At 39.4% G+C, this 72089-nt stretch overlaps 2 pseudogenes; both read left to right on the top strand.

Annotated features, from left to right (window-relative positions):
* The first annotated feature begins 30666 nt into the window (after positions 1 to 30666).
* On the top strand, positions 30667 to 39397 carry LOC147004487 (uncharacterized; annotated as a pseudogene).
* Positions 39398 to 70365: 30968 nt separating this feature from the next.
* LOC110288840 (uncharacterized) overlaps positions 70366 to 72089 on the top strand; it is a 3217-nt pseudogene continuing 1493 nt past the window's right edge.

The following is a 72089-nucleotide window of genomic DNA, read 5'->3' as shown; positions in this document are numbered from 1 at the left end:
TTCTTTCTACTTGATTGACTTCCACCCTGAGTTTGCTTATTTCCTGCGTTCTACTCCTCTTGGGTGAATTTTCTTCCTTTGTTCTAGAGCTTTTAGGTATGCTGTCAAGCTGCTAGTTTATGCTCTCTCTAGTTTCTTTTTGGAGGCACTCAGAGCTGAGATTTCCTCTTAGGAATGCTTTTATTGTGTCCCATAAGTTTGAGAATGTTGTGGCTTCACTTTCATTCAACTCTAAAATGTTTTTAATTTATTTCTGTATTCCTTCCTTAACCAAGTTATCATATATTTGAGTGTTGTTCAGCTTCCATGTGAATGTTGGCTTTCTATTATTTATGTTGTTATTGAATATCAGCCTTAGTCTGTGGTGATATGATAGAATGCTTGGGATAATGTCAATATGTTTGTATCTATTGAGGCCTGTTTTGTGACCAATTATGGGGTAAATTTTAGAGAAGGTGCCATGAGGTGTTGAGTAAAGGTACTTCCTTTTTTCTAGCATAAAAAGTTCTGTAGATATCTCTTAAAATCCATTTCTTTCATAACTTCTGTTAGTTTCAATGTGTCTCTGTTTAGTTTCTGTTTCCAGCATCTGTGCATTGATGAAAGTGGGCTGTTGAAGTCTCCCACTATTTATTGTATGAGGTGCTATATATGCTTTGAGGTTTACTATAGTTTCTTTAATGAACATGGATGCCCTTGCATATGGAGCAGAGATATTCAGAATTGAGATTTCATCTTGGAAGTTTTTACATTTGATAAGTTTGAAGTGCCCCTCCTTACTTTTTGTTTTGATAACTTTGTGTTGGAAGTCGATTTTATTTGATATTAGAATGACTACTCCAGCTTGTTTCTTGGGACCATTTGCTTGGAAAATTGTTTTCCAGCCTTTTACCCTGAGGTAGTGTCTTTATTTTTCCCTGAGGTGGGTTTCCTATAAGCAGCAAAAAGTTGGGTCCTCTTCATGTAGCCAGTCTCTTAGTTTATTTCTTTTTATTTGGAAATTAAGTCCATTGATATTAAGAGATATTATAGAAAAATAATTGCTGCTTCCTGTTATTTTAGTTGTTAGAGTTGGGATTCTGTTTTTGTGGATGTTTTCTTTTAGGTTTGTTGAAGGATTACTTTCTACCTTTTCTAGGGCTTAGTTTCCATCCTTGTGTTGGTGTTTCCTATTATTGTCCTTTGAAGGGCTGGATTTTGGGGAAGATATTGTGTGAATTTGGTTTTGTCATGGAATACTCTGGTTTCTCCATCTACAGTAATTGAGAGTTTTGCTGGATATGGTAGCCTGGGCTGGTATTTGTATTCTCTTAGGATCTGTATAACATCTGTCCAGGATCTTCTCACTTTCATAGTCTCTGGTGAGAAGTCTGGTGTTATTCTAATAGGTCTGCATTTATTGTTATTTGACCTTTTACCCTTACTGCTTTTAATATTCTATCTTTATTTAGTGCATTTGTTGTTCTGATTATTATATGTCGGGAGGAATTTCTTTTCTGGTCCAGTCTATTTGTAGTTCTGTAGGCTTCTTGTATGTTCATGGGCATCTCTTTCTTTTGGTTTCGGAAGTTTTCTTCTATAATTTTGTTGAAGATATTTACTGGCCCTTCAAGTTGAAAAATCTCCATTCTCATCTACTCCTATTATCTAGGTTTGGTGTTCTAATTTTTTACTGGATTTCCTGGATGTTTTTAGTTAGGATCTTTTTGCATGTTTCATTTTCTTTGATTATTGTGTACATGTTCTCTATGGAATCTTTTGCACCTGAAATTCTCACTTCCTTCTCTTGTATTCTGCTGCTGATGCTCACATATATGGTTCCTAATTTCTTTCCTAGGATTTCTATCTCCAGAGTTGTTTCCCTTTGGGTTTTGTTGTTTCTACTTCCATGTTTAGATCTTGGATTTTTTTTTTCAATTCCATCAATGGTTTTGTTGTGTTTTCCTGTAATTCTTTATGGGAGTTTTGTGTTTTCTCTTTAAGTACTTCTACCTGTTTAGCATTGTTTTCCTGTAATTCCTTGAGGGATATTTGTGTTTCTTCTTTAAGGGCTTCTACCTGTTTAGCCGTGTTCTCCTGTACATCTTTAAGTGAGTTATTAATGCCCATCTTAAAATCCTCTAGCAGCATCATGAGATACTATTTCAAATCTAAATCTTGCTTTTCAGGTGTGTTTGGGGGTGTCCAGGACTCACTTTGTTGGGCATATTGGGTTCTGATGATGCCCAGTGGTCCTGCTTTCTGTTAGTAAGATTCTTCCCTTTGCCTTTTACCATATGGTAATCTCTGTTTTTAGATGTTCTAGCTGTCTCTGGCTGGAGCTTGTTCCTCCTGTGATTCTTTAGCTTCTGTCAGCATTCCTGGGAGACCAACTCTCTCCTGTGTCCCAGTGTTCAGAATACTCTCTGTGGGCAAGCTCTATTCTTATATGGAAGGTGCACAGAAGTCTGGAGTTCATATCCACCTCCTGATTCCTGGGGTAAGAGCCCTCCCTGGAGACGAACTCTCCTCTGTCAGGGAAGATGTCCAGGAGTCTGGATCTCAGCTCTGTCTCCTGGCTGAGGATGAAGACCTGAAGGGACCTTGTCCAAGAAGCTCTGTTGTTTCTGCTCTCCACGTGCTCTCCTGCTTATAATGGTCTCAGTGATCCCAAGATTCTGGGTGTGCTAGGGCCTGCTTTTGTCCTTTGACCCTATTGCTGCTAGCACAAGACCCTCTGGGTTTTTTGGAACTGATGTTGCTTTCCACTCACCAGTGTTCTTAAGGACCTGGCTATGCTATGGTGCATGCAGCATGGAGAGTCCCCTGGGGACCTTAGGGCCTTCCACCAAGATTGAGTTGAAGATGGCACAGGGGTGGCACCAACCAGAACAAACCCCACCTGCTGCTCTGGCAGCTCTCCTTTGTCCTGGTTCCTGCTAGCACAAGACCCTCTTGGTTTTTTGGAACTGATGTTGTGTTCCACTCACCAATTATCTCAAGTACCTGGCTGTGCTAGGGTGCCTGCAGTGTGAAGAATCCTTTGGGGACCTTAGGGCCCTCCAATGAGATCTCACAGAAGATCTGTCATGATATTTTTAAGTAAGGATCTGGTTCTGAACAGTTATGGCTGAAGAATCAGCTATGATTAAGAGCACAGCATCATTGAGGCTAAATCTTCCCTGAAATGTTTCCTCATAGTCAGCTATAGTATAGAAGGGGCCACTTGTATGGCAGGGCCATGCATATGATGACTCATTTAAATTTTTTCATATGTGCACATAATGTAGAAATCTTCTAAAGTAGTAGGTTTTCAGATGACTTTTCAAAAGGCCTTTAGTGTTAGTTATCCCCTCTCCATATTACCCCCATTATGATACTTTTCCATCTCCTGCCCCATTCAATCTTCCTGTTGTAATTTCCCCTTCATCTCTCTTTAACACTATATTCTATTCTTGAGAGATCCTGTCTTCCCTCCTAGCCCTTTAATTGGTACATATCCTCGTGTGTCATTTCAGTTGTAGTACATATGAAAAGCATTAAATTTAACTTCTTCATAAAACAAAAACAATGCAATACATATCCTTTTGTGTCTGAGTTACCTAACTCAGGGTGATTTATTCTAGTTCTATCCATTGACCTGCAAATTCCATAATTTTATTTTTTCTCAATACCAGAATAGTACTCCAACATGGAAATTGTGCATATTTTCATTATCCATTCATTAGTTTATATACATCTAGGGTTTTTCCAATTCCTGGCTGTGATAAATACAACAGGTGAACAAGAATCTCTCTGGCAATATGTAGAATCATTTTGATATATGCCCAAGAGTGATAAACCTGGATCTTGCAGTAGGTTATTTCTAAGCTTCCTGTGGAACATTTGTATTGTTTTCCATTGTGGCTAGATCAGTTTGCACTTTCACAAGTAATGAATGAGTGTTCCTGCTGAGATACACTCTCTTCAGCATGAGCTGTTATTACTTTTATTGATCTTTGGCATTCTGACAAGTTTAGATGATATCTCAAAGTAGTATTAAATTGTGCTTCCCTGATGGCTAAGGATATAGAACAATTTTAAATGTTTCTCAACAATTTGGTTTTTAGATATTAAGTAATGTCTGGTAAGTTTAACATACATAGTAAAGAGTTTAGTAACAACACATTTTAAAATTTGGCTATTTCTTTTCTTTTCTTATTGGGTATTTATTTCATTTACATTTCCAATGCTATCCCAAAAGTCACGCACACACTCCCCCATCCACTCCCCTACCCACCCACTCCCACTTCTTGGCCCCGGCGGCGGCGTTCCCCTGTACTGAGGCATATAAAGTTTGCACGACCAATGGGCCTCTCTTTCCTCCATTGGGGGCCCTGTGATACATCCAATAGCTGACTGTGAGCATCCACTTCTGTGTTTGCCAGGCCCTGGCATAGTCTCACAAGAGACAGCTATATTTGGGTCCTTTCAGCAAAATCTTGCTAGTGTATGCAATGCTGTCAGCGTTTGGAAGCTGATTATAGGATGGATTCCCGGATATGGCAGTCTCTAGATGGTCCATCCTTTTGTCTCAGCTCCAAAATTTGTCTCTGTAACTCTTTCCATGGGTGTTTTGTTCCCAATTCTAAGAAGGGGCAAAGTGTCCACACTTTGGTCTTCGTTCTTCTTAAGTTTCATGTGTTTAGCAAATTGTATCTTATATCTTGGGTATTCTAAGTTTCTGGACTAATATTCACTTATCAGTGAGTACATATTGTGTGAGCTCTTTTGTTATTGGGTTACCTCACTCAGGATGATGCCCTCCAGGTCCATCCATTTGCCTAGGAATTTCATAAATTCATTCTTTTTAATGGCTGAGTAGTACTCCAATGTGTAAATGTTCCACATTTTCTGTATCCATTCCTCTGTTGAGGGGCATCTGGGTTCTTTCCTACTTCTGGCTATTATAAATAAGGCTTCTATGAACATAGTGGAACATGTGTCCTTCTTACCGGTTGGAACATCTGGATATATGCCCATGAGAGGTATTGCGGGATCCTCCAGTAGTACTATGTCCAATTTTTTGAGGAACCGCCAGACTGATTTCCAGAGTGGTTGTACAAGCTTCCAATCCAACCAACAATGTAGGAGTGTTCCTTTTTCTACACATCCTCGCCAGCATCTGCTGTGGTCCCTTATACATATATAGAAAATTTTTTATTAGATTGTCTATTGTGGAGCATTATTATGCCATATAGGTGATTTATTTTTCTTTTTATTGCACAATTTATTTTATATAATATATTCTGATAATAGTTTTCATTACCCCAACTCTGACTAAATCTTCTGTACCTCAATACCCACACAACTCCATTTTTTTCTTTGTCTGTAAAACAAAATCAAGTAACCAATCTAAAAACAATCAAAATAAAAAAAAGTAAGAAAAAAACTTTGAAAACAAATACAGCACATCAAAATCCATAGAAACAACAAAATCTGAAACAAAAATATACAAGCAAAAGAGATGTTGCATACACACACATAACACACACACACACAAAATAAAGAAATATGAAACAAAATGTTTATATAAACATCCTTTGATGTTTTTTATTGGCTGTCTAGTGCTAGGTGCAGGGATCTTCACTTAAGATTAATATATCCATGGAGAATCTATTGGAGAAAACTAGGTTTTTCTTTGAAAGTACATGACAGCTGCATATAATTTCTTGGTATACGTGTTAGTCCTTGTTCACATTCCCTTCTCTAATACTCCAATTAGCTTGAATCTGTGTTAGTCCTGTGTATACTGTCATTCTTTGTGAGTTCATTTATATATAAATTCTGTTGTGTTTGGAAGATAATATTTTCTTGGACATTTCCTTCCACTCTGACTCTTAGAGTCTGTCTGCCTCTTTTTACACATTGCTATCTGAGCCTTTCTGGGAGGAGTTTGATGAAGACATCCTATTGTGTTCCAATATTGTTCATTTTCTGCATACTGTACAATTATGAATTTCTGTACTAATTGCCATCTCCTGCAAGGAAAATCTTCTCTGATAATACTTGAGCTAGGCATTCATTTTTTGGGCATAGCAGAAGGCAGTTAGGATAATTTTGTTGCTAGATTATTTTAATTGAATAATAGTCTAGAGATGTTCCTAGACCTATGTACTAAATAGATGGTGCCTAGGGTCCTGCTAAATTTGCCTGAGAAAAGGTGGAAGAAATGGAAGATGAGAAGAAAGAGGAATAAGAGGAGGAGGAAGAAGAGGAAGATGAATAAAAGCTCTGTCTCATTGTGAATACCTTAGAGTAGGAGAGCTCTGTGATTGAGACATTTCTTATTTGAGTCATGACTATTGCCCTTGTTAGGTTTAATTACAAAATTTGATCATGATCATATTGTAGTATCTCAAAGAGTCAGAGGTTTACTTGAAGTGGCTGTGGGTGTCCAGAGTGCCCTGAAACTGTATCAAAGTTGTACATAGCTCCAAACATTTTTAAACTGAAAAGGCACTCTCGTGTCCTCCTCACTCAGTGCACTTTGCTGTTGGTGTGACAAAGCATTTGAAGATGTTTCTGGCATTTTGTTCTCAACTTGTAAGGTAGTGTTAACTATAAGGTTATTGGCTAGAAATCCTGACTTGTCAACTGTACATATCTATAGTTTATAAAGAGAACAAAACAACCCAGACATATCCTTGATGCTCCTTATTTGGCATGGAGGCTGTGAGGGGAAGATGCCTTTTGCGGGGTGCATAGCTCAGGTTGTGCACTGTGAGGCTGAACCTGTTGATAGTGTGGTAGTCATCCATTTAGCTTCAGGTTGTCTTGTTTTATTATAGAGTAGCATAGAATTCTGCTGACAATCTTAGTTGTGGAAATGGGGGAGGGTCCGCTGGCATGAGAAGTTTTTGGAGCTTTTTCTTTAGTTAAGTGCAGTAGGTTTTAAACTTTTTAAAGAAACTGTAGTACTCATCATTGTCAGCAAAGCAAATAACTACTGAATTAATGGAAGTTCAATAACCCTCTGGACCTAAACACAATTTGCAACATTGTATTATTTTTTGTATGTTTACAATGCTGAAAGGATTTTGAAGTTAAATAAATAGTATTACATTTTAAAACAAAAGTATGGCAATGTATCATTAATAGTGTCAGAGGTTGAATCTCTGCCATGTGATCGGTCTGGAGTAGGGCCAGTCTTTGTTTGTCCTTTCCCTCATTCTGTGTTCTATCTTTATTGCTGCATATCATGTAGACAGGACAATTTTGGGGTCAAAGAATTTGTGGATGGTTTACTGTCCCCTTTCCTCCACTGTTAAGTCCTGGGTGCCTATAAGAGGTGGACACTCCATATCCCCTACAGATAGGAGTCTCAACTAAGGTCATTTCCATATCCTCCCAGGAGCCTCCCCAATTCCAGGTCTTCAGCATGTCCCAGAGATGTCCCTGCACTCTTTCCCTTGTCCCTCAAGGCCTCTCATCCACCACTCTATTCTTCCCATTCCTGGTCCCCACTCCAATTCCCCTCCCCAGTCCCTCTCACACGCATTTCCCTCTCTCCATCCACATTCCATGTATATTTTATTGTTCCTTCTGAGTGAGACTGAAGAATCCTCCCCCTGGCCCTACTTGGTACTTAGGATCTTTGGGTCTGTGGATTGTCACATGGTTATCTTTTACTCACCTACTTCACCTATCTTTTATCACCTACTTCATTCGTAGGTGCATACACATGATGCATGTCTTCCTGTGTCTGAGTAACCACACTCAGAAAGATATTTTCCTGCCACAGACCACCCCAGTTGGGTATGGGGGGTCCCTGGAATGAGGGTCCTTGAAGCTAGGTAGATAATGATTCAGCAGTGACAAACAGAAACAAACACAGAGACAGTTTGAATCTGAGTGCATTTTCCAACTCTCAAGCAGGGGATTTTATACATCAAAAAAACCAAATGTTACATCTCTTAGAAACCAAATCCAGTGAAACAATCACAGATAACAATAAAAGTCATTTGGCACAGTAAAGCACAAAAATCATCCAAGCATTACAACTCTGGAACTATGTATTCAGTGAACCACAAACAACAGGTAACATCATTATAAACCACCCACATATATCAATTCTAAAATGATGTATTCAGTGGAGGCTGTCATCCAAGGCTAGTGGCATATTTCCCTGAGCAGGTTAATCAATCTTTAATGGTCAGTGCTCTTAACTGCTGAACTTTCCAGCCTGATGGTTAATTATTATTTAACATCTAGAGCCTGATGTTTTATAAATCTTTAGTGTATGAAGTTAAACTATTTTAATTCTTTCTAATTAAGACTTTATTTACCATACACCAAAATACACCTCCGATGACACATGTGTAGTCATATGAAATTTTATTGTTGGGAAAGGTTTTTATCATAATAGTTTTGTAAATGATTTAGAAAGTAAAGTGTTGGTTTACCTGGGGATAAGGTCATGTTAGTGAGAAAGCAAAACTGATAGATTCCCACTAGAACTGTGGATCAATATTTTTTCTATGGCAAAGAGTTCCACAACCAGTTCCAGGAGGCATCCCCCTTTTGTGGTTAATTGCCTCAGTCTGTGGCACTTGTCACAACAGATCCTACAGGAGGTGTTGTGGTATTTTCCTTTATTCTCCACTTATTTATTTATTCATTTATTTTTCCACATTTATGTATTTATTTATTTTATATGCAGTTCACGACCCTCAATATTCCTAACCAATTTCCTCCCCAAACCCCTTCTATTTTTTGAAAGGGTAGGGGCCCTTGGTATCCTTCCACCCTGGCACATCAAGCCTCTCAAGTGGTAGGGTCATCCTCTCCCACTGAGGGCAGACATGACAACCATGTTGGGGAAATGATTCCATACACAGGCAACAGTTTAAGGAGAACCCCTACTCCAATTGTTGGAGCACCCACATAAAGATTGAACTGCACATCTACTACATATCTTGTGGGTCCTCTTTTCAGTTCACATATGCTCTTTGATTGGTGGCTTAGTTCTCTGAGAGTCCCCAAGGTTCAACGTTAGTTGACTCTGTTTTCCTTTGGAGTTTCTATCCATTTCAGGGCCTAGAATACTTCCACACCTCTTACATAAGAGTCCCTGAGCTATATACGTTGTTTGTGTATGTGTCTCTGCATTTATTTCAGTCAGCTGCTGATTGAGAGCTCTCAGGGGACAATTATGCTAGACTTCCATTTGCAAGCATGACAGAGTATCATAATAGTGACACAACAGTGTCAAGACCTGGGGCTTCCTCATGGAAAGGGGCTCAAATTGGTCTGGTTATTGGTTTGCATTTCTCACATTCTCTTCACTCTATTTGTACTTGCATTTCTTTTAGACAGGACAAATTTTGGATTGAAAGTTATGTGGGTGGGTTGTTATTCTTATTCCTCCACTGGGTGTTGTGCCTGGCTACAGGAGGTGACCAGTTCAGGTTCTGTATCCCATTACTATGCATCTGAGCTATGATCACCGGGATTTAGTACAAGGAGCCTCCCCTCTCCCAGGTCTCTGGCACTTCTAGAGATTACCCTGTCCACCAACCCCTGGCAGCTACAGATTTCAATTCATTCTCCTTTCCCTCTTTCCATGTCTTCTCTCATTCTACATATCTGATAATAACCCACTATTCCCTCACATCCCATTTTCCACTCAGTTTTCTCTCTCCACTTTCCTCCTATGACAATTTTATTACCCCTTCTGGGTGAAGTTCAAGCATCCTAGCTTGGGACCTCCCTGTTATATGGATTTTTTGGGTCTGTGGATTGTAGCATGGTTATCCTGTACATTATAGCTAATATGTACATATAAGTGAATACATATCATGCATCTAATTTTTGATTTTTGGTCTCTCACTCAAGATAATATTTTCTAGATTGTTCCGTCAATTTTCCCACAAAATTTGTGATGATTTTGTCTTTAATATCTGTACAGTATTCTATTGTGAAAATGAACCACATAATCTTTATCCATGTTTCTCTTAAGGGACATTTAGGTAGTTTCCATTCTCTGGCTATTACTAGTAAACTTGCTGTGAACATAGTGGTGCATGTATCCTTGTGATATTGTAGAGCATATTTATGCCCACAAGCTGTATAGCTGGGTCTTCATTTGTCTCTTTTCCAATTTTCTGAGAAACTGCTAGATTGATTTCCAGAGTGGTTGTACCATATTGCAGTCCTAACAATAATGGAGAAATGTTCCACATTCTCCTCATTCTTACCAGTATGTGCTGTCACTTGAGCTTTTCATCTTACAGATTGACATAGGGCAGAATCTCTGGGTTGTGTGCATAACATTTTTCTGATGATTAAGGCTGATAAACATTTCCTTACTTGCCACTCAGCCATTCAGGATTACTCTGTTGACAATTGTACTTAGCTCTGTACCCCAATTTATATTGGGTTATTGGGTGTTTTGGAGTCTGGCTTATTAAGTTCTTTATATCTTTTGGATATTACCTTGCTGGAAAATATAGAGTTAGTAAAGATATTTTCTCTCTCTCTTTTTTTTTATTAGATTTTTTCTTTATTTACATTTCAAATGTTATCCCCTTTTCTAGTTTCGCATCTAAAAATCCCCTATCCTTTTCCCACTTTCCCTGCTCCCCAACTCACCTACTCCTACTTCCTGACAAGGCATTCCCCTATACTGTGCCATAGATCCTTCACAGGACCAAGGACCTCTCTTCCCATTGATGATCAACTAGGCCATCCTCTACTACATATGCAGCTAGAGCCACAAGTCCCTCCGTGTGTTTTTTGGATTGGTGCTTTAGTCCCAGGGAGCACTGGTGTAACTGGTTAGTTCATATTGTTCCTCCTAGAGGGCTGCAAACCCATTCAGCTTCTTGGATACTTTCTCTAGCTCTTTTTTGGGGGGACCCTGTGCTCTGTCTAATGGATGACTGTGAGCATCCACATCTGTATTAGTCAGGCACTGGTAGAGCCTCTCAGGAGACAGGTATACCAGGCTTTTGTCAGCAAGTTCTTGTTGGCACCTGCAATAGTATATGAGTTTGGTGGTTGTTTCTGGGATGGATCCCAGGGTGAGGCAGTTTCTGGAAGGTCATTCCTTCAGTAGTGACTCCAAACTTTGTCTCTGTAACTCCTTCCATGGGTATTTTGTTTTCCCTTCTAAGAAATATAGAAGTGTCCACACTTTGGTCTTTCTTCTTGAGTTACATATGGTATGCAAATTGTATCTTGGGTATTCTGAGCTTCTAGGCTAATATCCACTTATCAGGGAGTGCATACCATGTGTGTTCTTTTGTGATTGGGTTACCTCACTTAGGATGATATCTTCCAGATCCATCCACTTGTCTAATAATTTTATGAATTCATTGTTTTTAATAGCTGAGTAAATCTCCATTGTTTAAATGTACCAAACTTTCTGTATCCATTCCTCTGTTTAGGGACATCTGTGTTCATTCAAGCTTCTTGCTATTATAAATAAGGCTGCTATGAACATAGTGGACCATGTGACCTTATTACAAGTTGGAAATTTTTCTAGGTATATATCTAGGAGTGTTATTACTGGATCTTCTGATAGAACAATGTTCAATTTTCTGAGGAAGCACCAAAATAATTTCAGAGTGGTTGTAAAAGCTTGCAATCCCACCAGCAAGGGAGGAGTGTTCTTGTTCCTCCACATCCTTTCCAATATCTGCTGTCACTTGAGTTTTTGATCTTAGTCAATCTCACTAGTTTTAGTTAGAATCTCAGGGTTGTTTGGATTTGTATTTCCCTGATGAATAAGAAAGTTGAACATTTTAAGTGCTTGTCAGCCATTCAGTGTTCCTCACTTGAGAATTCTTTGTTTAGCTCTGTACCCCCTTTTTAATAGGGTTATTTGGTTTTCTGGAGTCCATCTTTGTGAGTTCTGTATATATATTGGATATTAGTTCCCTATCAGATTTAGGATTGATTTTTTTCCCAATCTGTTGGTGGCATTTCTGTCTTACTGACAGTGTCCTTTGCATAACAGAAGCTTTACAATGTTATGAGGTCCCCTTTGTTGATTCTTGATCTTACAGACAACCCGTTGATGTTCTGTTCAGGAATTTTTCCCCTGTGCCCATATCTTCAAGGCTTTTGCCCACTTTCTCCTCTATTAATTTCATTGTCTACTTAGACTTCACCTTTGTACAGGGAGATAAGAATGGATCAATTCGCATTCTTCTACATGATAACTGCCAGTTGTGTTGGACCATTTTTTCAAAATCCTGACTTTTTCCACTGAATGTTTTCCGCTCTCTTGTCAAAGATAAGGTGACCATAGGTTTGTGGATTCATTTCTGGGTCTTCAATTCTATTCCATTTATCTACCTGTCTGTCATTGTACCAGTACCATGCAGTTTTTATCACAATTGCTCTATAGTAAATCTTAATATCAGGTATGGTGTTTCCACCAGAGGTTCTTTTATTGTTGAGAATAGTTTTTGCTATCCTAGGTTTTTTATTTTTCCAGATGAATTTTCAAATTGCCCTTTCTATCTCAGTGAAGAATTGAGTTGGAATTTTGATGGGGATTGCATTGAATCTGTAGATTGCTTTTGGCAGGATAGTCATTTTTACTATATTAATCCTGCCAATCCATGAGCATCAGAGATGTTTCCGTCTTCTTAGATCTTCAATTTCTTTCTTCAGAGACTTGACGTTCTTGTCATATAGATCTTTCACTTCCTTAGAGTCACACCAAGGTATTTTATATTATTTGTGACTATTGTGAAGGGTGTTGTTTCCCTAATTTCATTATCAGTCCATTTATCCTTTGTATAGAGAAAGGCCATTGATTTGAGTTAATGTTATATCCAGGTACTGCACTGAAGCTGTTTATCAGGTTTAGGAGTTCTGTGGTGGAATTTTTAGGGTCACTTATATATACTATCATATCATCTGCAAATTGTGATATTTTGACTTCTTCCTTTCCAATTTTTATCCCTTTGACCACCTTTTGTTGTACAATTGCTCTGGCTAGAACTTCAAGTACTATGTTGATTAGGTAGGGAGAAAGTGGGCAGCCTTGTCTAGTCCCTGATTTTACTAGGATTGTTTCGAGTTTCTCTCCATTTAGTTTGATGTTGGCTACTGGTTTGCTGCATATTGCTTTTATTATATTCATGTATGGGCCTTAAATCACTAATCTTTCCATGTCTTTTACTATGAATGGGTGTTGGATTTTGTCAAATGCTTTCTCAGCATCTAACGAGATGATCATGTGGCTTTTGTCTTTGAGTTAGTTTATAGTAGATTATGTTGATGGATTTCTGAATATGAAACCATCCTTCGATCCCTGGGATGAAGCCTACTTGATCATGGTGGATGATCATTTTAATGTGTTCTTGGTTTCAGTTTGTGAGGATTTTATTGAGTAGTTTTGCATAGATATTCATAAGGGAAATTTGTCTGAAGTTCTCTTTCTTTGTTGGGTCTTTGTGTGGTTAGGTATCAGAGTATTTATAGTTTCATATAATGAATTGTGTAGAGTACCTGCTGTTTTTATTTTGTGGAATAGTTTGTGGAAAACTGCAATTAGGTCTTCTTTGAAGGTCTGATAGAACTATACACTATACCCATTTGATCCTGGGCTTTTATTTATTTGTTTACTTATTTATTTATTTATTTATTGGTTGGAATACTATTAATGATTGCTTCTATTTCTTTAGGGGAAATGGGACTGTTAAGATCATTAATTTGATCCTCTTTTAATTTTGATAACTGGTATCTGTCTAGGAAATTGTCCATTTCATGCAGGTTTTCCAGTCTTGTTGAGTATACCCTTTTGAAGTAGTATCTGATGTTAACGTGGTTTTCCTCAGTATCTTTTGTTCTGTATCTTTTTTTCATTTCTGGTTTTGTTAATTAGGATACTGTCCCTGTGCCCTCTTGTTGGTCTGGCTAAGTGTTTATCTATCTTGTTGATTTTCTCAAAGAACTGCCTCTTGGTTTGGTTGATTCTTTGTATAGTTCTTTTTGTTTCCACTTAGTTGATTTCAGCCTTAAATTTGATTATTTCCTGCCATATACTCCTCTTGGATGAATTTGCTGTTTTTTTTTTTTCTAGAGCTTCTAGGTGTGCTGTCAGACTGCTACTGTATTCTCTCTCTAGTTACTTTTAGGAGGCACTCAGGGCTATGAGTTTTCCTCTTAGGAATGCCTTCATTGTGTCTCATAAGTTTGGGAATATTTTGGCTTCATTTTCATTAAACTCTAAAAACTCTTTAATTTCTCTCTTTATTTTTTCATTGACCAAGGTATTATTGAGTAGAGTGTTGTTCAGTTTCCTCATAAATGTTGGCTTTCTATTATTTATGCTGTTTTTGAAGATCAGTCTTAATCCGTGTTGATCTGATAGGATCCATGGGATAACTTCAATATTTTTGTATCTGATAAGGCCTGTTTTGTGACAGATTATATAGTCAATTTTAGAGGAGGTATCCTGAGGTGCTGAGAAGAAGGGATATCCTTTCGTTTTAGGATAAAATGTTCTGTAGATATCTGTTAAATCCATTTCTTTCATAACGTCTGTTAGTGTCCATATGTCTCTGTTTAGTATGTTTCCAGGATCTTTCCATTGTTGAGAGTGGGGAATTGAAGTCTCCCACTATTATTGTGTGAGGTGCAATGTGTGTTTTGAGCTTTACTAAAGTTTCATTAAAGAATGTGGCTGCCCTTACATTTGGAGCTTAGGTATATGGAATTGAGGGTCCATCTTTGTAGATTTTCCCTTTGATGAGTATGAACTGCCCCTCCGTGTCTTTTTGATAACTTTGGGTTCGAAGTCAATTTCATTCGATATTAGAATGGCTACTCCAGCTTGTTTCATTGGAACATTTGCTTGGAAAATTGTTTTCCAGCTTTTTACTCTGAGCTAGTGTCTGCCTTTTTCCTAAGATTGGTTTCCTGTAATCAGTAAAATGTTGAGTCCTGTTTGTGTAGCCAGTCTATTAGTCTATGTGTTTTTAATGGGGAATTGTATCCATTGATGTTAAGAGAAATTAAAGAAAAGTAATTGTTGCTTCCTGTTATTTTTGTTATTAAAGTTGGGATTCTGTTCTTGTGGCTGTCTTCTTTTAGGTTTGTTGAAGGATTACTTTCTTGCTTTTTCTAGGGTGTAGTTTCTGTCCTTGTGTTGGTGTTTTCTCTTTATTATTCTTTGAAGGGCTGGATTTGTAGAAAGCTTTGTGTGAATTTGGTTTTATCATGGAATACTTTGGTTTCTCCATCTATGGTAATTGAGAGTTTGGCTGGGTATAATAGCCTGGGCTGGCATTTATGTTCGCTTAGTGTCTGTATAACATCTGTCCAGGATCTTTTGGCTTTCATAATCTTTGGTGAGATGTCTGGAGTAATTCTAATAGGCCTGCCCTTATATGTTACTTGAACTTTTCCCTTACTGCTTTTAATATATTCTGTCTTTATTTAGTGCATTTGTTTTTCTGCTTATTATGTGTCAGGAGGAATTTCTTTTTTGGTCCAGTCTATTTGGACTTCTGTAGGGTTCTTGTATGTTCATGGGCATCACTTTCTTTAGGTTTGGAAAGTTTTCTTCTTTAATTTTGTTGAAGATAATTGCTGGCGCTTTAAGTTGAAAATCTTCATTCTCATCTACTCCTATTATCCTTATGCTTGGTCTTCTTATTTTGTCCTAGGATTCCTGGATGTTTTGAGTTTGGATCTTTTTGCATTTTCTTTGGTTATTGTGTCCATGTTCTCTATGGAATCTTCTGCACCTGAAATTATCTCTTCCATCTCTTGTATTCTGCTGCTGATACTCGCATCTATGGTTCCTGATTTCTTTCCTAGGTTTTCAATTTCCAGAGTTGTCTCCCTTTGGGATTTTTTTTTATTGTTTCTACTTCCCTTTTTAAATCTAAGATGGTTTTTATTCTATTCAAACACCTGTTCGGTTGTTTTTTCCTGTAATTCTTTAAGGGATTTTTCTGTTTCCTCCTTAAGGACGTCTACCTGTTTAGCAGTGTTTTCCTGTAATTCTTTAAGGACTTCTACCTGTTTATCAGTGTTCTCCTGTATTTCTTTAAGTTAGTTATTAATGCTATTCTTAAAATCTTCTACCACTTCACAAGGTATGATTTTAAATCCGAGTCTTGGTTTTCGGGTGTGTTGGGGTATACAGGACTTGCTGTGGTGGGCGTACTGGTTTCTGATGATGTCCAGTTTTCTTCGTTTTTTTAAACAAAATTCTTAAATTTGCCTTTCACCATCTGGTAATCTGTGGTGTTAGTGTTTTAACTGTCTCTGGTTGGAGCTTGTTCGTCCTGTGATTCTGTTAGCCTCTGTCAGCACTCCTGAGATTCCAACCTTCACCTGAATTCCAGTGGTCAGAGCACTCTCTGCAGGCAAGCTCTTCTCTTAGAGGGCAGGTGTCCAGACGTCTGGAGTTCTGATCCACTTCTTGAGTCCTGGGCTTAGAGCCCTCCATGTAGGCCAACTTTCCTCTGGCAAGGAAGGTACCCCAGGGTCTGTATCTCAGCTTTGACTCCTGACTGAGGATGAAGGTCCAAAGGGACCCTGTCAAAGAAGCTCTCTTGCTTCTGTCACCCATGTGCTTTCCCATGATCAGGAGGTCTGGGTGTGCTAGGGGTCCTGCAGCATGGAGTGTCATGGTGAGTCCTCTGAAACCCTCGACACTCTCAGCTGGGTTCACACAGAAGATTGCAGGGCTGGCCCCAACCAGAAAGAAACCCAGCCTCTGGTTTGGTGGGGTTCCTTTATCCTTGTTCCTGCTGGCACAAGACCCTCCTCAATTCTTTGGAGCTGATGTTGTTTTCCCCTCACCCATGATACCAAGTTGATCTACAGGTCCTACATCATGGAAAGCACTCTGGAGCCCTTGGCCCCCTTACTGCTTTTAATATTTTGTTTTTATTTAGTGCATTTGTTGTTCTGATTATTATGTGTTAGGAGGAATTTCTGTTCTGCTCCAGTCTATTTGGTGTTCTCTATGCTTCTTGTATGTTCATGGGCATCTTTTTCTTTAGGTTAGGGAAGTTTTCTTCTAAAATTTTGTTGAAGATATTTTCTGGCCCTTCAGGTTGAAAATATTCATTCCCATCTATACCTATTATCCTTAGGCTTGGTCTTCTTGTTGTGTCCTGGATTTCCTGGATGCTTGTGTTAGGATCTTTTTGCATTTTGCATTTTCTTTGATTGTTGTGTCCATGTTCTCTAAGGAATCTTCTGTACCTTAGATTCTCTCTTCCATCTCTTATATTCTGTTGCTGATGCTCACATCTAGGGTTCCTGATTTCTTTCCTAGAGTTTCTATCTCCAGAGTCATCTCCCTTTGGGTTTTCTTCATTGTTTCTAATTCCATTTTTTGATCTTGGATGGTTTTGTTCAATTCCCTCACCTGTTTGGTTGTGTTTTCCTGTAATCCTTTAAGGGATTTTTGTGTTTCCTCTTTAAGGACTTCTATCTGTTTAGCAGTGTTTTCCTTTCAGGACTTTTACCTATTTAGCAGTGTTATCCTATATATCTTTAAATGAGTTATTAATGCCTGTCTTAAAATCCTCTTCCAGCATCATGAGATATGATTTTAAATCTGAATCTTGCTTTTAGGGTGTGTTGGGGTATCCAAGACTCACTGTGGTGAGAGTACTGGGTTCTGATGATCCCCAATGGTCTGGGTTTCTGTTAGTAAGATTCTTACATTTGCCTTTCACCATCTGATAATCTCTGGTGTTATATGTTCTAGCTGTCTCTGGCTGAGCTTGTTCCTCCTATGATTCTGTAAGCCTCTCAACACTCCTGGCAGTCCAACCCTGTTTTGAGTCCCAGTGTTCAAAGCACTCTCTGTAAGAAAGCTCTCCTCTTTCATGGAACGTACACTGAGGTCTGGAACTCAGCTCTGCATCCTGGATGAAGGTGAAGGCCCAAAGGGAACCTGTCCAAGAAGCTCGGTTGCTTCTGAGGCCTGCTTTCTCTCCTGCGATGACTGGTTTCTCAGAGACCTGTGACACAAGATGGTGCTCTCACTTGAGTCCCAGGGTCAGAGCTCTTTCTCGAGGCCAACTCTCCTCTGGAGAGAAAGGTGCACAGAGGTCTGGGTCCTCTTAGAGTTTTTAAAGGAAGAGTTTCCCATTAGGGTATCTTTCCTTCAAAGTTTGTTACTGGGAAGCAAAAGTCCAAATCTCCCTTTTACTTGGCTTCTTTTACTGCCTCTAAGAATCCCTTATTAGTTGGCATTTTCCTTTCAGGCTTGACTGATCTTGTTTTAAAAGCAGGGGTGGCAGCAACTAAGGCAAAGATATCATCTATTTCTGTCCTAGGAGAATTTTTATCATGAAAGCAATCCCCATCTTTAACAAGATCATATTCTTATGTTTCATCATCCAATTCTTGTTCCTCATCACTTATGCAATCATCTCCTGGTTCTACCTTAAGGAGATTAGTGGTAGATGAGGAAGTATTCTATGAGTTAGTTTTTGTCCTCAGAGGAGTTACCTCTTCCTCTGAGGGTGCTTCTTCTGCAAAGAATTCCATTTCTGATTTTTCTGAGAGGAGGTCTTTAATTTGTTCCCATAATAAGAATGCTTGAACTGGGACCTGTTTAGGGCCATGCCATTCATAAAATCTCCTCATCTCTTTTCCTACCTTTTTCCAGTTTTCTAAAGACAAGCTTCCTTACTCTGGGACCCATGGACTGACACTCAGTACAAGGTCATAAAATGCTGCCAAACTCTTCTTTGAGGTTGTAACACCTCTACTTCCTAGCATATGACTCAATACTGCCAGGAACCAGCCTCTCTTTTTACACTTTGGATGTCCCATGGTTTTTACCTTTCATCATCTTAACTCAATGTTTCTCTATAGAGGAGTCTGCAGCACTCTTGATGAGATCCTATGCTTTACCTGAAAAAAATATTTTGAAAAAAGTAGAGGGAAATCTTACATGCTTCCAGTCCCATATTTGGGCGCAAGCTGCCACAGACTACCCCAGTTGGGTGTGGAGGTCCCTGGAATGAGGGTCCTTGAAGCTAGGTGGGTAAGTATTCAGCAGTGACAAATAAAAACAAACACAGAGGCAGTTTGAACTTGAGTGTATTTTGAAGCTCTCAAGCAGGGGATTTTATACATTAAAAAACCAAACATTTCATCTCTTAGAAACTATATCCAATGAAACAATCACAAATACCAACAAAAATCATCCAAGCATTACAACTCTGAAACTATGTATTCAGTGAATCACAAACAGAACAGGTAACATCATTATAAATCATCAAAATATAACAATTCTAAAAAGGATATATTCAGTGGGGGTTGTTGTCCTAAGTTAGTGGCATATTCCCAGAAATAGGTTAATAAATCTTTAACAGTCAGTGCTCTTAACCACTGTCTAACTCTCCAGCTCCATGATTAATTATTATTTAATATCTAATGCCTGAGTTTTTGAATAAATCTTCAATATATAAATTTAAACTCTTTTAATTCTTTCTAATTAAGCCTTTCTTTACCATATGCCAAAATTCACCTCTGATGACACATGTGTAGCCATACGAAATTTTATTGTTGTGAAAGTTTTTATCATAATATTTTTCTAAATTATTTAGAAAGTAAAGCATTAGTTTCCCTGGGGATAAGGTCATGTTAGTGGCCACACCTCTAGGGATGGCCTCTTACCCAGTATTCTCCCTTAAGATCTTAGCCGAGGCTACCAGGAACATGAAAATAAGAAAAGGAATAAGAGAAAATAAAACAGATATATTGCCATGAATACTATGGCTCAATATTTTTTCTAAGGTGAAGAGTTCCACAACCAGTTCCAGGGCATCTCCTCCTTTTGAGGTCAATCACCTCAGTCTGTGGAACTTGTCACATAGATCCTACTGGAGGTGGTGTGGTGCACACACAACACATGTACTCTCCTTTTACTTACATTCACATGCTCCATACACTCTTCTCATACTCTCTCCACTCCCTGGACACTCACCTCATGCATACCTCACTGTCTCTCCAGTTACTATCACTCCTTTTATTGCCCCAGTCTCTTATTGTTAGATGAATTTTTAATTGTTTAAAAATCATTACATCAAGAAACATCTAGCTTCACACAATTCACCAGAGCAGAAGAAAGAAGTAGGAAAGTCAGATATAATAGAATAATTGTGCACATGAAGGCCAACTGAAAAGCAGTCACACACAAATGAAATATATACATCTTTTTTCGAGGGCTAAGGTTAGGAGAAATAGGGACAACTATTTTTTACAAAAAGTTGCCACAGGCTACTGAAATGTCCCCATCCCAGAATGCTGCAGGCAGTCCCATATTTCAGATGGCAGGTCCCCTGGAGGTATGTGTCTCTTGATTCTCTGGGTCCCATATGCCATCTTTTTTTTTTTTAAAGTAGCTGCCACAGGCTTCTGAGATGTCTGCTGTTAGATCAAGAAATATGGCCTATAATGACTGGAGAGCTCTAAGCAATAGTACTTCTTCCTTTCAGGTCTCTACCACATGGCACAGGAATGCTATGTCAGCAGTTTACTGTCATCAGGTGCACGACATGGCAGGTGGAACAAAAACTGAATCAAAAGTCCCATAGGGTGGTGGCAGAAAGAAACATGGGAGTGCAGCAATACCTATTAAGGGAGGGGCCAAGTCTAGGGCAATTGTGGCCTTTTTGGGTGGATTGTGATAGCACTCCGATTCATAATGAGCTGCCTCCTTCATGAGAGTTGCCTCATCAGTGGGTGGCAGTTCATTATCAAGATCAATGAGGGAAGTATATGAGGTCTGCCATCTTAATGTCCTCCCTAGGTTGGGGCAAAGGAAGATCCTTACTGGGTAGTAAAGGGGGGAGGTCTGTGACGCCATCAGTCACAGTAGGCAGAGCAGACAAAAGTCCCCCTCTTAAAGGAAACAGAGGCAGTGTATGAGTCTATCATAGGTTAGAAAGAAGATGGGAGATGGATGCTTTTGTTTTTTTTGTTTTTGTTTTTTTGTTTGTTTGTTTTTGTTGTTGTTGTTGTTGTTGTTTTGAGACAGGGTTTCTCTGTATAGCCCTGGCTGTCCTGGAACTCACTATGTAGACCAGGCTGGCTTCGAACTCAGAAATCTGCCTGCCTCTGCCTCCCGAGTGCTGGGATTAAAGGTGTGCACCACCATGTCCAGCGGGAGATGGATTCTTTAAAAGAGCTCTCTCCCTTGGACACCAGTCTTTGGAGATCTGGCCATTCAGGGGTGGTTCTAAGAATGTCATTAATAAGAGACCAGTAGCTAAAGGCCGTAACAGGTATTTTTATAGGTCCAAATGCTTCATAATAATCTTTGAAACAATCACCAACTCTGAACCACATCTTTTCATCAGTTGTTCCCTTTTGGGGGAACCATGGACAAATCTCTCCCACAAAAATCTAAAAATTTCTTCAAACCCCTTTTCTTAACCCCAGTTCCTCGCATCATGAGGGACTCTTTAAGCCCTGACACAAAATGTGACTGGTTAGAATATACTTGTTCTATGTCTTACCGTAATTATCCTAAGATCTGTGCCTCACAATGTTCTACCAGACTGTCTCATAACAGGTTAGACCATGGTGTCATGCGGTACAGAAGCTGCTCTTGAGTGCTTCTGCAGATGAGCGGGTAGGCCTACCCTCCAATGATGAGCGGTGTTCTCTCCTCTGTGATCCCCCGGGGACCCTGTTTGGGCACCAGTTTTTCCTGTCCTCCAGGACATTTGTCAGGGATGTGGAAATCACCTGTGGAGAGAATGGGGAATAAGAGATGGCAAAGAACAGACAGCAAGTCAGGAGATCTGATCAAGATGACAAATTTTTATTTTTCCCCACACAGGTTATATACTGGTAGAAGCAGGACTTGGGGTGAGGTGTCATGGAGGGTCACTTTTTATCTGTGAAAGCATCTGTTCTGAAGAATAGGATGTTGGCTGGGTAAAAATTTCAGCAGGAAGAACAGAACAGAATGGGTCACTAGGCTTCTGTCCATAAGACTTTTTTGTTCTCAGCTGACTTCTAGATCTATATCTATTTGTACTCAGATGGGCTAGTACTTTCCTACAGAGGCCAAGACATTGTGCCAATAAGCACGTATGGCTAACAAGCCAGTTATCATTAAAGCAAGGTCGCTCCCAACATTCTAGTAGGCAGGATAAATTATGAGTCAAGAGTTTTGTGGGTGAGTTGGTGTCCCTATCACTCTACTGGGGTTACAGCCTGGCTGTAGGAAGAGGCTGCTTCAGGGTCAATATCTCCACTGCTCTGAATCTCTGCTAAGTTTATCTGCCATTGACACTTGGGAGCTTCCCCTATCCCAGGTATATAATATGTCTGAGAGTTGGCCCTCACACCAACCCTGCCCATTGTAGTTGTCTGTTCATTCTTATTGCCATCTGGCTATCACCCTCTCTCCTAACACATCATCTTTAATCTTCGCCCCCAATGCCTTCTGCTTCCCTTCTCCCACACATTTCTCTCCCATCATATGCCTCCTCTGACTATTTTATCCCCACTTCTAAGTGAAATTCAAGCATCCTTTTTTGGACATTCTTTCCTCTTTAGGTTTTCGTTGATTCTGTGGAGTATAGTGTAGGTATCCTGAATTTTGCAGCTAATATCCACTTATAAGTGACTATATACCATTCATTTGATTTCAGGATAGTGTTAGTTCACTCGAGATACTATTCTCAACCTGCATCTATTTTCCTGGAGAATTCATGATTTATCTTTGTTTTTAGTAGCTGAAGACTATTCAATTTTTTAGTTGTACCACATTTTTCCTATCCATTCTTCAGTTGTGGCATATCTAACTTATTTTCAGTTCCTGATTATTATGAATAAAGCACCTATGAACATAGTTGAGCAAGAATTTCTGTGGTGTAGTGGGACATCTTTTGGGTATATGCCCAGGAATGGTATAGCTGGCTCTTGGAATAGAACAATTCTCAGTTTTCCAAGAAACTACCAAATTGATTTCCAAATTGTACAAGTTTGCATTCATATCAATAATGGTGACATATTCCTTTTGCTCCAAATCCTCACCACCAAGTGATACAACGTGAGATTTTTTTTTCCTATCTTAGTTATTTGTTAGGGTATAAGATGGAATCATGAAGCCATTTGCATTTACATTTCATTGGTGGCTAAGACTGTTGAACATTTCTTTAAGTGCAACTTAGTCATTTGAAGTTTCTCTGTTGAGAGTTTGATCTTTTGCTCTGTACCACAATTTTTATTTGGGTTATTTCAGTTGTTGATGTCTTTAGTTCTATACATTTTGGATGTATTCCCTCAGTAATATTTAGAATTAGTAAAGATGCTATCCCAATTTGTAGCCTGCCGTTTTGTCCCAGTGACAGTGTCCTTTGCCTTACAGAAGCTCTTCACTTTTTTTTTTTTTTTCAAGACAGGGTTTCTCTGTATAGCCCTGGTTGTCCTGGAACTTACTTTATAGAACCGACTTGCCTCGAACTCAGAAATCCACCTGCCTCTGCCTCAAGAGTGCTGGGATTAAAGGCATGTGCCACCATGCCTGGCACACTTCACTTTCTTAAGGTCCAATTTATCAATACTTGATCTTAGAACCTGAGAAATTGGTGTTCTGTTCAAAAAATTGTACGTTGTACTAATACATTCAAGGGCATTTCCCACTCTTTTACTGTTACGGGATTTAGTGTATTCAGTATTATGCTGAAGTCCTTCATTCACATGGACTTGAGTTGTGTATAGCATGATAAATATAGATCTATTTTTGTTTTACTACACGTAGACATCAAGTTAGACCAGCACCATTTGTTCTCATACATTAATGACTATCTCTTTCTTTAGATTAGAGAAGTCTTCTATGATTTTGTTGATGATGTTTTCTGGACATTTGAACTTGGAAACTTCACCCTCTTCAATTACTATTAAGTTTCTCCTCTATTTCTTTTGGTCCTCTCTTCTTTCTCTCCCAGTACCTGGTCTTGTTTCCCCATTCCTCTTCCCCTTGCATCTTTCACCCACTTCCCCCTCTGCCTCCCTTTTCTTTCTATGACTGTTTTGTTTCAATTTGTAGGTGTGTTTCAGGCATCCTTGCTAAGGCCTTCATTATTTTTAACTTCTTTTGGTCTGTGGGGCATATCATTGGTATTCTGTACTTTATGGCTAATATCTGCTTATCAGCGAGTACAAGCCATTAGTATTCATTTGTGTCTGGGCTATGTCACTCACAAATGTATTTTCTCGTTCCTTCTATTTGTCTGAAAATTGATAATGCCTTTTTTTAGACAGCTGAATAGTATTCCCTTATGTAAATGTACTACATTTTCTGCATTCACTTTTTGGTTGAGGTTCATCTATGTTTCTTTTGGTTTTTGATTATTATCAATAATGCTCCCACAAAAAAAAAAGTGGAACATGTGTCCTTCAGGTATGGTGGAGAGTCTTTTATGTATATGTCCAGGAATGTTATAGCAGACTCTTCAGGTAGAACTATTTCCAATTTTGTGAGAAACTGTCAGATTTCCAAAGTGGTTGTATAAGTTTGGAATACAACCTGCAATGTGAGAGTGTTACTTTTTCTCCATTTCTTTGCCACCAAGGGCAGTCCCTTGTGTTTTTTATCTTATCCATTTTGACTACTCTAAGGTGGGCTCTCAGCTTCATTTTTCTTTTTCTCATTCTTTCTTCTTTCTTTCTTTCTTTCTTTCTTTCTTTCTTTCTTTCTTTCTTTCTTCTTTTTTTTTGCATTTACCTGATGACTAACAATATTGAGATTTTCCTTCAGTGTTTCTCAGCTATTTGAAATTCCTCTGTTGAGAATTCTCTGTTTACTTCTATATGCCAACCTTTAATTGGTTTGTTTGGTTTGTAAGAGGTTAACCTTTTAACGTAATTTTTTTATTGAAAGTTTATATATATATATATATATATATATATATATATATATATATATATATATATATATAATTTCAATAGTAGCTCTCTGTTTGATGGTGGGTTAGTGAAGTTGTTTTCCCAATCTATAGGCTACCGTTTTGCTCTGTTGACAGTGTCCTTTAACTTACAGGATGTTTTCTGTTTCATGAGGCCTCATTGATTAATTGTTGTTCTGGTGCATGCACTATTGGTGTCCTGTTCAGGAAATTGTCTTCTGTAATTTCTATCTCCACAAAATCTTGATCTCCATTTTCATCCCTTCATGTACATCTAACTTCAGTCATATATATACTGTCATTTATCTCCCCTGAACCTTAGCTCATAGGGACTGCATTACTCTTCTATCTCTAGGTCTTGTGGTAAAGATTCTGTGAAGACTTCAGGGTGGCCCTGGCCCTGAGACGATCATAAAGGGAATTCTAGTAGATACACATCTTTTCTTATAAATTTCTCAAGAAAAGGGTCAATATTTGCTGTATATATTCTCCCATGCCAAAATCTGTAGGTTCCCTGAATTGCTCATTCAGATCCATTGAATCTTGCCTATAAACAGAAATATGTAACACAATACAGATGACCCCCACACACTCTCAAAACACACAACATCCACAACAGCACAGAAAAAGACACTGAATTGGTTGGGGTGTCTCAATATGGATGCATAATTCATATAACATCTTTGCTTTGTGATACACAAAGAAAATTTGCTGGTATTATCTTTACCACACTCCCAGTCTTAACTATGGTAACCCAATGGATGTACTGCGTTTCCTGAAGGGTGCTAGCTCAACTATCCCAGACTTAGCTCTGATTGTGTAGGTAACACACAAGCTGTGGTTGTTTGAATATGCTTGGCCCAGGGAGTGGCACTATTAGGAGGTGTCACCTTGTTGGAGTAGGTATGACCTTGTTTGAGAAAGTGTGCTACTGTAGGGGTGGGCTTTGAGACATTCCTCCAAGCTTTCTAACAGTCAGTGCCATCCAATTTGCCTTTGGAACAAAATGTAGAACTCTCAGCTCCTTCAGCCCCATGTTTGCTTGGCCTTGATATGGTCCAACTAATGGAATAAACCTCTGGCTGATAAGGAAGCCCCAATTAAATGTTGTCCTTTATAAGAGCTGAGTTGGTAATGGTGTCTGTTCACAGCAGTAAAACCCTAAGACAGATGTTTGTACCAGGCAATGGGGTATGGCTGATAAGCATGATTATGTTTTTGTTTGGGGGAATGTAAACTTGGGGACATTGAATTTGTGAAGCAATGGAGTTCTATAAGAGGGGATTAATAGCTATATCCTAGAAGAAATAGGGAGGATTTTGTTGCTGAGGGTGATTTAAACTGTGGAAGCTTGGTTCTAGAATTTTCAGATGAGAAGAATTTTAGTATGCAGCTTAGAGACTGTTCTGTGTAATTGGGTGAAGGATGTGGGTGCTTTTTTTTCCCCTTTGTCTAAGGTAAAGAGGCTAAGTCTAAGGTAAAGAGAATCAGCTTAATTCCATTGATGAAGAAAGTCTCAGAAACGCCCAGAATAAGCATTGTACACTTGTTTGCACTAATGAGGAACGTTCTGATCAAGAATAGCTAACTAAACCTGCCCCCCTCCACAAAATGTATTGTTCAAGTAAAAAGCGGGCACCAGGATATGAAGTGGAGCTGGATCATGTGTTCAAGGATCTAAAAAGATAAAGGGAGTGGTGATCTGAGGGTAAGTTCCTACCCAGTTAAACTAATTTTTTATATTTGTAGTTGAAGAAGGAATAATTTGCAATAAACTACAATCTAGAAATAATTGTGATCCAGATCTTGAGGCTGAAAGACACAGAGTTATGATCTGGATTTTAAGGTAAAGTAGCCAGAAAAATCTATTCTAGTAGGAATGTGGGCTGTTTGTTGTGGTCCATACCTTCAAGCCCAGGAAACAAAGGCAAGCAGATCTCTGGGATCAAGGACAGCCCAGTACAGATCAAATTCCAAGTAGAGAAATCCTAAAGTCCAGGTATGGTGGCACATGCCTTTAATCCCATATTTCAGGAGTCAGAGCCATAGAGATCTCTGAATTCAAGGTCAATATACAGAGCAAGTTCCAGGACAGCCAAGATTAAATATGGAAGGAGTTGGAAAACTGAAAGCTGGTAATAATAGAACAGGAGGCCATGTTCTATGAGCCCCAGCAAGAGGCAGAACTCAGCAGTTTCAACCATGTGGTTCTGGCTTTACAATCCAAAATAGAAGGGAATACAGGGACAACTGATGCTGGTTAGCTGGAGCTAAGAAATTAGCAGTGATTAAGCAAAGACCAGCATCACCAAGGTGAAATCTGGGAGGTAATTTTTTTAGAGCACGAAGAGGCAATGTTCCAAAGATAGCCAAGGTTGAACCTTGGGCTGTAGATGGACTTGGTAATGTGGCAGAGTTATCCGCATGGTACTGGATTTGAGGCTTGGCACTGTGAGAGACCACAAAAGGCAATTTGTGAAAATGCAGTCTCAGTAGTTGTTGACAGCCCAGGACTAAAGTGGCTATGCAAAGAAATTGAGGCTTGGCATCAAGAAGAAAGGTTATTGATTAAGCCTAGTAACATCAGAAGACCCACGGAGGCAACAGTGGAACAGAGTAAACCAGACTCTGGAGTGCTACAGAGAGAAGACCTGGATGTGACCTAAGGAAGCCCTTTAGAGGAGCCCAGAAGACCAAGTGTGGATCCAGACAATGGAAAAAGAAGCTGTAATGTTGAAGTTGCCTTGGAGACCCGAGGATGTTTGAGATGTCAGAGCCATAGGTTACCTTCTGAGGAAAGCTGCTGTAAGAGGGTGGAACTACATACACAAAAAGAACTGTGCTGCAGTCAACAAAGCAGAAAGGGGTTGGAAATCTGAAATGCATTTTGACAACAGACCTGGACATGTAGAGGTTGGAGTTGTTCTAGATAGTTTTTGAACTTGCTGTGATGTTGGAGACAGTAAAGCTGCCTATTGATAATGATTTTATATGGGGTTACATTAAGAAACTATGTGAGTCTCAGAAGTGACATTGAACTTTAGACATTTAAACATTGATGAGACTGTGATAGTCTATGTAGATTTTTTTATTTTGGATATTTGCATAATGCTATGGCAAAGTGTGACTCATAGACACATAGACTCATGTATTTGAACAAGCCTATGAGGACCAGTGAGTTGAATGTGGTGATTTGAATATGTTTGGCCCAGGGAGTGGCACTATTTTGAAATCTGCTGGTTTTGGAGTAGGTGTGGCCTTGTATAATTTTTTTCACTGTGAGAGTGCACTTTGAGACCTTCCTCCTAGCTTTCTGGCAGTCAGCCTTCTCCTGTATGCCTTTGGAACAAGATGTAGAACTCTCAGCTCCTCTATCCCCACATCTGGCTGGATGTTGCCATGTTCCTGCCTTGGTGATAATGGACTTAACCTCTGAACCTGTAAGCCAGCCCCAATTAAAAGTTGCCTTTTATAAGAGTTACCTTGGTAATTGAGTCTGTTTACAGCAGTAAAACTCACACTAAGACACTAGTGTAGGACCTATCATGCAAGTAAAATATGAACTTATTTTCCTGGTCTTATGTTTATGATTTGAACTCTTACTTATATCAAATAACTTCTTCTCTCTATGTTTTTTCTCTTTGTAATCTCTGGAGGTTATGATCATGTCTTCAGTACTGCCAAAAAGCAGAATCAGTCAGGAGCACTGGTGAAATTCAAAACATAACAAATATTAGGTGAAAGATGGGATGTAAGCAAGCTGGAACCTCTTTTCTTTTCTCTGAAAAGAAACCACATCATTTATGGAAACATTTAAGTACATACAAGTCTGGAGTAAAAGCTGAATGTCTTAGCCTTTGTGTTATTGTCAGTGAAGGTTGCCAACTTGGAGTAGGAAGGCAATGCTATGCACTTTGGATGATAATGCCATTTGTGCCCTCTCTCTACTAGAAGGTAGTAGACAACTATTCACCTGTGTGTGAATACCACAAATGCTAAGATGGTTCCAAGGGGCTCTGGTGGCCCAAATATTGTATAGGAAATGTCAGCTTGTCAGAGTTGGTATTATTGATTCATAAGCCTTATCACTGCATTTAAACTCGTATTATCATTGATGCTGGCAAATTCCTTTACCAAATGGTTCATTTCACAAGCCACAAACATATTACTTTTAATATATAATATTCCAGCACTTCTTTAAATAGGCTGAAGTCCATGCAAAATAGGTCAATACACCAGGTATATCTGGTGCAGGATCTGCTTAACAATACTTAAGGTATTTAGATTTTACAGAAAGGCATGGCCCTGTGGAATTTAGAAGGGGAAGTTGCCTATGGAGGTGCAAGACAATCTATGCCTGAGGCTGTGGGAATGAAGATGGTATGCAATGTTTTGTTAAAATTATTTTTAAATTTGTTTTAAGCAATTAATCTTAATGGGGTTGTCTTAGTTAGGGTTTTACTGCTGTGAACAGATACCAGGACCAAGGCAAGTCTTATAAAAAGCAACATTTAATTGGGGCTGGCTTACAGGTTCAGAGGTTCAGTCCATTATCATCAAGGTTGGAGCATGGCAGTATCCAGGCAGGCATGGTGCAGGAGGAGCTGAGAGTTCTATGTCTTCATCCAAATGCTGCTAGTAGAAGACTGACTTCCAGGCAACTAGGGTGAGGATCTTATACCCACACCCACAGTGACACACCCATTCCAACCAGGTCACACCTATTCCAACAAGGCCACACCTTCAGATGGTGCCACTCCCTGGTCCAAGGATATACAAACCATCACAGGGGTTATTCTTAAAAGTGTTTTGCAAGTGGTTCTGGAAACAGTCTGAGGAAATTTGTTCAGGAACTGAATGGCTTATCATAGTTTTGAGACTGGTGTGATGGATTCATGGCAAAATAAGAGGTGATCCCACCATCTGAAGCTAATGAGAGAGTTACATTAACAGAGCTAATCATAAAAACATTATAACCTAGGTAGGAAGATTTTTGAAGGTACTAACAAGGGTATTCCAGAGCAGATGTTGTGTGCCTACAGCTAAGAACGGCAGTGTGGATATGGCACTGTAGGAGAAAGTTCTGCCGATCCCACTAGATAAACACAAATATCAATTTGTTCATTCTTAGTCAGTCATGAGTTTTTTCAATTGGAGTGTGCAAGCTTTTGTCTGACAGAAAAACTAGAAAGAAGATAGGGGCTGGGCTTTGTGACTATGGATAAGCCAACTATTGTAAATGGCACAAATAATTATATTGGAAATAACAGTGCAATGTGGCATAGAATTAATGAGTTATGACTCTGTGACAAGATCTAGACCAAGTAGTGTAGAAAAGACAGAGGCTGTGGTATTTTCCCATCTATAATCATTTTGGTAAATATCATCAGAATAATAAGTATGATATCTGTGTAATCTAGCTAGTCCTTGAAATATGTGGTAAAGAGGGAGACATTGTAAGTCACTGTATAACTTATGAAGAATACCCTGTTCAGGCATATTATCACCATAGCTATTCCTGGGAGGGTATAATTGGTGGTGGTAGGCAATGATCTCCCAAGCTGTCAAGAAAATGAATTTACATGATCTCTGGATATAATACCATGCATTAGAGTGTGGATAGTGTGCAGGCTAGCTGATTTCAGGGACTCATATGTGAAAGGTTATTCATGCACTATGAATCATGAGCTGTAGCTTGCAGGATAATGGAAGTGCTGATAGGTGCATTTAAGTAGGATTTGTTTTGGGGGAAGGCATAAAGAACCTTCTCAGGAGGTACATGTCTGAAAATGGACATAAGAATATACAGATGACACAGGTAAGTGATGTTCTGGTAATTCACCAGGCAAACTCACATGATCTACACATCTGTAGCTAAGCTAGAGAATGTTAAGAAGCATGTGCAGAGTGGGTGATGGAAAAAACACACCTTAGAAACCCAATTCTGGCACTGTGCAACCAGAGTTATGATAGTGGTTATAGAAATGGTGCTACAAATATGGCAGAGTAGTGCTGATCATCACCAGAAAAATCATTGCAGTATCTGGGACTCTAGAGCTAGACTTGGGCTAGTGGAGGTAATATAGATTGATATGCTTTGTTAGTACTCTCTATAGAAAATATGTGCAAGAGCTGTGTGATGGCTGCTAGGCCTGGAAGTAATGAGAAAATTCTGACAGACAATAACCTTGCCATTTACAAACAAAATCATTATCATCTGAGAACATCTAGAGATAGGACTGTGTGGATGCCCAATGTCAACAAACTTTTATCAACTTTACCAGGAAATGGCAGGATAGGCACTGTATAGCAGGAGATATGCCTGGCCATGTGAGAATGGCTCTGGTAGGAGAGATCCTCTCAAGATCACAAGACAAAAGCAGTACTCATTCATTACTCATTGAGTACATCCAGAAGTAGGCCAATATTGTGACCAAGGAAAGACAGGGGTTTTAGTTTGAGTCACAATGGCCCCATTATCAATATGATTTGACTGCTTTATCTTCAGTCTATGGAACTGTTGGGGATAACATATCTTTTTTGGAAGAGGTGGAATCACTGGGGAATGGCTTTCAGGTTTCTAAAGATCCCTATATTAATCAGTAAAGATTCATGAATAAAATATTGCCAAGGAGTAGCATGACCTATGGAAAATGTTTGAGGGCAAAAATTGGCTCTGGTGTTCAGAACGTATGAGGGATGGTATTGTTTAGACAACAAGAGGCTATGTTTCAACATGCAACCTCACATGCAATGGCAATAAATGGACTAAAGGGCTCAAGGGAAGAAACTAAGACCTGGCAACATGAGACACATTCATAATTTCTGAAGATATTTCAGGAAAGGTGATTGGAAAAAGAACAATCTCACTTGCTTTTCACACAAAAGTATAAGGGAGATGCCAGGAAACAGTATGAAAACCAAGGGCAAAAGCATGTCTATGGTGTACCTGGTAGATCTACTGAGACAATAATCTTCTGCAGCTGATCCCTTGGAAAACAAGAAGATTCTTAGTGAGTGGCATACATTGGACATTTAGATGCCTACAATGGTGTTGCTTGGTATTGCTTTGGTTTTATTATAACTGTGCCTTCATTCTTACTTCTTAATCTAAAATAGTATTTAACTTTATTCTACAGTAGCTGTGATGGTTTATATATGCTTGGCCCAGGGAGTGGCACTATCAGAACATATGGTCCTGTTAGAGTAGGTGTGGACTTGGTGGAGTATGTGTGTCACTGGGGGTATGGGCTTTAATACCCTCCTACTAGCTTCTTGGATTCAAATTTTCTGCTAGCAGCCTTCAGATGAAGATATAAAACTCTCAGCTCTTCCAGTACCATGTGTGCCTGGATGCTGTCATGTTTCTACCTTGATGATAATGGACTGAACCTCTGAACCTATAAGCCACCACCAATTAATTTTCCTTATAAGAGTTGCCTTGGTCATGGTGTCTATTCACAGCATTCAAATCGTTACTAAGACAAAAGTTGGTACCAGGGACTGGGGTATTGCTGTGACAATGCTTTTTTTTTTTTTTAAGAATGTGTATTTTAAGACTTTAGATTTGGAAGGCAGTGGAATGTTTTAAATGGGGCTTAATGAGCTATCCTATTAGGAATATGGAACTTTGTTACTAACGATTATTTGAATTGTGCAGACCTGGCCCAAAATCTTTTAGTGGGGAATTTCAATATATGATCTAGAGACTGTATTGTGGTATTTTGGTGAAGAATGTGGCTATTTTTTGCCCTTGTCTGAAAAGTCTGCTTGAGACTAAGGTGAGGAAACTCAAATTAATTCCATTGACAAAAGAAGTCTTAGAAACACCAAGCAAAGACTTTGTTCTCTGGTTAAGTCTCAGGAAGAATATTTTAAACCAGAAAAGCATGCTAAGAAAGGAAAAATATAAAGTATATGGTTTGAGTATTAAAGGGGCACCAGGAAGTGAAATGGAGTTACATCCTGTATTCAAGATTATTAAATTAAATTAAAGAAGTAGTTACCTTGGGGCAAGGTCTCATTCAGTTAAGTCTAGTTCCAGGCATTGTAGTGAAAGCTTTCAAACCCGGGAGGCAAAGACCAGCAGAATTCTGAGTTCAAATCCAACCAAATCAGAGGAAGTTCTAGGTAAACTTAAATCCAGGTTGAGTGGACCACACCTTTAATCCCAGTGCTTAGGAGACAGGCATGCAGATCTCTGAATTCACAGTCAGTCTACAGAGCAAAATCCATGATAGCCAAGCTAGAATGACTTGGAAAGAAGTTAAGGAGTTGGAAAACATAAAGCTGGTGATAATGTAATAGAACAAAGGAACCATGTTTCAGCCCCAGCAAGCAGCAGAAATTGGCAGCTTTGGCCACATGGCTCTGGCTTAAGAATGAAGAATAGAAGGGACTATTGGGACAATTGGTGCTGGTCAGATGGATCTAAGAAATTAGTGATGATTAAGAAAAGACTGGCATCATTGAAATGAAGTGTTCTAGTGTTTTTGTGAGAGCACAAAGAAGCTATGCTCTAGAGATATCCAAGGTTATACTTTATGCTAAAGCTGTACTTAGTAATGTTTAAGACTCACCCAGGTGGTACTGGCTTTGAAAACATTAAGGGCCATGAAGATCAGCTGAGCCTTGGCACTGAGAGGTCATGAAGTCAGTTGGGGAAGTTGCAGTTGGTAGCCCACGATTGAAGGGGTCATGCAAAGAAGTTGAAACTTAGCACCATAAAGAGAACATATGAGAGGCTATTGGTGCAGCCTAGTTGCAGCAGAAGACCCCATAGCATTGGATATGCCAGTACCATGAGATGATGATCAAGAACAGCAGCAGTGGAGTGAATCAACCAGAGCTTAGAGTGCTACAAAGTGCAGGGCTGGAGAAGTAATGCCAGCCCTTTGGAGAATTACAGAAGATCATGTGTGGATCCCAGATATTGGAACAAGCAACTGTAATGTTCAAGTATCCTTGGATACCCTAAGATGCTCAAGATGCCAGAGCCATGGACTGAGGAAAGCTGTTAACATGGAGTGTAACCAGCCCAAGAGAAAGAAATTTGTTTCAGTCAACAAAGATGAATAAGGATTTGGAGACCTGAAGATCACTTCAACATCAGACATGGAGATGCAGTTTGGAGTTTGCCCAAGTATTTTTCTGTCTTGCTTTGGGGAATTACAGTTAAGTGATGGGATGAATGTCAGAAGAGACTTTGAAGTTTGGACTTTTAACATTGTTGAGACTGCTATAGACTAACAGGACTTTGAATTTGGACTAAATATATTTTTCATACTATGTTTAGGTATGGCACCCATATACTCATACATTTGAAGAAACCTATGGGAGCCAGGGAGTGGAATGTGATGGTTTATATATGCTTGACCCAGGGAGGGGCAATATTAGAAGTTGTGGCCTTGTTGAAATAGGTGTGGCCTTCTTGGAGTAGGTGTGTCACTGTGGGAGTGGGCTTTAAGACCCTTATCCTAGCTGACTGGAAGCCAATATTCTTCTAACAGCCTTCACACAAAGATGTAGTGCTCTCAGCTCTTCCTGTACCATGCATGCCTAGATACTGCTATGTTCCTGCCTTGATGATAATGGACTGAACCTCTGAATCTATAAGCCAGCAACAATTAAATGTTGTCCCTATAAGAGTTACCTTGGTCATGGTGTCTGTTCACATCAATAAGACCCTAATTAAGACAGTATTCCACAGGTGAAAGACTGGCATTTAAATAACTTTAATTATTTCAAATTTTTGCAGTTTTAAAGACTAGGCTGCCTTTTGTTTTACATATCGTTTACATCATGAGAATAACAGAAAAGTTACAGGGTGAATTAGAAAAGAAAACTTACAAAAAACTTAGTAGTGACATACTTGTATCAAGTTGAAAATTGATCATGTAGGTTGATCAATACTACCTAATACTCACACTACTGAGGGACCCCACCTAGCCTAGCAGTTACCTAATCTATCCATATTTGAGCCTCATCATCTTTCTGATCTGCAAATTCACCTAAGCTCAAGGCAGATCAACATGCCTTCCCAAAGAACCAAAAACCAGCCTGTCTCCCAGGTGGGCTGCCCTAACCAGAAACACAGGCATGCATGGACACAGGGATACAGGAAGCTTGCTCTAACCAGGGACACAGGAGTCCTGGCCTAGACAGAGTTAGCACTTCCTGCTTCCCAGGAGGCCTGCTCTAATTCAGGTCATACAGATTGGACTGCCTCCAAAGAGGCCTACTCCAGTTTGAGACACCCAGGCCAATTAACACCAGAGATAACTAGAGGATGAAAGGAAACCCAAGAACATAAGCAACAGAATCCAATGTTTGGTACCCTCAGAACATAGTTCTCCTACCACAATAAGCCCTGGCTACACTAATACACATGAAGAACAAGACTCTGACCTAAAATCCCATCTGATTAAGTGATAGAGGGATTTAAGTAGGATATAAATAACTATCTTAAATAAATACAGGAAAATACAGGCAAATAGAAACCTTTAAAAAAGAAACAAATAAATCCCTTAAAGAAATACAGGAAAATACCAACAGGTGAAGGAGCTGAGCATAATGATCCAAGAACTAAAATTGAAAATAGAAACAATTAAGAAATAACAGCTAGAAGCATCCCTGGAGATAGATACCTAAGAAAGAGATCAGGAGCTACAGATGCAAGCATCACCAACATGATGGAAGACATGGTAGAGAGACTTCCAGGCATAGAAGTTACCATAGAAGATAGTGATACATCAGTAAGAGAAAATAAAAAGTGGAGACGGTTCCTCACCCAAAACTTCCAAGAAATTGGAATACAATGAAAAGACCAAACCAAAGAATAATAGGAATAGAAGAGATTGAAGATTCCCAGTTCAAAGGGCCAGAAAATATTTTCAGCAAAATCATAGAAGAAAGACTTTCCCAACCTAAAGAAAGTGATGGCCATAGACATACAAGAAGTCTACAGAATACCAACTGGATTAGACCAGAAAAGGAAATCCTCCAGTCATATAATAATCAAAACACTAAATGTACAGAATAAAGAAAATATTTAAAACTGTAAGGGAAAAATGCCAAGTAACATATCAGACCTATCATAATTACTCCAGACTTCTCAAGAGAGACACTAAAATTCAGAATGTCATACCGACCCCAAGATACCACTCAAGAACACAAACAATAATACGAGGGTGAGACCCTGCCCTGAAATTACCATTTCTACCGTATGAGGGCCTATGCTTGCTGTGTCCCAGGGTGACCTTGAACTCAGGAGCCTGCTGGCATTTGTATGTGTCTGCCTCTGTCAAGCTGGCTCTTTAATGAATCTGTCTTTGTCCCTTTATATTTGTGGAAACCACTCACAATTTATATTGCATCCTTATATTTTACATAGTTGAGAAATTATATATATTTTATCTTATATATCTAGAGCTCTTTCCCAAAGAATTAAGGCCTGTCCTGAAGGTCCCAGCATTTACTATTTTGCTGATGCTTTAGCAAAACCTTTACCTCCTGGACTCCTGATGTTTCTAATTCTCCTGGAGTCATTAATATTAACAGGGAGGCCATTCCTATGATGAATGTGCAAATATGTACAGAGAAATAATATCCATAATATATAAAGAACTAAAGAAGTTAGATTCCCAACGAATTTATGAAATTCTTGAGCAAATGTATGTATCTGGATGATATCATCCTTAGTGAGGTAACCCAATCACAGAAGAAAGAAGTCATTAGATATGTACTCACTGATAAGTGGATATTAGACCAGAAACTGAATACCTAAGATACAGTTTGCAAATCACAAGAAAATCAAGAAGAGGGAAGACCAACATGTGAATACTTAATTCCTTTTTAGAATAGGGAACAAAATACCCATGAAAGGAGTTACAGAGACAAAGTTTGGAGCTAAGATGAAAGGAAAAACCATCCAGAGACTGCCCCACCCGGGAATCCATCCCATAATCAGCCACCAAACCCAGACATTATTGCATATGCCAGAAAGATTTTGCTGAAGGGACCCTGGTATAGCTGTCTCATATGAGGCTATGCCAGTGCCTGGCAAATACAGAAGTGGATGCTCAGAGTTATCTATAGGATGGAACAGAGGGCCCCCAATGGAGAAGCTAGAGAAAGCACCCAAGGAGCTGAAGGGATCTGCAACCCTATAGGTGGAACAACAATATGAACTAACCAGTACCCCCAGAGCTCATGTCTCTAGCTGCATATGTAGCAGAAGATGACCTAGTCGGCCATCATTGGGAAGAGAGGCCCCTTGGTATTGCAAACTTTATATGCCCCAGAACAGGGGAATACCAGGGCCAAGAAGTGAGAGTGAGAGGGTAGGGGAGCAGTACGTGGGGAGGGTATAAAGAACTTTCTGGATAGCATTTGAAATGTAAATAAAGAAAATATATAATAAAAAAATGAGAAAAAAAAGAAGTTAGATTCCAAAAATCCAAATAACAATTTAAAATGGGGTACAGAAGTAAACAGAGAATTCTCAATGGAGGAATCTTGAATGACAGGAAGCACTTAAATATGGACCATATCTTATACATCTGAAAAACACAAATCATAATTGACACTGAGATTCTACCTTACACCAATTAGAATGGTTAGGATCACAAAATTCAAGCGACTGCACCTGCTGACAATGATCTGGAGAAAGAGATACAGTCCTCCATTGAATGTGTGATTGCAAACTGTACAACAGCTGGGAATTCAATCTGGTGGTTCCGCAGGAAATTGAAAATATTACTAATAGAAGACACAGTTATATAGCCACTGAGCATATACTCAAAAGATGCTCCACAATACCACAAGGACACATGTTCCACTATGTTCATAGCAGCATTATTCATAATTGCTAGAAAACAAACAATCATAGATGTCCTTCAACATAAAAATGAATAAAAATATGGTTCATTTACATAATTAAATACTATTCAGCTATTAAAAACAAGGACATTATAAATTTTTCAGGCAAATGGATGGAACTAGAAAATATCATGCTGAGGTCAGTAACCCAGGCCAAAAGTGACATGCATGGTATATACTCACTGATAAATGTATATTAGCCAAAATGTACAGAATACCCATGATACAAGCACTAATCTTAAAAAATATGACAAACAGCAAGACTCACATGAGGATGTTTCAATCCCAATTAGAAGGCAGAACAATATAATCATGGGAGGTAGAGGGAGGGAGATGCATGGATGGGAGAGAGGAAGAATAGGGGAAGAGGGGCCAGGATCAGGTATGCAGGGGAGCACCTCAAAGGGCCAGGAGGTTGAATATAAATATGCATCTGCAAGGGGCGATAGCAGGGTTAACATATAGATAGTCCCAGACATATGGGATTGGAGAGGTTTCCAGGACTAAATAGTGTATGAGATCTTTGTGCTCCATTTACAGTGACTATTTTGTGTTCACAAATTCTTTTGTGTCTGTGCCTGGACTTTATATTTGTTCATTATCATCTTCAGATTAACCAGTGTGAAAGAGTATATCTACAAGCTGAATGGCCTCCTTATCAGTTTTCATGTTTGAAATACTTATTGCAGGCAGTTTATGCTGGTGACTGTGGGAATTTGATAACGATGTTATGAAGTTTGAGTTCTTTGGACTGTGCAAAGTGTATTATCCTCAACAGTTTAACATCTCTGGGACACCAACCAAGATACACTCCTATTGAGTCAATTTGGAAAAATTCACCTGAATTTTAGTGTGCACAGAACCTGATATTAAGGACCATTTTGATGAAGCCTGTGGTTCTGGTTTTCAGTGCAATGGTCATTAAGTTCAACTGCATGAAAGAACCTCCTGTGTATATGTATATATGTTACTACAAGAACTCTACCTCAATTTAATCCGTTAGTAGCATTTTTACATTTATTTTTGTGACCTGGAACTACATGGTAGATCTTAATGGCTAAATGACTTTTGATTTTCCACCTAATTTTCCTCTTTTGGAAAAAGATCTACCTGAAAACCCAACTATACCACTTATGGGAATATACCCAAAGATAGCCCACCATGCCACAGGGGCATGTGTTCCACTGTGTTCATTGTGGCCTTACTTTTGATAACCAGAAGATGGAAACAACCTAGATGTCCCACAACAGAAGAATGGATACAGACAATGCATTTTTTTTTATTTATACAACAGAATACTACTCAGCTATTAAGAATTAGGGTATGGGGGACTTTTGGGATAGCATTGGAAATGAAAATGAGGAAAATATGTAATAAAAATAAAAAATAATAAAAAAAAAAGAATGAGGACATCGGGCTCTGACAGCAGAAAAAGGTGAGAATGCCACCTTGTATCCCTGGTCACTCAGAGACCAGTCTGCACAGGAAAGCCCATGGGCTGGAGAAGCAACATAGCTTCTGGGACAGGGCCCCTTTTGGGCCTTCAGCTTCAGCCAGGAGACAGAACTGAGCTCCAGACCTCTGTGTACTTTCCCCGCCAGAGGAAAGCTGGCCTCCAGAGAAGTCTCTGACAGTGGGAGCAGGTGAGAGCACCATCTTGTATCCCCGGTCCCTCAAAGACCAGTCTGTGCAGGAGAGCTTGCAGACTACAGAACCAACATAGCTTCTGGGACAGGGTCCCTTTTGGGACTTCATCTTCAGCCAGGAGGTCGACCTGAGCTACAGAGATCTGTGCACCTTCGCTGAAAGAGGAGAGCTTGCCTTCAGAGAATACTCTGGCCACTGAGACTCAGGAGAGTGTTGGATTCCCAGGAGTGCTGACAGAGACTAACAGAATTACAAGAGGAACAAGCTTCAGACAGAGACAGCTATAACAACTAACGCCAGAGATTAACAGATGGTGAAAGGCTAACATAAGAATCTTACTAACAGAAACCAAGACCACTCAGCATCATCAGAAAACAGCACTCCCATGACAGGTAGTCCTGGACACCCCAAGACACCTGAAAAGCAAGATTCAGAGTTAAAATCATATGTCAGGATGCTGGTAGAAGATTTTAAGAAGGACATTAATAACTCACCAAAAGAAATAAAAGAGAACATGGCTAAACAGGTATAAGGCCTTAAAGAAGAAGCAAAGAAATCCCATGAAAATTACAGTAAAACACTGTTAAACAGGCAGAATTCCTTAAAGAAGAAACACAAAAATTCCTTAAAGAATTAAAGGAAAACAAAACCATACAGGAGATGGAATTGAACAAATCCATGCAAGATGTAAAAATGGAAGTAGACACAATAAAGAAAACGCAAAGGAAGACAGCTCTGGAGATAGAAACCCTAGGAAAGAAATCAGGAACCATAGATGCAAGCATCAGCAACAGAATACAAGAGATGGAAGAGAAAATTTCTGATGCAAAAGATTTCAAAAAGAACATGGAGACAACATTCACAGAAAAGGCAAAATGCAAAAAGATCCTAACCCAAAACTTCCAGGAAATCAAGGATACAATAAGAAGACGAAACCTAAGGATGATAGGTAGAGATGAGAACAAAGATTTTCAACTAGAAGGGCCAGTAAATGTCTTCAACAAAATTATTGAAGAAACTTCCCTAACCTAAAGAAAGAGATGTCCATGAACATACAAGAATCCTACAGAACTCCAAATAGACTAGACCAGAACAGAAATTCCTCCCGACACATAATAATCAGAAAAACAAATGCAGTAAATAAATATGTAATATTAAAAACAGCAAGGGGAAAATATCAACTAACATAGAAAGACAGACCTATTAGAATAACACTAGACTTTTCTCCAGGGAATATGAATGTCAGAAGATCCTGGACAGATGTTATACAGATCCTAAGAGAACACAAGTGCCAGCCAGAGCTAATATACCCAGCAAAACTCTCAATTACCATAGGAGGAGAAAACAAAGTATACCATGACAAAAACAAATTTACACAATATCTTTCCAGGAATCCAGCCCTTCAAAGGATAATACAGGGAAAACACCAACAGAAGGATGGAAACTATGCTCTACAAGAAGCAAGAAAATAATCCTTCAACAAACCTAAAAGAAAAGAGCCTCAAGAAAAGAATCTCACTCTAACAACAAAAATAACAGGAGGAAACAATTACTTTTCCTTAATATCTCTTAATATCAGTGGACCCAATTCCCCAAATAAAAAGACATAGACTAGCAGACTGGCTACACAAACAGGACCCAACATTTTGCTGCTTATAGGAAACCCACTTCAGGGAAAAAGACAGTACAGAGTGAAAGACGGGAAAACAATTTTCCAAGCAAATAATCTGAAGAAAAAAGCTGGAGTAACCATTCTAATATCGAATAAAATTGACTTCCAAACAGGAGTTTTTAAAAAAGACAAGGAGGGGCACTTCATATTCATCAAAGGTAAAATCTTTGAAGATGAACTCTCAATTCTGAATATCTATGCTACAACTGCAAGGGCAGCGACATTCATTAAAGAAACTTTAGTAAACTCAAAGCACACATTGCACCTCACACAATAATAGTGTTAGACTTCAACAACCCACTCTCATCAATGGACAGATCCTGGAAAGAGAAACTAAACAGAGACACATGGAAACTAACAGAAATAATGAAACAAATGAATTTAACAGATATCTACAGAACATTTTATCATAAAACAAAAGGATTTACATTCTTCTCAGCACCTCATGGTAGCTTCTCAAATATTGATCATATAATTGGTCATAAAACCGGCATCAACAGATATAAAAATATGAAAATTATCACATGCCTCCTATCAGATAACCATGGACTAAGGCTGGTGTTCAATAAAAGCATAAATAATAGTAAGACAAAATTCATGTGGAAGCTGAACAACAATCTACTCAATGATAAATTAGTCAAGGAAGAAATAAATTAAAGTCTTTTTAGAGTTCAATAAAAATGAAGCCGCAACATACCCAAACTTATGGGACACAATGAAAGCAGTCTTAAAAGAAAAACACATAGTTCTAAGTGCCTCCTAAAAGAAACTAGACAGAGCATACACTAACAGCCTGACAGCATAGCTAAAAGCTCTAGAACTAAAGGAAGCAAATTCACCCAAGATGAGTAGATGGCAGAAAATAATCAAACTTAAGGCTGAAATCAACAAAGTGTAAATAAAAAGAACTATACAAAGAATCAACCAAACCAGAAGCTGGTTCTTTGAGAATATCAACAATATATTTAAACCCTTAACCAGATTACCTAGAGGACACAGGGATAGTATACTAATTAACAAAATGAGAAATGAAAAAGGAGACATAACAACAGAATCTAAGGAAACCCAAAACATCATCAGTCCTACTACAAAAACTATACTCATCAAAACTGGAAAACAAGAATGAAATGGACAATTCCCAGGACAGATACCAGGTATCAAAGTTAAATCCGGATCAGATTAATGACCTAAACAGTCCTATATCATCTAAAGAAATAGAATCAGTCATTAATAGTCACCCAACCAAAAAAGAAAGAAACCAAAAAACCAATCAAACAAACAAAACCCAGGACCAGATGGGTTTAGAGCAGAGTTCTGTCAGACCTTCAAAGAAGACCTAATTCCAGCTGTTCTCAATTCCACAAAATTGAAACAGGAGGTACTCTACCCAATTCATTCTATGAAGTTACAATTACTCTGATACCTAACCCATATAAAGATCCACCAAAGAAAGAGAACTTCAGACCAACTTCTTTTATGAATACTGATGCAAAAGTACTCAATAAAATCCCTGAAAACTGAGTCCAAGAACACATCAAAATGGTCATCCAACATGACCAAGTAGGCTTCATCTCAGGGATGCAGGGATGGTTTAATATTTGGAAATCTATCAATGTAGTCCACTATATAAACAAACTCAAAGATAAAAATCACATGATCATCTCATTAGATTCTGAGAAAGCATTTGACAAAATCCAAAATACATTCATGATAAAAGTTTTGGAAAAATCAGGACTTCAATGTCCATAGGTAAATATGATAAATGCAATATACAGCAAAACAGTAGCCCACATCAAACTAAATGGAGAGATATTTGAAGCAATCCCACTAAAATCAGGGAGTAGACAAGGCTGATAAACAGATCAGTGCTATACCTAGACTTAAAATTAACTCAAACAAATAAGTGGTTTTTTTCTACACAAAGGATAAACAGACCGAGAAAGAAATTAGGGAAACAATGCCTTTCACAATACTCACAAATAATATAAAATTCTTTGGTGTGACTCTAACTAAAGAAGTGAGAGATCTGTATGATAAGAACTTCAAGTCTCTGAAGAAAGAAATAGAAGATCTCAGAAGTTGGAAAGATCTACCATGCTCATGTATTGGCAGGATTAATTTAGTTAAAATGGCTATCTTGCCGAAAGCAATCTACAGATTCAATGCAATCCCAATCAAAACTCCAACTCAATACTGAGTTAGAAAGGGCCATTTGTAAAATCATCTGGAATAAAAAAAGAATTAAAAAAGGATAGTAAAATCGATTCTAAACACTAAAACAACCTCCGGTGGAATCACCATGCCTGACATCAAGCTGTACTACACAGCAATTGTGTTAAAAACTTCATGGTATTGGTACAGCATCAGACAGGTATATCAATGGAATGAAATTGAAGAACCAGAAATGAACCCACACAACCTATAATCAATTGATCTTTCACAGGGAAGCTAAAACCATCCAGTGGAAAAAAGACAGCATTTTCAATAAATGGTGCTTGCACAACTTGAGATTATCATGTAGAAGAATGCAAATTGATCCATCATATCTCCTTCTACAAAGCTCAAGTCTAAGTAGATCAAAGAACTCCACATAAAATCAGAGACAATGAGGTGAGAGTGTGGACTTCAGAAGCTAACAGCTTTTGTGACAGGCAGAAGCCACAGAGCTTCTGAGGCAGACCCTGTTTCAGGCTCCAGACATCTGGGCACTTTCCCTGCAAAAGCAGAGGCCGAGGTGTTCGGCCCAACCGGGAGGGCTTTGCCAGAGCACCTGGGGGAGCCATCTTGGTTCCCATATACCGCTTTGACTAGTCTGTACAGGTGAGAGTATGGACTATAGAAGCTAACAGCTTTTTGGACAGGCTGAAGCCACAGAGCTTCTGAGGAAGTCCCTGTTTCAGGCAACAGAAGCTAACAGCTTCTGGGACAGGCCCTTTTTTGGGTCTTCATCTTCTGCCAGTAAGCAAGTCAGAACTCCAGATATCTGTCCACCTTCCCTGCAAGAGAAGAGCTTGCCAGCAGAGAGTGCTCTAACCACTGAAACTCAGGAGAGAGCTAGTCTCCCAGGTCTGCTGATAGGGGCTAACAGAATCACGAGATGAAAAAACTCTAACCAGGGACTACTATAACAACTAACTCCAGAGATTACCAGATGGCAAAAGGGAAATGTAACAGAAACCAAGACCACTCACCATCATAAGAACCCAACAATCCCAACTCAGCCAGTTCTGGGCACCCCAACACACCCAAAAAGCTAGACCTGGATTTAAAAGCATATCTGATGACGATGGTAGAAGACATCAAGAAGGAATTTAATAACTCACTTAAAGAAATACAGAAGAACACAGCTAAAGAGTTACAAATCCTTAAAGAAAAATAGGAAAACACAACCAAACAGGTAGAAGTCCTTAAAGAAAAACAGGAAAACACATTCACAAGGTGATGGAAATGAACAAAACCATAATAGACCTAAAAATGGAAGTAGACACAATAAAGAAAACCCAAAGGGGGGCAACGCTGGAGATAGAAACCCTAGGAAAGAAATATGGAACCATAGATGTGAGCATAAGCAACAGAATACAAGAGATGGAAGAAAAATCTCAGGTGAAGAAGATTCCATAGAGAACATCGGCACAACAATCAAGAAAATGCAAAATGGAAAAAGATCCTAACTCAAAACATCCAAGATATCCAGGACACAATAAGAAGACCAAACCTACGGATAATAGGAGTAGATGAGAATGAAGAATTTCAACTTAAAGGGCCAGCAAATATCTTCAACAAAATTATTGAAGAAAACTTCCCTAACCTAAAGAAAGAGATGCCCGTGAACATACAAGAAGCCGACAGACCTCCAAATAGACTGGACCAGAAAAGAAATTCCTCCCGACTCATAATAATCAGAACAACAAATGCACTAAATAAAGATAGAATATTAAAAGCAGTAAGGGAAAAAGGTCAAGTAACATATAAAGGTAGGCCTATCAGAATTACACCAGATTTTTCACCAGAGACTATGAAAGCCACAAGATCCTTGACAGATGTTATGCAGATACTAAGAGAACACAAATGCCAGCCCAGGCTACTATACTCAGCCAAATATTCAATTACGATAGATGGAGAAACCAAAGTATTCCACGAAAAAAACAAATTGACACATTATCATTCCACGAATCCAGCCCTTCAAAGGATAATAACAGGAAAAAAAATATTACAAGGACAGAAACCATGTCCTAGAAAAAGCAAGAAAGTAATCCTTCAACAAACCTAAAAGATGACAGCCACAAGAACAGAAAGCCAACTCTAACAACAAAAATAATAGGAAGCAACAATTACTTTTACTTAATATCTCTTAATATCAATGGACTCAATTCCCCAATAAAAAGACATAGACTATCAGACTGGCTACACAAACAGGACCCAACATATTGCTGCTTACAGGAAACCAATCTCAGGGAAAAAGACAGACACTACCTCAGAATCAAAGGCTGGAAAATAATTTTCAAAGCAAATGGTCTGAAGAACCAAGCTGGAGTAGTCATTCTAATATTGAATAAAATCGACTTCCAACCCAAAGTTATCAAAAAAGACAAGGAGGGAAACTTCATACTCATCAAAGGTAAAATCTCGCATGAGGAACTCTCAATTCTGAATATCAATGCTCCAAAGGCAAGGGCAGCCACATTCATTAAAGAAAGTTTAGTAAAGCTTAAAGCACACATTGCACCTCACACAATAATAGTGGGAGACTTCAACACACCACTTTCATCCATGGACAGATCTTGAAAACAGAACTAAATAGAGACAAAGTGAAACTAACAGAAGTTATGAAACAAATGGTTTTAACAGATATCTACAGAACATTTTATCCTAAAACAAAAAGATATAACTTCTTCTCAGCACCTCATTGTACCTTCTCCAAAACTGATCATATAATTGGTCACAAAACAGGCCTCAACAGATACAAAATATTGAAATTGTCCCATGCATCCTATCAGATCACCATGGAAAAAGGCTGATCTTCAATAACAACATAAATAATAGAAAGCCAACGTTCATGTGGAAAATAACAACACACTTCTCAATGATACCTTGGTCAAGGAAGGAATAAAGAAAGAAATTAAAGACTTTTTAGAGTTTAATGAAAATGAAGTCACAACATATTCAAACTTATGGGAAATAATGAAAGCATTTCTAAGAGGAAAACTCATAGCTCTGAGTGCCTCCAAAAAGAAACTAGAGAGAACACACACTAGAAGCTTGACAACACACCTAACAGCTCTAGAACAAAAGGAAGCAAATTCACCCAAGAAGAGTAGACAGCAGGAAATAATCAAACTCAGGGGCAAAATCAACCAAGTGGAAACAAGAAGAACTTTTCAAAGAATCAACCAAACAAGAAGCTGGTTCTTTGAGAAAATCAACAAGATAGATAAACCCTTAGCCCGACACACTAGAGGGCACAGGGACAGCATCCTAATTAACAAAATCAGAAATGAAAAGGGAGACATAGCAAGACATCCTGAAGAAATCCAAAACACAATCAAATCCTTCGAAAAAGCTATACTCGACAAAACTGGAAAACCTGGATGAAAAGGACAAATTACTAGACAGATACCAGGTATCAAAGTTAAATCAGGATCAGGTTAAAGATCTAAACAGTCCTATATCCCCTAAAGAAATAGAAGCAGTCATTAATTGTCTCCCAACCAAAAAGAGCCCAGGACCAGATGGGTTTAGTGCAGAGTTCTATCAGACCTTCAAAGATGATCTAATTCCACTTCTTCACCAACAATTCCACAAAATAGAAGCAGAAGGTACTCGACCTAATTCATTCTATGAAGGCACAATTACTCTGATACCTAAACCACAGAAAGACCCAACAAAGATAGAGAACTTCAGACCAATTTCCCTTATGATTATCAATGCAAAAATATTCAATAAAACTCTCGCTAACTGAATCCAAGAACACATTAAAACAATCATCAATCTTGACCAAGTAGGTTTTATTCCCGGGATGCAGGGATGGTTTAATATATGAAAATCCATCAACATAACCCATTATATAAACAAACTCGAAGAAAAAAAACACATGATCATCTCCTTAGATGCAGAGAAAGCATTCAACAAAATCCAACACTCATTCATGATAAAAGTCTAGGAAAGATGAGGAATTCAAGGCCCATACCTAACCATGATAAAAGCAATCTACAACAAACCAGTAGCCAACATCAAAGGAAATGGTGAGAAGCTGGAAGCAATCCCACTAAAATCAGGGACTAGGCAAGCCTGCCCACTTTCTCCCTACCTATTCAACATTGTACTTGAAATCCTAGCCAGAACAATTCTACAACAAAAGGAGATCAAGAGGATACAAATTGGAAAGGAAGAAGTCAAAATATCAGTGTTTGCAGATGATATAATAGTATATATAAATGAACCTAAAAACTCCACCAGAGAACAGCTAAACCTGATTAAACAGCTTCAGTGAAGTAGCTGGATATAAAATTAACTCAAACAAGTCAATGGCCTTTTTCTACATAATGGATAAAGAGGCTAAGAAAGAAATTAGGGAAACAATAGCCTTCTCTATAGTCACAAATAATATAAAATACCTTGCCGTGACTCTAACTAAGGAAGTGAAAGATTTGTATGATAATAACTTAAAATCTCTGAAGAAAGAAATTAAAGAAAATCTCAGAAGATGGAAAGAACTCAGATGCTCATGGACTGGCAGCATTTATATACAAAAAATGGCTATCTTGCCAAAAGCAATCCACAGATTCAATGCAATCCCGATTAAAATTCCATCTCAATTCTTCAAGGAATTAGAAAGGGCAATCTGCAAATTCATTTGGAAAAAAAAAAAAAAACAGAAAAACAGTGTCTTAGTCAGGGTTTCTATTCCTGCACAAACATCATGACCAAGAAGCAAGTTGGGGAGGAAAGGGTTTATTTGGCTTACACTTCCATACCGCTGTTCATCACCAAAGGAATTCAGGACTGGAACTCAAGCAGGTCAGAAAGCAGGAGCCGATGCAGAGGCCATGGAGGGATGTTCTTTACTGGCTTGCCTCCTCTGGCTTGCTCAGCCTACTCTCTTATAGAACCCAAGACTACCAGCCAAGGGATGATCCCACCCACAAGGGGCCTTTCCCCTTGATCACTAATTGAGAAAATGTCTTACAGTTGGATCTCATTGAGGCATTTCCTCAACTGCAGCTCCTTCCTCTGTGATAACTCCAGCTGTGTCAAGTTGACACAAAAATAGCCAGTACAAACAGGGAAAGCAAAAACTCTTGTCAAGGATAAAAGAACCTCTGGTGGAATTTCCATGCCTGACCTAAAGCTGTACTACAGAGCAATTGTGATGAAAATTCATGGTACTGGTACAATGGCAGACAAGTAGACCAATGGAATAGAATTGAAGACCCAGAAATGAACCCACACACCTATGGTCACTTGACCTGTGACAAGGGTGCTAAAACCATTTAGTGGAAAAAATACAGCATTTTCAACAAATGGTGCTGGCACAACTGGCGGTTATCATGTAGAAGAATGCTAATTGATACATTCCTATCTTCTTGTACTAAGGTCAAATCTAAGTGGATCAAGGAACTCCACCTAAAACCAGAGATATTGAAACTTATAGAGGAGAAAGTGGGGAAAAGCCTCAAAGATACAGGCACACGGGAAATATTCCTGAATAGAACAGCAATGGCTTGTGCTGTAAGATCGAGAATCGACAAATGGGACCTCATAAAATTCCAAAGCTTCTGTAAGGCAAAAGACACCGTCAAGAAAACAAAATGCCACCAACAGATTGGGAAAGGATCTTTACCTATCCTAAATCAGATAGAGGACTAATATCCAATATATATATATGAAGAACTCAAGAAGGTGGACTCCAGAAAATCAAATAACCCCATTAAAAATGGGGTACAAACAAAAAAATCTCTACTGAGGAATAAAAAATGGCTGAGAAGTACCTGGAAAAAATGTTCAACATTCTTAATCATCAGGGAAATGCACATTCAAACAACCCTGAGATTCTACCTCACACCAGTCAGAATGCCTAAAATCAAAAATTCAGGTGACAACATATGCTGGCAAGCGTGTAGAGAAAGAGGGACACTCCTCCTTTGCTGGTGGTATTACAAGCTTATACAAGTACTCTGGAAATCAGTCTGGTGGTTCCTCAGAAAATTGGACATAATTCTACTGGAAGATCCAGCAATACCTCTTTTGGGCATATATCCAGAAGATGTTCCAACTGGTAAGAAAGACACATGCTCCACTATGTTCACAGCAGCCTTATTTATAATAGCTAGAAGCTGGAAAGAACACAGATGTCTATCAACAGAGTAATGGATACAGAAAATGTGGTACATTTACACAATAGAGTACTACTCAGCTATTAAAAAGAATGAATTTATGAAATTCTTAGTCAAATGGATGGGTATGGAGGATACCATTCTGAGTGAGTTAACCCAATCACAAAAGAACTCACATGATATGTACTCACTCATAAATGGATATTAACGAAGAAACTTAGAATACCCAAGATACAATTTGCGAAAAAACATGAAAATCAAGAAGAGGGAAGACCAAAGTGTGGATACTTCAATCTTCCTTAGAATAGAAAACAAAATACCAATGGAAGGCGTTACAGAGTCAAAATTTGGAGCTGAGATGGAAGGATGGACCATCCCTAGACTGCCTCACCTGGGGATCCATACCATAATTAGCCCACAAATGTAGACACTATTCCATATGTCAGCATGGTTTTGCTGAAAAGACCCTGATATAGATTTCTCTTTTGAGGCTATGCCAGTGACAAGAAAATACAGAAGTTGATTCTCACAATCATCAATTGGATGTCACACATGGACAACAATGGAGGAGCTAGAGAAAGTACACAAGGAGCTATAGGGGTCTGCAAACCTATAGGAGGAACAAAAATATGAACTTACCAGTATCCTTAGAGCTCGTGTCTCTAGCTGCATTTATAGCAGAAGATTGCCTATATGGCCATCATTGGGAAGACTGGCCCCTTGGTCTTGCAAACTTGATATGTCCTAATATAGGGGAATGTTAGTGCCAGGGAGCAGGAGTGTGTGGGTTGGGGAGCAGTGCAGGGGGAGTGCATAGGGGACATTCAGGGTAGCATTAGAAATGTAAATGAAGAAAATATCTAAAAAATAATTCTTTAAATAGAAAAATGAAGACATCCTGACATTTGCAGGCAAATTGATGGAACTAGAAAATATCATCCTGAGTGTGGTAACTCACACACAAAAGTACATGCATGGTATGTACAGAATACACAAGATACATTCCACAGAACTCATAATTGTCAAGAAGCTGAAGTTCCCAAGTGAGGATGCTTCAGTCCCTCTTGGGAGGGAGAAGGAATAATCATTAGTGGGGAGGGAGGGAGCGACCTGGCAGGGAAATGGGCCCCTATGTGGCCTGGAATATGTAAAAGATGTGGCAAAAGCAAGCATTTAATTAGGAAATGCACATTAACAACAGAAAGATGCTGTAATACTTTTCTTAAAAAACAGAAACAAAAACACTCCCACTAAAAGTGTCTTGCAGGCCTCAATGCCAAAAAAGTAGAGTTCTCTTTCTCAGGACAATTATACACCACTGGTCTTAAAACTGATGTTCTAAGACCACATAACAAGGTCGAACCAAATTATATAGACAATTCAAAAAACCTAAATTTGGGACAAAGATGACTATTTTGGCAAACTTCTATATAAGATTAAAAGCCTGAGCCAAGGATATTAGTAAACAATACTGAAATTAAAGGAATGATCGACACTGGAGCAGATGCTACCATTATCTCTCCAAAATCATTGTCTCCAGGTGGGACACTTCAAGAAGTAGACATCCAGTTTCAAGGAATTGAGACTTTGTACCAAGTAAAGAAAAGTACCATATGGCTTAAACATATGGGAACTGCAGTTCAGATAGGAAAATTAGGGCAGTATAACATGATGTAGTCATAAACTTATGGGGAAGGCATCTATTACAATAGAAAACACAAATTAATATCCCTTCTGCTTCAGAGGCTGGCCACAAAACTGGCCAGGGCCATAGTTATAAAATCAAATTTGTTATGGATTGTAATTAAAGACAATTACATACTGTCAAGGCTGTCTATAAATAAGATACAGCAGGGGCTGAAGATTCAGCTTTACATCGAAGAACCACTGCTGATAAAACACCAGCAGTCTAACCACTAAGCTATTAATCGACACAGACTTTTGTATTGACCAATGGTCTATGACAAAAGAAAAACTACAGGCCCTAGAACAGCTAGTCCAGGAGCAGTTAGAAGCTCAGCATATAGAGGAGTCTGCCTTCCTATGCAATTCTCCTGTATTTGTAATTAAAAAGAAGTCTGGCAAATGGAGGATGTTGAAAGATGTCAGACCAATTAATAAGATTATTTAGCCAATGGATTCTCTGTATCCTGGAATCCCATTGCCTTCATTGTTGTCTAAGGAATTGCCTATCTTGATTGATCTTAAGGTTGATTTTCACAATTCCTCTACATGAGCATGATAAGGAATGGTTTGTTTTCTCAGCACCTAACTTGAATAGAAGTTGCCCAATAAAAAGTACAACACCCATTGGAAGTGATTCATAAACAATTTCCTCAATCAATTATATATCATTATATTGACTGATACCATATTGGCTGAGTGGGTATAAATATCCAGAAAGTAGGTTTGATGAAATTAAAGAATGTTTGATGAAGAAAACCTTGTCTTCTGTGGATTGCAAATTGTTTCTGAAAAAAATACCAAGAGGGGAGTCTATTAATAATTTAGGATATAGAATAAGTGTACAAAATGTTAGGACACAAAAGGGTCAAACTGGAAGAAACCAATTAAAGACTCTTAATGATTTTCAGAAGTAACTAGGATATATAAACTGGGTCTAGCCTGAAGTTGGCTTGGCTACCAAGGGCTGAACAACATATTTATAACTTCACAAGGTGATCAACATTTAAATTGCCTGAGGAAATTATCAGTCAGGGCTCAGGAATAGTTAACTCTGTTAGAACAGAAATTAGGGGATACAAATCTAGATCATATTGATTCGAAGATGGCCTGCATTTTAATTTCCTTACCGTTTACTCATTCTTTTACAGGAATTCTTATTCATAGGGAAGATTATACCTTAGAAATGATATTTTTAGCACACAGAGTATGGACATTAAAAGTCTACATAGAAAATGTTTCTGAATTGATACTGAAAGGAAAAATGAAACTTCAGCAACTAGCTGGAAAGTATTCTGCTGAAATTCTGGTACCTTTTACTAATGCTGAGATTGGCTCATTATGGAAACAAGATGAACACTGGCAAAGAGTGCTCAAGATGATTCTGAATTGACTTCACTGTTTATTCACTTACAACAAACAATCAGAAACAGAAGTCATCCACTGTATATAATACATATAAGATCTCATATGTGTTTGCTGGGTCCTCTGGCACAAGGTAATAATGAAATTTATCAGCTATTCGTAGGATGTGTACCAATGGCTTCAGAATTTCATAAAAGAAACATGTTAATAGCAAAGGTTTAAAGAGAATTCTCTATAACTTGGCAACAAGCCATGGAAATTGTGAAGGAATGTCCTACTTGCTCATTACATAACCAAACTCCATTATATAAGAGTAACACTAAGGTACACAAAGAAATGAAATTAGACAAATTAATGTGTTCCATTTAATAGAGTTTGGTAAACTGAGATATGTGGATCATAAAATATATACATATTCAGGATTTAAATGGGAAGCAGCCTTAGCTTCAGAAAACACCAATTATGTAATCACACATTTGTTAGAAGTTATGGCTATAATGTAAACCCATATGAATTAAAATGGTCAATAATTTGGCAAAGGTCTTTAATAAGCAGTTTTGTACATATTATAATATAAAACATGTTACAGGCATATTGCATAGTTCTACAGGACAAGCAATTGTGGACAGATCTAATCATACTTTAAAAGAGATGCTTAACAATTAAAACGAGGCAACAAAGACCCCCAGAGATATGTTACATAGTGCTTTGTTAACACTAAATTCTTGAATTGTAATAAACAAAATCTACAGCTCCTGAAAGACATTGGATTGTGGAAAAAATTGCTGACCTAAACCGGCATGTTTATTTTAAGGACATTTTAACATCAGAATGGAAAAAAAAAGGAAATGTGTTACACTGCAGGAAAGGTTATGCTTATATTCCCATAGGAAAAGAAAAGTTATGGGTTCCTTCCAAGTTTATAAAAATCAGACATGGTAAAGGGAGACCCTTGTGAAGATCTTTGCTCTGGACAAGAAGAAGGCGATTGACACAATTAAAAAGATAGGTGATATATATATATATATGTATATATATATCAATGTATATATATATCAATATATATATATCAATGTATATATATATACAGTGATAGCTCTGGGTCTAGTAGAGACATAAATGTTTATATACAGCCAGTAACTCCTATCAGATATGAAATTCTAATGGATTATTTCAGACAATCATTTAAGATGTCATGGTTGGAAAATTAATTATAGTTTGATTATGAGATCAAACAAACTTCTAAAGAAAGGAAGTTGTCTATCATTATTGATGTTCATTACTTGATCTGTGCACCCTGCAATTCTGTACAAAATTCGTTATAGAGTTATGTATTGATTATAATGTATGTGCATTGCAGAATGGAAGAGGAAAAGAGAACCCTGATAAGATTCACACTGTGGAATCTGAGATTCTGGGAACTTCCATTCTACCTTCCTGCTTGACCCCACCTCTATGACATTGAAACTGTTTCCTCTAAAGACTTGATTTCAGGACACTTCTGAAACAGCTAACTCACCCATCCAGCCAAAAAGAACTATTAAAAGAATCAACCAAACCAGAAGTTGGTTCTTTGTGAAAATCAACAAGACATATAAACACTTAACCAGACTTACTGGAGGGCACAGGAACAGTATCCTAATTAACAAAATCAGAAATGAAAAAGGAGATATTAAGATAGATCCTGAGGAAATCCAAAATATCATCAGATCCTACTACTAAAAAAGGCTATGGATGGAAAACCTGGATGAAATGGACAAATTTCTAGACAGATACCAGGTATCAAATTAAATCAGAATCAGATTAATGATCTTAACAGTTCCATTTCCCCTAAGGAAATAGAAGCAGTCATTAATAGTCTCTGAACCAAAAAAAGCCCAGGACCAGATGGGTTTAGTACAGAATTTTATCAGACCTTCAAAGAAGAACTAATTCCAACTTTCCTTAAACTATTCCACAAAATAGAAACAGAAGGTATTATACCCAATTCATTCTATGAAGACACAATTGCACTGATACCTATACCACAAAAAGGTCCAACAAAGAAAGAGAACTTAAGCGAATTTCCCTTTTGAATATCGATGCTAAAATACTCAATAAAATCCTTGCAAACCAAATCCAAGAACGCATGAAAATGATCATCAATCATGACAAAGTTGGCTTCATCCCAAAGATGCAGGGATGGTTTATTATATGGAAATCCATCAATGTAATCCAGTATATAAACAAACTCAAAGACAAAAATCGCATGATCATCTCATTAGGTGCTGAGAAAGCATTTGAAAAAATTCAACACCCCTTCATGATAAAAGTCATGGAAAGATCAGGAATTCAAGGCCCATAACTAAACATAACAAAAGCAATATACAGCAAACCAATAGCCAACATCAAAGTAAATGGAGAGAAGCTGGAAGCAATGCCATTAAATTCAGGGACTACACAAGGCTGCCCACTTTCTACCTACCTTCTCAATATAGTACTTGAAGTCCTAGCCAGAGCAATTCAATAACAAAAGGAGATCAAGGGGATACAAATTGGAAAGGAAGACGTCAAAATATTACTATTTGCAAATGATACGATAGTATATATATATATATATATGACACTAAAAATTCCACCAGAGAACCCCTAAACCTGAAAAACAGCTTCAGTGCATTAGATGGATGAAATTTAACTCAACCAAATCAATGGCCTTTCTCTATACAAAGGATAAACAGGATGAGAAAGAAATTAGGGAAACAATACCCTTCAAATAATATAAAATACCCTACAAATAATATAAAATACCTTGGTGTCACACTAACTAAGGAAATGAAAGATCTGTATGATAAGAACTTCAAGTCTCTGAAGAAAGAAATTATAGAAGATCTCAGAAGATGGAAAGATCTCCCATGCTCATAGATTGGCAGGATTAATATAGTAAATATGTCCATCCTTCTGAAAGCAATCTACAGATTCAATGCAATCCCCATCAAAATTCCAACTCAATTCTTCACTGAGCTAGAAAGGGCTATTTGTAAATTCATCTGGAATAACAAAATACTTAGGATAGCAAAAACTATTCTCAACAATAAAAGAACCTCTGGGGGAATCACCATGCCTGACCTCAAGCTGTACCTCAGAATAATTTTGATAAAAGCTGCATGTTACTGGTACAGCGACAGACAGGAAGATCAATGATATAAAATTGAAGACCCAGAAATGAACTGAAAAACCTGATCTTTAACAATGGACCTAAAAGCATCCAGTGGAAAAAAGACAGCATTTTCAATAAATGTTCCTTGCACAACTGGCTGTTATCATGTAGAAGAATGAAAATTGATCCATTCTTATCTTCTTGTACAAAGTTCATGTTGAAGTGGATCAAAGAACTCCACATAAAACCAGAGACACTGAAATTTATATAGGAGAAAGTGGGAAAAACCCTCGAAGATATGGGCACAGGGGAAAAAGTCCTAAATAGAAGAGCAATGGCCTGTGCTTTAAGATCAAGAATTAACAAATGGGACCTCATTAAATTGCAAAGCTTCTGTAGGTCAAAAGATACTGTCAATATAACAAAAAAGCCACCAACAGATTGGGAAAGGATCTATACCAATCCTAAATCTGATAGGGGACTAATATCCAGTATATAAAAAGAGCTCCAGAAGCTGAACTCCAGAAATTCAAATAACCCCATTTAAAAAAAATGGTCACAGAGCTAAAGAAAGAATTCTCAACTGTGGAATACCAAATGGCTGAGAAGCACTTGAAAAACTATTCAATGTCCTTAATCATCAGGGAAATGCAAATCAAACAATGCTGAGATTCCACCTCACACCAGTCAGAATGGCTAGGATCAAAAATTCAGGTGACAGCAGATGCTGGTGAGGATGTGGAGAAGGAGGAACACTCCTCCATTGCTAGTGGGATTGCAAGCTGGTCCAACCACTCTGGAAATCAGTCTGGCGTTTCCTCAGAAAACTAGACATACAAGTAGATCCAGCAATACCTCTTCTGGGCATATACCCAGAAGATATTCCAACTGGTAATAAGGACACATACTCCACTATGTTCATATCAGCCCTATTTATAATAGCTAGAAGCTGGAAAGACACAGATGTCTATCAACAGAGGAAGGATACAGAAAAAGTGGTACATTTACACAATGGAGTACTACTCAGCTATTAAAACAATGAATTTATGAAATTCTTGGGCAAATGGATGTATCTGGAGGATATCATCCTGAGTGTGGTAACCCAATCACAAAAGAAGGCACTTGATATGCACTCACTGATAAGTGGATATTAGCCCAGAATCCTAGAATACCCAAGATACAACTTCCAAAACACAAGAAAATCAACAAGGAAGACCACCACGTGGATACTTCATTCTTCCTTAGAATAGGGAATAAAATATCCATGGAAGGAGTTGCAGAGACAAAGTTTGGAGCTAAGACAAAAGGATGGAACATCCAGAGACTGCCCCGTCTGGGGTCCCATCCCATAATCAGCCACCAAACACAGATACTCTTGCGTACACCAGCAAGATTTTGCTGAAAGGACCCTGATATGACTGACTCCTGTGAGGCTTTGCCAGTTTCTGACAAATATAGCAGTGGATGCTCACAGTTATCTATAGAATGGAACACAGGGCCCCTAATGAAGGAGCTACAGTAAGTACCCAAGAGCTGAAGGGGTCTGCAACCCTATAGGTGGAACAAAAATATGAACTAATTAGTACCTCCTGAGCTAGTGTCTCTAGTTGCATATGTAGCAGAAGATGGCCTAGTTGGCCATCATTGGGAAGAGAGGACCCTTGATATAGAAAACTTTATATGCCCCAGTACAGGGGAACGCCAGGGCCAAGAAGGGAGAGTGAGTGGGTAGGGGAGCAGGACGTGGGGAGGGTATAGTGGCCTTTTGGGATAGCATTTGAAATGTAAATGAAGAAAATATCTAATTTAAAAAAAAATTTAAAAGAATACTGGAAACTGTCCAGGTTGTCAGTTCTCTCTACAATATGTATAAGCTTTGGAAGCTATGTCTTTGGGCTTCCTATAAATTTAGGAATATTTACTTCCTTCTCAGATCAGTGACAGGGTTGAACACTAGTTATAGTCTCAAAATTGAACTTAAGTTAATTAACATTAAAAAAGATGTTCCAGATTTAGAAAAATGGGGTTCAGATGGTTATACAAGTCAAATTCAAACATGATTAAGGTAGATAATATTAAGCTGTTTTAGTTAAGGCAGGTGAAAGAAAGAGTTTATCTTGTTGCCAAGTATAATGGACTAACATTACAAGTGTAATTCATGCATAAGAGTTTTCATAATTGCTACAAAATTCCTACTATATATTGTTTGTTACTATAAGAGAAGGAGTCCTTTTGTTTGTATTCTGAAGTTTATTCTGCTTTCTCAAGAGTTTGCCCCTTAGTGTAGTCCATCATGTATGTACTCAGGTGATCTGATGGAAAATCTTTCTCCCTTTTAACTGGTAAATAAAAGCTATAGCCTATGATTGGGCAGTGGAGATGAAATGTAGAACTGGAGGCTTGAGAGTGGAGACAGGTAGAGTAGAGAAGAGGAGAAGATAGGGATGGGAGAAGAGGAAGAGAAAGCTATGGTGGACCAGAACCACGTGGCCAGGAGAAACTTCAAGAAGCAAGGGGTTCATATAGCTGGGAAATAAGTTAGTATAGTGTTAGATCTGTCCAATCTAGGCTCATAGACTATAATTGTACTAAGTGGATTGTGTGTTTTAATATTGGCTTTTTGGGGTTGCAAATTACAGCAACAGGATACAAGACACATAATTAAATTTAATAAAGGCAAAATGCAGCAAGCCAATAGCCAACACCAAATTAAATGCATAGACACTTAAAGCAATTTCACTGCAACCAGGAACAAGAAAAGGCTTTCCCCTCTCGATTTATCTATTCAATAGACGTGAAGCTCTATTGAAAGCAAGCAATAAGACAAGTATAGGAGATAAAAAGTTACAACTTCAAAAGGAAAAAGTCAAAGTTCCCCTATTTGCAGATAAGATAGTATATATAAACAACTACAGAAATTCTATCAGAGAACTCCTCCATATGGTAAATGCCTTCAGCACAGTGGGTAGATATATATTTAGTTCAATAAAATTGGAATCTCTCCTAGATACCAACTATAAATAAACTGAGAATGAAATTATGGAAGGAACACATTTCATAATGGCCAAAATTAATATAAAACATTGTGGTATAACCATGAATGTAAAACACCTGCATGACAAGAAGTTCAAGTCTTTGAAAAAAGAAATTGAAGCATATATAAGCAGATGGAATACTCTCCCATGCTCATGAATCAGAAGGACTGATCTAGTAAAATTATTGTCCATCACACCAAATTAATCTACACACTTCAAAGCAGTATTCCCATTAAAACTCCAACATAATTATTTACAGAATACTCACCTTCATGTGGAAAAATAAAGCAAAGCAACTAAAAAAGCCCAGCATGGCAAAAAAATATACAACACAATAAGAGGATTTCTGGAAGTATTATCATTCCTGATTTCAAAGTGTTACAAGGCAATATTAATCGAAACAGCATGGTATTGGCATAAGACCACATGCATTTATTTATAAAATTGAATCAAAGACCTTGAAGTCGGTTCACATGCCAGTGAGTGTTTCTTCTATGCAACTGAAGAGTGAAATCTGGTTTCATTTACATTCTGATAGCTGTATTGATTTATTGGTGAATAGAGATATATTAATGGCCAATAATTCTTAATTTGCGATTTTTGTCTTTATTTGTTTTGGTGATGGTGGTAGTATGATATTATCTGTATGTGAGTTTCACTGCTTACCACTCTGTCAAGTGTGTGTGTGTGTGTGTGTGTGTGTGTGTGTGTGTTTGTGTGTGTGTGTATTTTCTTTTTAAATAATTTGGATGTGCTGGTGTGAACACTTCCTGTGTTTTCATGGGTGTTCTTAGACTCCTTGGTATTTAGTTCTTTTAATGATATATTCTGCACATTGAGATTTGTGAATAGATATTATTTGAATTTCATTTTATTAGGGAATATCACATCTTGTCCATTTTGTTTATTCACAGTTTTTCTCCATTTAGGTAAATGTTAGTTGTTGGTATTTTATAAACTGCCTTTATTATGATGAAGTACGCCCCTTACATCCCTATTCCTTCAGAACACACACAGACACAGACAAATACAGACACAGACACAGTCACAGACACACAGACACACACACACACACACACACACACAAACACATTGCTATTTAGTCTTTGTAATGAATGCCACCTGTATGAACATTTTCAAGGCTTACTATTTGTGATTGTTTTCCTTCTGCTTGGATAACCCCACCTCTACCACTTTCAGCCTTCCTAAGTTGCCTATAATACATTTTATAGGGCTGAGGTCTTATGAATTTGTCTCCTCACAGTTTAACATATTCCTTGGAATCATTATTCTGTACTTTCTCTTTTGACAGTAATGATGGTGAGATTTTATTGTTTTGTCTTCTGATATAACTTATAGACACAATCTCACAATTGAATCCATGATACTCTAGTTGTTGTGATCTTTCCACTTTATATTCCACAGTATTCCCTGAAATTTAGATGAAAGAGAATTTTGTAGATATTTTCATTGAACCTGGGCAACAAAATTCTCCAATTTGATTGGTATGATTTTCTGTTTTGTCTCTGAAACAGCTTAAATTCTTAGTTTGACTCATTTGCACCTTTGTTGACTAGTGAACATGGAAATATAAGATACTAGAATTGTTACTACAGGAGAAGTTTAGTGCTACATCCACTCCCTGAAGTCTGCTTGACAGGTTTAGAAACCTGGAAGCAGTTCCAAGGCAAAGAGTTTCACAGAAACTTAGCCTCATGGAACCTTGGCATCCCCATAGCTCAAACACTCAAAACCTGTCCCCATGTTAGACTGATGTATGGATCCGTGTGCTCTCTTTCAGTATTGTTTTATTATAAGTGACTTTAAGGATTCATTTTGACATATAGCTAAGCCTTTGCCAGTGTTCCAATGTCCTAGAAAACCCTTGAAGCCGACCCTGAGCTTGGAATTTAGTAAGAATGTTACCTATTCAGTAACACTCAAATTTACTTCTAGTAGAGACAGTGAAACTAATTAGGCATTGCAATTTATTTGAATAGAGCTAGAAAATCTCAGAGATAGTCTATGTAGTAATTACTTAGGACAATAGCTGAGTTGCACCCAAACACAGGAAGACACAATGATCTAGGAAATAGGTGGGTTGTAGTATTATTCATGAAAGGGTTATTAGAACAGAATTCCCCTGGTGCAGGTTTTTCACTAGGCCCAGAAGAATAGCATAATCAGTTATTTTCTAAAGGACCTCTGGTGGTGGGTTTAACAATAGACTAGCATTGCATCAGAGAAAACTGATATAAGTTTCACAAAGGTTATGGGAGTAATTCTCTACATTTATACTGGAGTCAGAGAGTACACGTTTCACAATAGAACCCATAAATAACACTGCTTAAGTGAATAAGGAAATTATATTAAATCTGTTATTGCCATAAAGGAAACATACTACTAATATTCTGATCAAGAAACATTGAAATAAAGTAACTCTTAATGTAAATCTAATTTACTCATAGATTACTTCCTCACTCAACCCACATTCTAAAAGCTTTTAATTGCCGTAGATGATAATTAAAAAGCTGGTACATAACTGAAAAATGTGCATAGTGTATAAGAATTTGTTTTATTCTCTCCTAAATATCATTTGTTTACCACACCCCTTCTCATGATATAGAAGTTTATAACACCATACACACAAGTTCACACCAGACAATACTAGTACTTTAATAAAGTAATGAACACAATGAATCACTTCTAACCTGGAAGCTCTTTGCATTTCATTCCTGCTGGGGAAAAGAAAGTCAATTTTTACTAAAGGAGCATCACTAGATACATCTATTACATTTCAGAGCAAGCACCACAACAGGGAATAGTTAATGATTTCATGTTTGGTCTGAAAATAATTAACTAGGTTTTTCGACTCTGTATAACCATACAGGGTTATGAATATATACATATGCAGTTGGAATAGTATGCAGGTGAGGAAGGATCTTGAAAATATCAAAGGGGAAATCTGTAATCATATTACACTCTATGGGGAAGCTTTCTAAATTAAATATGAAATAAATTATTTCCCCAAGCTTTCTTGCATATGAGAAGGACATTGGCCTCTCTGGCCATTTAAGGCTATATGTCTTGGCTCTGAGTCATTGCTCATAATGAGTCATTTACCTCTGGTCATCATGGAAACATAAGAATTTTTAAAGTCACTCTCTAACAGTGAGTAATCACTAATATTTTCACTTCAAGAAGATATATGTATTTAATATTTTATGTAGTTATTAGTAATAACTCCCTATTTCACAAGACAAAGAAGGCCACAGAGGCCACTGACATAAGATTGAGCAGTTTTTTGATAATATTTCAGTGTATGTAAATCTGGCAATATCAAGTGCCAGGAATCCCTGCTTGTATAAGAGGGTTCTTCAGCTTGTGCTGACTCCTATATATGTATAGTTTTCTGAAGTTGAGTATGTGATTTAGAATTCTCTTCTCATAACAATAAAAAGTAGGTAATCATTGCCTGGATCTGATAGGAGATTTAAGAAAATCAGATGTGTTATTTTCCATAAAGTGTATAACTGAGGCTCCACCTAATCAAAGCACAGGACAGAAATGTAAAGGGTTGTGTGAGCCAAGCTTGGTAGGTGAGACACTCTTCTGAGTTGAAATGTCGACTGAACAGAACTTCTTTTCTTGAAGGTGATTGAACTCTTTTGTGACTCCATTTCTGTTCAACATTTTCTGTTCGTTGAAAGATATTTATGATAGCAGCATCTTTCAAATGGATCATCTCACTCTTGATAAATGAAGGTAAAACTTTAAGTAAATTAAATGGGGGAGGGGTTCAAATTGTGTCTGTATGAAACAGATGCATCTATTGCATGGGATTCAAATATGAGCAAGACCAGATCCTACTAGACTAGCACATTTGTGTGACCCAGCATTTTCCACCTGAGTCATGTTGTAAATCAAAACTCACTGCTCTTGTATTCCACTACCCCAAATCTGCCTTCATAAGTCAGAAGGTGTGAGAAGGGTATTACTGAGGTCCACATCAATTGAAATCACATCTTTCTGCTATAAATTTTCAAGTGGTACATCTAACATCTTCAAAGTGGGAAGCAAATTCCACTGAAAATGTCCATTAGTGGGTACCTGGGAAGGAAGATTTTCTTGCAAAGAGATCCTGTTTTTAGTATCCTCAGTACTTCCGAATAGACAGTAACATTGAACTTTCCCACACATGTGGTATCTGTAAGCATTTGGCCCATTGGCATTCTTCTCAAGTGCCCTATGGCATCTCTAAAGGAATAATTTTCCATGAGTTTGAACACTAACTGCATCCAAAGATTTGAATTGAGGACAGATCTAAATTAATTTGTGTACGCAATACATCTGGAGCCTTTATTTTCTGCTGAAAGATAAACATGCTATATCTAATTTATATACAGCAGTCAAATAGAGTTCATCAATGAGACTGTAAATTTGAGTACATTATGAGTAAATGATGGAAATGTCAACAAGCCCTTAGGGTTTACATGCAGATTTTCCATTTTGGTACTGAAAAATGAATTAAGGGTGTTTTGTACACTCAGAAATCACTTTTTCCCTGAGGAATAACAATGTCCCAGATATCTACAGAATTTGAAAGTCATTGTCATTGTAATTATAAAATATTAATAGCTATTGTAAAATTTTTGCATTTCAGAAAAAATATATAAGAAAGTTTTTCTACACTGTTAGTTTGATCTGCATAGAATTATTTTTGGGTTGTATCATTTCTGTTCCTCTCTTTTTGGAAGTGTGTGTGTCTGTGTGCATGTGTGTGTCAAAGACTGTATACATATATAGGACTATAAATATTTCATATATGGAATTTGGACATGCATTTTTATAACATGTGAATCAGTTTTCATTTTGATTGTTCTTACAGTAGACTTCATTTTCCAATGGTTACATGATAAACATGCAATGCAATTTAGAAATGATATTCAACCATTCTTCTATATGGTTGCTCTTGAAAGAGGAAAATTACTGAACTCTTCCTGAACTCTTCAACTCAAAGTCCTCTTACCCCTCCCATCTGGAGATTGTTCCCGGAACACTCCTGAACTTCTCACCCCAGAGTACATTCCTGAACTCTTCACCCCAGAGTCCGACCCCCTCCCAAATGAAAACTGTTCCGGGAACATTTTTTAGATAAGGGTCTCCTGGAACAAACCCAGTCCAACCCCTCCCAACTGAGGACTGTGCCAGGAACATTTTTGAGATAAGGGTTTGAACAAACCTTAGAATGTTCCAATAAATCAAGTACATTGCCAAAATATAGGACACGACCCCTTGGTTACGTAAAGTCCCTTGGAATAACCCTTGGCAGAACCCCTTAGTGACGCAAATTTGTACTTTCCCTGCCCTGCTCCCCCCTTGCCTTTCTCCTATAAAAGCCTGTGAAAAATTTGGGCTGGTTGTCGATTCTCCTCTACACCTTGCTTGGTGTATGAGTTTCGACCCCAGAGCTCTGGTTCATGTGCTTGCTTGTTGCTGCTTTATAAAATCTTACTCTCTACATCTTGAGTTCGGTCTCAGTGTCTTCTTGGGTGCGCGGCTGTCCCGAGGCTTGAGTGAGTGTCTGCCCTCTGGGGGTCTTTCATTTGGTGCGTTGGCCGGGAATCAGCGCGACCACCCAGAAGTCCTGGACCCACTCAGAGGTAAGATTTTCTGTTCTGTTTTGGTCTGGTGTCTGTGTTCTGTTTCTGGAGGCCAGGTAGGCCATTCTGTATCTGGTGCGATTGCAGTTTCGGTTTTGCGCGATGCTCTGTGCTCAGTATGAGCACCTGAGACCGCGCTCTGAGAGGGAGCACGGGGTGGATAAGGATAGACGTGTCCAGGTGTCCACAGTCCGCTCGCCCTGGGAGACATCCCAGGAGGACAAGGGGAGGACCAGGGACGCCTGGTGGACCCCTCTGGAGACCAGGTAGGTCTCAATCTGTTGGCCTTTGGAAGGCCATCTGATTCTGTAAGTTGCCTGTGGGCAACGCGAAGTCGCCGCCGTTTTTGGTTTTCTTTTTTGTCTCAGTCTCGTGTCTGCTCTTGTTGTGTCTGCTATTATTCTAGAAATGGGACAATCTGCCTCCTCTCCCCTGTCTCTAACCCTGGAGCATTGGGGAGAGGTGAGGGTCAGAGCTCACAACCAGTCGGTGGAGGTTAAAAAGGGTCCTTGGCAGACCTTCTGCACCTCCGAGTGGCCGACATTTGGAGTGGGCTGGCCACCGGAGGGTGCTTTTGACTTGTCACTAATCGCCGCCGTCAGGCAAATTGTTTTTCAGGAAGAAGGAGGTCACCCTGATCAGATCCCTTACATTGTGACTTGGCAGAGACTTGTTCAGTTTCCACCTCCGTGGGTCAAGCCTTGGATTCCAAATCCTTCGAAACTGATGGTCGCGGTTGTCCAGTCCGACGCAGCCGAAAAATCCAGTCCCTCAGCACCCCCCAAGATTTATCCAGAGGTTGACGACCTCCTCTGGATGGACTCCCAACCTCCCCCTTACCCCCCACCCCAGCAGCCGCCTGCGGCTGCCCCGCCGCAGGGACCAATAGCGAGAGGGGCTCAGGGACCGGCGGGGGGAACTAGGAGCCGCCGAGGCCGAAGCCCCGGGGAGGAGGGGGGACCGGATTCAACAGTCGCCTTGCCACTTAGAGCACATGTGGGAGGGCCAGCGCCAGGACCTAATGATCTCATTCCTTTGCAGTACTGACCTTTTTCCTCTTCTGATTTATATAATTGGAAAACTAACCACTCTTCTTTCTCAGAAAACCCCTCTGGGCTTATTGGGCTCCTTGAATCACTTATGTTCTCCCATCAACCCACTTGGGATGATTGTCAGCAGCTTTTGCAGGTCCTCTTCACCACGGAGGAGAGAAAAAGAATTCTGCTGGAAGCCAGGAAGAATGTCCTGGGACAAGATGGGACCCCCACTAATCTCCCCAATCTCATAGATGAATCCTTCCCCTTGACTCGCCCTAATTGGGACTATAACACCGCGGAAGGTAGGGAGCGTCTCACGATCTACCGCCGGACTCTAGTGGCGGGGCTCAAAGGGGCCGCACAGCGACCTACTAATTTGGCCAAGGTAAGAGAGGTCCTTCAGGGACCAGTGGAGCCGCCCTCTGTTTTCTTAGAACGACTAATGGAGGCTTACAGGAGATATACACCGTTTGATCCCTCTTCAGAGGGTCAAAAAGCAGCCGTGGCTATGGCTTTCATTGGTCAGTCTGCCTCTGATATCAAGAAAAGGTTACAGAGACTAGAGGGGCTCCAAGATTATACTTTACAGGATTTAGTAAAAGAAGCTGAAAAAGTGTATCATAAGAGGGAGACAGAAGAAGAAAAGCAGGAGAGAGAAAAGAAAGAGATGGAAGAGAGAGAAAATCGGCGTGATCGCCGCCAGGAGAAAAACTTAACTAGAATTTTGGCCACAGTAGTAGGAGAAAGAAGATTAGAAAAAGGACAGTCAGGGTACCTGGGCTACAGGGCAAGAAGACCTCCAGGAGAACAGAAACCTCTACTTGAAAGAGACCAGTGTGCATACTGTAAAGAAAAAGGACATTGGGCCAGAAATTGCCCCAAAAGGAAGCCAAAAGAACCCAAGGTGTTGGCTATGAAGGAAGACTAGGAAAGTCGGGGCTCGGACCCCCTCCCTGAGCCTAGGGTAACACTTTCTGTGGAGGGGACTCCTGTTAATTTTTTAATAGACACAGGAGCAGAACATTCAGTCTTGACTAAACCATTAGGACAATTAGGAAGTAAGAAGACTATGGTAATAGGAGCTACTGGCAGTAAATTTTACCCCTGGACTACTAAGAGAGTTTTGGAAATAGAAAAAAATCAAGTAACTCACTCTTTTCTTGTGATTCCTGAGTGCCCTGCGCCCCTTTTGGGACGAGACTTGTTGACCAAACTTAAAGCTCAAGTCCAGTTCACCTCAAAGGGACCAGAAATTACCTGGGGAGAGACCCCTATAGCGTGTTTGGTTTTAAATTTAGAGGAAGAGTATCGCCTCCATGAGCAGGGTCCCAAACAATTGCCAGACCCTGAATGGCTATCTGCTTTTTCTGGAGTCTGGGCTGAGCAGGCAGGGATGGGACTAGCTAAACAAGTACCACCGGTCGTGGTAGAGTTAAAAGCCGATGCCTCCCCAGTTTCGGTCAGACAGTACCCTATGAGTAAGGAAGCTAAAGAAGGCATCCGGCCACATATTCAGAGACTGATAGAGCAAGGAATTCTAGTGCCTTGCTAATCCCCTTGGAACACACCTCTCCTGCCAGTACGAAAGCCTGGGACTAATGATTATCGACCAGTACAAGATTTGAGAGAAGTTAACAAGAGGGTGCAGGACATTCACCCTACTGTTCCAAATCCTTACAACCTACTAAGTTCCCTCCCGCCAGAGCGGACTTGGTACACTGTTCTCGACTTAAAAGATGCTTTTTTCTGCCTTCGATTACACCCTAATAGCCAGCCACTGTTTGCTTTTGAGTGGAGGGACCCAGAAAGAGGACACACGGGCCAGATAACCTGGACAAGGTTGCCCCAAGGATTCAAGAACTCTCCTACTCTCTTTGATGAAGCACTCCACCGTGACCTTGCACCTTTTAGAGTGCAAAACCCTCAGATTTCTCTCTTACAGTATGTAGATGACTTACTGGTGGCAGCCTCAACCCAGGAACTGTGCCTTGAAGGAACCAAGAAGCTCCTGAATGAACTGGGTAAGTTGGGGTACAGGGTATCGGCCAAGAAAGCTCAGCTATGTCGTACCGAGGTGACCTACCTAGGATACACCCTCCGAGACGGAAAGCGGTGGCTCACCGAGGCCAGAAAAAAGACTGTGATGCTGATCCCAACCCCTACCACCCCGCGCCAAGTACGTGAGTTTCTGGGGACGGCGGGCTTTTGCAGACTCTGGATACCAGGGTTCGCAACACTGGCGGCCCCTCTATATCCACTTACTAAAGAAAAAGTCCCATTCACCTGGACTGAGGAACACCAAAAAGCCTTTGACAGTATAAAGGCAGCCCTGCTTGCAGCCCCCGCTCTGGCCTTGCCAGATCTGACTAAGCCTTTTACCTTATATGTTGACGAGCGGGCTGGAGTAGCCCACGGGGTTTTGACTCAGACTCTGGGGCCCTGGAAGCGGCCAGTGGCCTACCTATCTAAAAAGCTTGACCCAGTCGCCAGCCGTTGGACTTCCTGCCTGAAAGCCATTGATGCAGTAGCCCTGCTTGTTAAAGACGCTGACAAGCTTACTCTGGGTCAGCATGTGACTATAATCGCCCCCCATGCTCTGGAGAGTATTGTACGACAGCCCCCTGACCGGTGGATGACTAATGCCCGGATGACCCACTACCAGAGTTTGTTACTGAATGATCGAGTAACTTTTGCTCCACCTGCCATCCTCAATCCTGCCACCCTCCTCCCCTTGACGGATGACTCCACTCCTGTACATCAATGTGCTGATGTCCTGGCTGAAGAAACTGGAACGAGGAGGGATCTGACTGATCAGCCTTGGCCAGGTGTGCCTGCCTGGTACACAGATGGCAGCAGCTTTGTGGTAGAGGGAAAAAGAAGAGCAGGAGCGGCGGTGGTGGATGGAAAACAGGTAATTTGGGCGAGTGGTCTTCCAGAAGGAACTTCGGCTCAGAAGGCTGAACTCCTGGCACTAACCCAAGCCCTGCGGATGGCTGAAGGTAAGGCGATCAACATTTACACTGACAGCCGCTATGCTTTCGCTACAGCCCATATCCATGGGGCCATCTACCAACAGAGGGGGCTACTTACCTCAGCAGGTAGAGACATTAAAAACAAAGAAGAAATTTTGGCCCTCCTAGAGGCTATACATATGCCAAAGAAAGTGGCTATTATCCATTGTCCGGGCCACCAAAAAGGACAGGATCCTGTGGCCCGAGGAAACCAGATGGCTGATGTAGCAGCAAGGCAGGCAGCTCAAGGAGTAACAATAATGGTAGAAAAAGGCAGGCCCCTGCCAGAGCCCTCACCGGCAACCAGTCCTAATTATACTAACTCTGAGGAAGATTTTAAACTATTAGATTCTATGGTTTGTCGCAAACAAGCGCAGGAATTCAATTTTAGAGGGCTAGCACGGACTGTAGATGGGCGTATTATTTTACCTACAAAAGAAGGAAGAGACTATGTCCAAAAATTACATCAACTGACTCATCTGGGATCTGATAAACTCCTACAGCTGATCAAGGGTTCAGATTATTATATTTTGAAACTTAACTCGGTAGTACAACAGGTGATTGACTCCTGTCAAGCTTGTGCTCTCACCAATGCTGCCCGACCTTACAAAGAACAAGGAAAGAGACAACGAGGAGATCGCCCCGGAGTTTACTGGGAAGTGGACTTCACTGAAATTAAACCAGGAATGTTTGGCAACAAGTACCTGCTGGTGTTTGTAGACACTTTCTCTGGATGGGTAGAGGCTTTTCCCACTAAGTCTGAAACTGCTCAGGTGGTGACCAAGAAGATCCTTGAAGAAATCCTACCCAGGTTTGGGATCCCCAAGGTAATTGGCTCAGACAATGGGCCCGCATTTGTTGCCCAGGTAAGTCAGGGATTGGCCTCACAATTGGGGACTGATTGGAAGTTACATTGTGCTTATAGACCCCAAAGCTCAGGACAGGTAGAAAGAATGAATAGGACTCTAAAAGAGACCCTAACTAAATTAGCTATTGAGACCGGCGGTAAAGACTGGGTGACCCTCCTTCCCTTTGCGCTTCTCAGAGTCCGAAACACACCTGGACGTTTCGGTCTTACCCCTTATGAAATTCTACATGGGGGACCGCCCACCTTGACTGAGTCTGGCGGGATATTGGATCCCTGTGTTGACTCTTCCTCACCCTCTGCTCTGTTTACCCATTTAAAGGCCTTAGAAGTTGTCAGAACACAGATCTGGGACCAGATCAAAGAAGCTTATGCACCGGGGACTATGGCAGTGCCCCACGGGTTCCAGGTTGGAGATTCGGTCCTTGTCAGACGACATCGCACCAGCACTCTTGAGCCTCGGTGGAAAGGACCATATCTGGTGCTGCTAACCACTCCCACGGCAGTAAAGGTAGACGGAATCGCCGCCTGGATCCACGCCTCCCACGTCAAGAAGGCTCCCAGCCAGGGTAGAGGCAACCATGAAGACAATTGGACGGTGGCAACTACTGACAATCCTCTTAAACTTCGCTTATGTCGCGGGTGCCACCCTAAGCCTAGGGAACCACAACCCTCATGCCCCAATTCAACAGTCTTGGGAAGTGCTTAATGAGAAGGGAAACATTGTATGGGCAATTACTGCAGTCCTTCCCCCTTGGACTTGGTGGCCTGATCTCACACCTGACATCTGTAGGTTAGCAGCAGGATCTCCCAATTGGGACCTCCCCGATCATACTGATCTTGTTAAACCACCCCCTGAACAGCAGTGCGTTCCGGGTGGGATAGGGAACATGTATGGATGTTCAGGGCAGTTCTACCGAGCTAATCTTAGAGCTGCACAGTTCTATGTTTGCCCTGGTCAGGGTCAAAGCAAAAAGCTTCAACAGGAATGTGGAGGGGCATCAGATTATTTTTGTGGTAAATGGACATGTGAAACAACAGGGGAAGCCTACTGGAAGCCTTCCTCTGACTGGGACCTAATCACGGTAAAACGAGGTAGTGGTTATGATAAGCCAAACCAAGGAGAAAGAGATCCCCATAAATATCCAAACGATGGTGAACTCCATTATGTCCTGGATTCAGATGAGGCCGTAGGGGCTTATGGGTGTGCTACTAAAAACAGCCCCCCGGGACCATGCAAGGGTAAATACTGCAACCCCCTACTTATAAGATTCACCGAAAAAGGGAAACAAAGTCGTTTGAGTTGGCTTAAAGGAAATAGGTGGGGTTGGCGCGTATACATTCCATCAAGAGACCCTGGGTTCATTTTCACGATCAGACTAACGGTAAGAGACCTGGCAGTAACACCCATAGGGCCCAACAAAGTCCTTACAGAACAGGGCCCCCCAGTTGCACCGGCTCCCCCACAGGTCCCGGCCGTACCAGCTCCACCAATTCCACAGCTCAACACAGTGGGACCCACCCTAGGGACCAATACTTCCCTCATGAAGCCAACCTTAGTTTCCCCACCGCCCCTAGACACAGAGAGTCGTCTGGTCAGTTTAGTCCAAGGAGCTTTTTTAGTTTTAAATAGGACTAATCCTAATATGACTCAATCATGTTGGTTATGCTATGCCTCTAGGCCCCCTTATTATGAAGGAATTGCTCAGATCAGGACTTATAATACTACTTCAGATCATTCTCAATGCCTTTGGGGGGAAAGCAGAAAGCTGACTCTGGCAGCAGTTTCGGGAAGTGGGCTTTGTTTAGGCCAGGCGCCTCAGGATAAACGACACCTCTGTAATCAGACCCAGAACATCCAGCCTAGCAAAAGTGGTCAGTATCTAGTGCCCCCCATAGACACAGTATGGGCTTGTAATACCGGTCTCACTCCTTGTGTATCTATGTCTGTTTTTAATAGTTCCAAAGATTTCTGCATTTTAGTTCAACTTATTCCTAGACTCCTGTATCATGATGATAGCTCCTTTTTGGACAAGTTTGATCATCGGGTCCGCTGGAAAAGAGAACCCATTACCTTAACTCTGGCAGTACTTTTAGGATTGGGAGTAGCAGCAGGAGTAGGTACAGGTACCGCTGCCTTAATTCAGACCCCCCAATACTATGAAGAATTACGTACAGCTATGGATGTTGATCTTAGAACTATAGAACAATCTATAACTAAATTAGAAGAATCTTTAACTTCCCTGTCTGAAGTAGTGCTGCAAAATAGAAGGGGATTAGACTTATTATTCCTTAAAGAAGGAGGACTTTGTGCTGCCCTAAAAGAAGAATGTTGTTTTTATGTTGACCATTCAGGAGTAATCAAAGATTCTATGGCCAAACTTAGAGAACGCCTAGATATACGTAAAAAAGAAAGAGAAAGCCAACAGGGATGGTTCGAAAGCTGGTTTAATAAGTCCCCTTGGCTCACCACTCTCCTCTCCACCATAGCAGGACCCTTAATTACACTTATGCTTTTGCTCACTTTTGGCCCCTGCATTCTCAATAAGTTAGTAGCTTTTATTAGAGAAAGAATAAATGCAGTACAGGTTATGGTATTAAGGCAACAATATCGGGTCCTCCAGGAGGCCAAAAACTCGCTCTAAGATTAGAGCTACTCACTAGAAGAAGGGGGGAATGAAAGAGGAAAATTACTGAACTCTTCCTGAACTCTTCAACTCAAAGTCCTCTTACCCCTCCCATCTGGAGATTGTTCCCGGAACACTCCTGAACTTCTCACCCCAGAGTACATTCCTGAACTCTTCACCCCAGAGTCCGACCCCCTCCCAAATGAAAACTGTTCCGGGAACATTTTTTAGATAAGGGTCTCCTGGAAC

The sequence above is a fragment of the Mus caroli genome, unplaced genomic scaffold (assembly GCF_978045245.1).
Source record: "Mus caroli unplaced genomic scaffold, Mus_caroli_1 scaffold_5, whole genome shotgun sequence".
Lineage (NCBI taxonomy): Eukaryota > Metazoa > Chordata > Mammalia > Rodentia > Muridae > Mus > Mus caroli.
Note: the sequence above shows the minus strand (reverse complement) of the source record. Positions and strands in the feature narration are given on the sequence as shown.